Below are 71562 nucleotides of genomic sequence, written 5' to 3'. Positions count from 1 at the left end.
TTATCTCACCAGAAACAAAAATCAACTCCAAATGGATCAAATACCTAGATGTCAGACCAGAAACAATCAAATACTTAGAGGAAAACATTGGTAAAACAGTTTCCCACCTACACCTCAAGGACATCTTTGATGAATCAAACCCAATTGCAAGGAAGACTAAAGCAGAAACAAACCAATGGGACTACATCAAATTGAAAAGCTTCTGCACATCCAAAGAAACTATCACACAAACAAAGAGACCCCTCACAGAATGGGAGAAGATCTTCACATGCCATACATCAGACAAGAAACTAATCACCAAAATATATAAAGAGCTCAGCAAACTTAGCACCAAAAAAGCAAATGACCCCATCCAAAAATGGGCAGATGATATGAACAAAACATTCACTACAGAAAAGATCCAAAAGGCTAAAAAACATATGAAAAACTGCTCTAGGTCATTGATTGTCAGAGAAATGCAAATTAAGAAAACACTGAGATACCACCTCACTCCTGTAAGAATGGCATACATCAAAAAGGACAGCAACAACAAATGATGGAGAGGTTGTGGGGACAGAGGAACCCTTTTGCATTGCTGGTGGGAATGTATATTGGTACAGCCTCTGTGGAGAGCAGTCTGGAAAACTCTCAGAAGGCTAGACATGGATCTTCCATATGATCCAGTAATTCTTCTGCTGGGGTTATACCCCAAGGACTCCATAACACCCAACCAAAAAGAGGTGTGTACTCCTATGTTCATAGCAGCACAATTCATAATAGCTAAAACCTGGAAGCAACCCAGGTGCCCAAAAACAGATAAGTGGCTGAGAAAGCTGTGGTATATATACACAATGGAATACTATGCAGCTATCAAGAACAATGAACCCACCTTCTCTGACCCATCTTGGACAGAGCTAGAAGGAATTATGTTAAGTGAGCTAAGTCAGAAAGATAAAGATGAGTATGGGATGATCCCATTCATCAACAGAAGTTGATTAAGAGGATCTGAAAGGGAAACTAAAAGCAGGACCTGATCAAATTGTAAGTAGGGCACCAAAGTAAAAACCCTGTGCTGAGGGGTAGACATGCAGCTTCCCGGGCCAGTGGGGGTTGGCATTGGGTGGGAGGGATGGGTCACAGTCTTTTGGTGGTGGGAATGGTGTTTATGTACACTCCTAGCAAAATGTAGACATATAAATCACTAGTTAATTAATATGAGAGGGGGAAATCAATTGTATGTCTCAAAGTTTTTCAAAACACAACCTGAATCCTTTTAATATATAGGCTGTGTATTTGATATGCGAACTCTCTCAAAACCCGAGACCAAGTAGATCAGAAGCATCCAATAGAAAAGCTATATACAAGATACTGGGTACTCTACAGCAAACCATAACAAAAGGACTTTTTAAAGTTAACCCAATTACCAAATAATGTGATGATAACATTAACTATCGATTGTCTTTGTGAACCCTGAGACAGCAGGAACCTCACATATCCACTATAGAGCCCCTACTTCCCCCAGTCCTGGAACCCTTGGATAGGGCCCACTTTCCTGTATGCCTCTCCCAATCCATATCAAATAATATTGCACCAGTTTCTGTGAGAGAGAGCATATGTTCACACGTATCCATAAACTACTGCAAAATATATACCTGAAAGCAGAAGTACATTAGAGTTTGCAGTGAGTACCTCCCTAACACTTCCTCTCCACTAATCCAAGCTTTGGGTCCATAACCAGTCAACGCCCATGTTCAATGGGGAAGCAATTACAGAATCCAGATTTTCTACCTTCTGCAACACACAATGGTCCATGCTCCCAGAGGGATAGACAATGGGAAAGCTATCAGAGGAGGGGGAGGGATATGGAGATTGGGTGGTGGGAATTGTGTGGAGTTGTACCCCTCCTATCCTATGGTTTTGTTAATTAATCCTTTCTGAAATAAAAAAAGAATGAAAAAAAGAATACTTAATCTTTCAGGTGTTTCATGCCACTTTATCTCTCTCAGAAATTCCTCTGGCTGTCCCTGTCATATATTTGTGCCATGCCATGAAATGCAAAGTCTATTTTAGTGCTATGCTAAACAATTGAAGAAATTGTCTGTGAGTGTTAAGGCCATCCTCTTATCCCAGGACTATCAGGAATCACTACACCTTTTAAATGAAGTCTGAAGTGACTGACTTAGCATTCCGGTGGGTCATCTCAGCTAGACGTAATTTCCCTCCACATCTTCCTGGCACACCATCTTCCCACCTTTCAGAAGCTCCTTCACTTAGCTTGCAGCTGATACATTGAATATGTGTATCAATTCAAGTCTCAGGAGAGCTGAACAAGAATCATTTAAGGGGGCTTCACAGCTCACAATGTGGCACTGTGCTCTAACTCTGGACTTAAGAAGTCTGCTTCCTGGGTGGCTGGGCGGTGGAGCACCTGGTTCAGTATGCATGTTACCATGTGCTAGGACTCCAGTTCAAGACCCCCGTCCTCACATGCAGCAGGGAAGCTTGAGGGGTAGTAAAGCAGTATCTCGGGTCTCTCTTCTCTCTCTCTCTCTCCCTCCTCCCTTCCCTCTCTATATTCTCTGTCTTTATACAATCAATAAGAAATAAAATATAAAGTAAAAAATAAAGAAGTTTGATTCCTAACTTTAAAGTGCCAGAACTCTAGTTCTGTCTCTTTCTTTCATTTCTGAAAATAAATTTTTATGGCCCTGAAGTTGGGCAATGGCTAGAATACTGGATCCAAAGCATGAGATTCTGGGTTCAGTGTCCAGCATCACTTGTGCCAGAGTGACGCTCTGATTATTTCCCCTTCTCTCTCATGTTAATAAGTAAGTTTTTTTTTTTTTTTTTTGCCTCCATGGTTATCACTGAGGCTCGGTGTCTGCACTGTGAATCCACTGCTCCTGGGAGCCATTTCTTCAATTTTCCCATTTTGTTGCCCTTATTGTTATTGCTGTTATTGATGTTGGATAGGCTAAGAGAAATCAGAGAGGAGGGGAAGAAAGGGAGAGAGAGACACCTGCATACCTGCTTCACCACATGTGAAACAACCCCATCCTTCAGGTGGGGAACCAGGGACTTGAACTGGAATCCTTAATGCTGGTCCTTGTGCTTCACACCATGTGTGCCTAACCCGCTGTGCTACCACCCATCCCTACCCCCAGTAATTGTTTTTTTAAAAGTAGGAAGGTGGGTGGTGAAGTAGTAAAGTTGAGGGTCCAAGTGGTGATGCACCTGCCCAAGTATGTGCATTAAAATGTACAGGAATTCAAGCACTCCAGTGTTGGTATTGCTTCGGTCCCCCTCCCCCCATCTCTAGTTGATTGTGGTTTAGTCCTGCTAGTTTTGGCAGGCCCGCTTGTCCCTGCCCTAGGAAGAAACCCCAACAGAGTTCCAGAGTTCAGTGGTAATTGGCGCCACCGCATGAGAAGGAGGCAGGAGAGTTCTGTTTGGTGATTAGTTTGGTTTAGTTTATAAATCGCTCATCTTAAATAAAGAAATACAGCTTCCCGGCCCAGCCGTGTGTCTCTGGTCGTCTCTGTTACCCGCCCGTGAAGCTAGCCCAGCCTGCTGAAGCCAGCCTGTCGAAAACAACATATGGCGCCTACAACGTGGGACCGGACCTGCACAACTCCCAGATAAGTGAAGACTTTGCCTACCTATGTACTATGGCCTTCTCTTCTGCTTGTGAAGAGATCTCCAAACGCCTCTGCCCTTTCTTCACAAGACTGTTTTGCTGTTTCTGGAACATTTATCTCTGGACCACTCTGTGGTTTCCACTTCCTCAGGCGCACTCAGAACAGCCAGCAGAGTCGGGAGAAGCCAGCAGGCGGGGGGCGAGGCGTGGAGCTGCCATTTCCACTTGGTGGAGCAGCCATCCAGTCAGCCGGCCGCACCCAGACAACCCCGCACACCACGCCCGCAGCCCCGCAGCCCCGCAGCCCGCAGGAGGCTGACACCAGCCCACAGGAGCCCCCCACACCCGCCTGCAGGAGCCCCCCGACACCAGCCCGCAGGAGCCCCCCAAGGCCGGCCCACAGGAGCCCCCGATGACCACCTGCAGGAGCCCCCTGACACCATCCTGCAGGAGCCCCCCGATGCCAGCCCAAAGGAGCTGGTCTTCTGCTGCATGTTGTGGGGAATCGGGCGACAGCTCCCTCCATGCTGCTCAGCCACTGAGAGCAGGGCAGCAGACATGGCAAGGCCATGGGGCAGGACAACAGATATGACAGGGCCATGGGGCACGGCCATGGCGGCCTATCTTGGCAGCCACCCCTGGGCACCTCGGCCCATGCCTTCTGCACAGCTGGCCCGCCCACCCTCGTGCTTTGAAATCTGCATGCATCCCAGCCCCCCCCCCGCCCCCCGAGACCTCGGGCTCCCTACCGAAACTGGGCCCCCTGGCCGAAATCCTCAGCTCCGGTCTGAAGGCAGACAAGCTAGAGTAAGCAGAGATTCATCCAGAGATCGCAACCTACAATTCCTAGAAGTGGAGCTGCGCGGGAGGCCACCTCCAGATAGTGACCCCCCAACAACTAAGACAGTACATATCTAAATTCGTGTTTGAAATGACATGTCTTCGTAACAAAGGTTTCTCTCCTTGTGTATTAATGACCATGTTTATGTGTGTGTTTAAAGTTTGGTAAACAGTAACTTTAAGGTTAGAAATGTAACTTTAAGGCTAAATTCTTACTAGGCAAAGTTAAATGAAAAAGTTTTCAACGTAATTCTCATAAAGATAAAATTAACTTACATTTAAAGTCTGAGGTAAAAATTAGTTAACAATCAATATATTTTAACTAAATTGGTCTAAACAAGACCTGCACACACCTAGGGTGTGTCTCCATCTTGAATGGGTGTAACAAAAGGTTAAATAGACTTGTTAATATGTAAAACTCTCTACTACCTTCTCTATTAGAAATGGTAGATTGCACAATGGCTATGCTAATTATTCTCATGCCTGAGGTTTTCTTTCCTGCACACACCTAGGGTGTGTCTCCATCTTGAATGGGTGTAACAAAAGGTTAAAAAGACGTTGCTGATATGTAAAAGTCTCAAATTCCTTCTCTATTAGAAAGTTTAGATTGTGTTGTGGTTATCCTAAAACAAGTTTTGTTTCATAGTAAGTTGCAGCCAGCTGCCTTTGGGACTGTAGGCTGTTCCCCGCCCCCATGGAAATGCCCGTCGAGGCAAGTACGCCCCCCAGAGGCAGGAAATTTTTTTAAGCTGAGAAAGTTTTGCCCACAGAGGCAAAAAATTTCCCCCTCAGGCCTTCCCTTGGCAGCACACTGGTTCTTGTTACTTGCTTACATGTTTCTCCATGTTTGTGCCAGTTTCTTTTTTTTGAAAATGCCTGTACGATATAGGTTTCTGTTCACCCCACACCCCTGATACTGTGGTCATTTAGTTAAAAAAAAAGGAGGAAATATGTTGGTATTGCTTTGGTCCCCTTTCCCCCCATCTCTATTTGATTGTGGTTTAGTCCTGCTAGTTTTGGCAGGCCCGCTTGTCCCCGCCTCAGGAAGAAACCCTGACAGAGTTCCAGAGTTCAGTGGTAATTGGCACCACCACGTGAGAAGGAGGCAGGAGAGTTCTGTTTGGTGATTAGTTTGGTTAGTTTATAAATCATTGATCTTGAATAAAGAAATACAGCTTCCCGGCCCAGCCGTGTGTCTCTGGTCACCTCTGTTACCTGCCTGTGAAGCTAGCCCGGCCTGCTGAAGCCAGCCCGTCGAAAACAACACTCCAGTTCCCAACTGCAGGAGGAAAACTTCCATGGGTGGTGATGCAGGGCTGTGGGTGTCTCTGTCTGTAAACCTCTCTAGCTCTACCCAATAAAACAAGTCATTTTTATTTAGTTATTTATTTTTCAAAAATAGATAATGGGTAATGTGCTGCTTTGCCAAGTGTGCACCCATATTCAAGCCTGGCCCTCAATGATTTGAATTAAGTTTTGGTGCTGTGGTGTGTCTGTCTATTTGTCTCTCTCTCTCTCTCTCTCTCTGCCTCTATTTAAAAAAAAACGCGCGCGCACACACACACACGCACATACACACACAAACACACATGGGATTTTATTTGAGCACATACACATAGCCACTTATCTCCTCTTGATTGGTGACTAGTGTCCTACCAATTAAGCAACAAGTGTGAATCTTAGGGCTAGGTGGTGCACCTAGCTAACAACACACAGTATAGTGCAAAAGGACCTGGGTTCAAGCCCCTGGTCCCCCCTGCAGGGGGAATGCTTCACGAGTGGTGAAGCATGGCAGCAGTTGTCTCTCTGTCTCTCCTTTCTAACTCAGTCTCCCCTCTCAATTTCTGCTGTCATTAAATGTAAATCATGTTCTTATAATTTGCATTTACTCTTAATGAAGACAGAAGAGATTTCATCCCTAACAGAGTTAGTAGTTTAGAATAAAGAATATATATCATTGTATTTTAATATAGAAAGTCATAACATTTTTGGAAACTCAAAATACAGGTTGCTTAAATCCATTGCTTGTTGGTGGTGGCGTTTTTGTTCTTACTGTTATTGTTTTACAAAGTGATTCAGAACATACTGTTTTTATTGACAATGTTGTACTTTATTTACTAGGTAAAACAAAGCAAGAAATTTCTGGGTTTTGAAAGGTATGTATCATTCTGAAGTCCTATAAATATACTACCATTGATTTAGTCTTGATAACTCATCTCTAAGATGTTATCTATTTAAAATATTCAGTGACTTGAGAGAGTGAGAAAGGAATACCAATGCACCAAAGATGTTTCTCAACATATATATTCTTATCACCTGATCAGCTGAAACAAATGCAGTTGAAACAAATTTAGAAGAGATCTTTTTGCTTTTTTTTTGTTTTGTTTTCTTCACATATTCATTTAACCGAGCCTTGCTCAGCTCTAGTTTATGGTGGTATGGGGGACTGAACCTGGGACTTCAAAGCATCAGGCATGAGAGTCTCTTTGCATAAGCATTATGCTTAGAATAGATCTTTACTAGAAGACCAGATGGGATGCATTGGATCGACCTTCCCATGGTGCATCCCGTGAGTACCCATTCATTGGGGAAACTGACAATCCTTCCTAGCGGACTGAATCCACATGGATCCCAGTCACTTTCAAAGCCAGCAACAAGTAGCTCTTGACAACTTTCAAGCTGTTGGTCCTGCTCTTCGAGTCCTCCAACTTAATGTTGAGGGGCTGTCCTTTGCCGAACGCGTTCTTATTGGTCAATTGGTGATACAGCATCAGGCAGATGTTATTTGCCTACAAGAAACACATATAGCAGTTGATGAAGATGCTTGATTCACCATCAGTGGAATCGATTTATTATGCTATAATCTCCATCGTAAACACGGCCGAGCCATCTACGCCAAATCGTGTCTTGCAGACGTTTACCATAAGGCCTCTTCGACCTTCTATGACTCCATTACTATTGGAACTATTCAGCTCGTCAATGTATATAAGTCTCCCAGTGCCTCATGGGATAATGAGGTCCTGCCTAGCCCGAATCACCCAGCCATTTACATTGGAGACTTTAATAGTCATCACCAAGACTGGGGATATTCATCCACTCGTGCTGATGGCTCTATCTTAGCCGACTGGTCTTCAGCAAATGACCTCTCCCTATTATACAATCCCAAACAGCCAGTGCTAGGTGGAATAAAGACTCTTTTCACAGTGCTAGATGGAATAAAGACGCATCACCCAACCTGTGCTGGATTAGCACAGTCAACAGCCAAGCCTTTCCCTCTATGAGACACGTTCGTTCTCAAGATCTTCCCGCACAGTCATCACCGTCCAGCTATCATCCACATTGGTCTCCAGCTCCCACTGTGCTTGGAGAAACTAAGATGGAACTTTCGGAAAGCAAACTGGCATCTGTTCAGTGATCTTACCAACAAATCTATTCCTGCAATTCCAATTAACTCTATCCCCTCTGAAGATTCCTACAGGCGCTTCCACCAAGCCATCTTCAAAGCAGCTTCCCAAGCTATTCCTCGTGGGAGACGTGCTAACTATAAGCCTTGTTGATGATGAATGCGAGCAACTACTAAAGCAGTATGATGAGTCGGGCGACCCAGATGTGGCTGACCATCTCATTGCCTCCCTGGATGCAGCACGCCAAGCCCGCTGGCAACAACTCATGGAAGACCTGGAAGCTTCTTCACAGACTGGGTGCCAGTAGCCAACCCCCTCCAGTCACCCATCCTCCCGTATCTCCAAACTCAGTGGCCAGTCACCTAACTCAAGTTGGACGTGCTAAGATCGACCCAGTCTGGAAAAGAGAAATTTCCCATGAGTGGTCATCCCACTTCTGGTTATCTTGTCTATGTCCAAAACTCTCTCCCTTTACACTGTCTGAACTGGAAGATGCTTTGAAGAGGGTTAAACCGGGAACAGCTGCTGGCTATGATAACATAACCCCAGAACTCATTCTTAACTTGGGCCCCACGGCAAAGAAGTGGCTCACTACATTCCTGTCCCACATCTTGGAATCCGAATCTATGCCCAAAATTTGGCATCGTACCAAGATAATAGCAGTTTTGAAACCAAAGAAAGACCCAACACTGACCGCCAGCTATAGACCAATTTCTCTCCTCTCCGTGTGTTACAAACTCCTTGAGAGGCTGCTTCTGTCACGTATTTCTCCTCTTACAGAGAAATTCCTATCACCCGCCCAAGCTGGTTTCCGCCCAGAAGATCTACCTGCCAACAAGCCCTGGCCCTCTCAACTTACATTGAAAATGGATTCTAGAAGAAGTTAAAGACGGGGGCTGTCTTTGTTGATCTCACAGCAGCCTATGACACGGTCTGGCACCGTGGTCTCCTAGTCAAGATCTCAAGATGCCTGCTTCCATGGGTGGCCAACACTATATCGTTTCTTCTCCAAAACAGAAGATTCCGGGTGCATCTGGGTGACAAGTCTAGCAGATGGAGACTTGTCTCAAGTGGCCTCCCCCAGGGCTCTGTTCTGGCTCCTACGCTATTTAATATGTACATCAATGACCTCCCAGAAACTTCTTCAAGGAAATTCATCTACGCCGATGACATCTGCTGTGCAACTCAGGCATCCAAGTTCGACATCCTCGAGGAAACACTCATGAAAGACATGTCTCTGATATCTGATTACTGTAAAAAATGGCGACTAATCCCTAGCACTGCAAAAACGGTATCATCTGTTTTCCATCTACACCATGCCTCGGCCTTGCATGAGCTTAATGTGCAGCTTGGCGATACGAGAATCCGTCATGAAGCCCAGCCAGTCTATCTTGGCATTACTCTCGATCGCACTCTGTCATTTCACGAACATCTCATAAAAACTGCAGCAAAGGTGGGCGCGAGGAATAACATCATTGCAAGACTGGCCAGCTCCTCATGGGGCACGAGCGCTTCCACACTACGATCATCATCTCTGGCATTATGCTATTCCACTGCAGAATACTGTGCCCCAGTATGCTTCCGTAGCCCCCATGTCCACTTGGTTGATTCCAAATTATATTCCTCCATGAGGATAATTTCTGGAACCATCCGTTCCACCCCAGTTCCATGGCTGCCAGTTCTTAGCAACATTGCCCCGACAGATATTCGTCGGGATGCACCATCATCTAAGTTCATTTCCCACGTCTTCGCTCGACCAGACCTGCAAAATATCTACGCAGATATCTTCACCCACCCTGTCCAACGCTTGAAGTCTCGTCACCCAATCTGGTCCCCTACACCTACACTGAACTTCTCTGTTCCAGACTCTTGGAAACAGAGTTGGCAGTCAGCTGAGGTAAAGACCAAACACCTCATCACAGACCCCTGCAAGCGTCAACCCGGCTTTGACCTAGCACGTTATGATTGGGCCCTCCTTAATTGCTATTGAACAGGCCATGGCCGGTGCGCCGCTATGTTCCATCGCTGGGGAGCCAGAGACCCGAACTGCCCCTGCGGCTCCAGACAGACTATGACCCACATTGTCAACAACTGCCACCTCTCCAGATTCAAAGGAGGTCTCGAAACTTTACATCAGGCTCAACCTGACGCTGTTGAATGGCTTCGAAAGAAGGGCAAACGCTAGAAGAAGAAGACCAGACCATGAAGAAAACCAGACTAAAGGGTAGTTATAAGAGTTACTTCCTAATGAGTGGTTTGAAAGCAAGTTCTATGCCATATATGATAATTAAATGTATTTTCTGTGTACTATATACACTGATTTAATATGCAAGGATTAATATAATGCAGAAGTTCATAAAGTTATATTATTTGATGTTCATTAATAAATACATGCTACAGAAAATATATTTATTGATCCTGGAAATATTTTAACAGGAAAGAATGACAAGAAATTTAAGTTAAAATAGCTAATATTGAAGAGAATTTATATATATATTTCACCAGAGCACTGCTCAGCTCTGGTTTATGGTGGTGTGGAGAATGAACCTGGGACTTTGGAGCCTCTCTCTTGAGAGTCTGTTTGCATAACAATTATGCTATTTGCCCCACCCAAGAGTTTTTTTTTAAAAAGTTTTACATTCTCCTGCAGGTAAGGACTGGGGTTTGAACTTGGGTTCTTGTGCATATTAATGTGTGCATTCTACTGTATGTGCCAATGCCTTTCTCCCACATTCCTCAACTTTTTTTTAAAGATTTATTTATTAATGAGAGAGAAATATCACTGTTCTGAGTAATTGACCTCAGGACCTCATGTTTGCAAGCCCTGTGCTCCCCTGCTTAACCCACTACTCCTTGAGATATTAAGTGCTCCCGTTTTTTCCTTCACCATATTATTTTTTCTTCAATAAATATGTGTCAAGTGGGGAATAAATGAATTGTCTACCTCTTGCATGGAGGGTTTTCTCTCTGCCTCACCATCTTGCCTCTTGTATCTTAGCAACCAGCCAAGTGCCTGGTAAAAGCTAATATATGCTCAGTAGACATGGGTTAACTTTCTGGCAGGTTTTGAATACTACAAAAGTGAGGGCATTGTAAATGTCTTCTCTTTCAGATACATCCCCAGACTGTCCTTATTCAGAGTGTGAGTCTTTGGGTTGTGTGACTGCTGAGGGATCTGAATGAAAAAGTGACTGTCATGTGGGTTTTGCAATGCAAGTCAGAGCTTGCAGAAAAGCACATGTGCATTGAGGCAGCTTAGAAAATTCTGACCCAGTTCATTTCTGTCTGTTTGCTTAAATCCCTATACTCTCCCTGCACTTCACTCTGTGTATTTCTTACCTTGACCAACTCTTGGACTACTTGAAAAGTAACCCATACTCTTGGTGATCAGTAAATAAGAGAGAAAAATGAGCAAAATAATTCCCTGAACTCTTCCTCCCCCTTCACATACGATGTCACATGGTTCCCAAACAATCACAGCCAACACTTTAGTGTATCTTTCCTCAAAGACTGATACAGGCTTGCACAGTATACTTATGCCAGGGAACAAACTTCATAGTTAACTTTGTACCACCTGGCATATAAGTTTGGCATTGTTCCCACTGAACTTTTCTCCTGTTTTTTGCAGAGCAGATTGTTGGCAGGGAAATAGCCTGGGTGCCCTAGCTTTGCTGTGGACTGAAGCCTGTGTGTTCTGCACTCCGAGTAGAGTCCAACTAGTCTCTAGTCTCTGTTGGGACAGACTGGGGAGCAGGATGGAACAGTTGCTTCTTTCTTTTTTTTTTCCTCCAGAGTTACTGCCTGCATTACGAATCCGCGGGAGGCTATTTTCCCCATTTTGTTTCCCTTATTGTTGTGCTTGTTGTAGTTGTTTTTGTTGGCATAACTGTTGTTGTTGATGTTGTTGCATAGGATAGAGAGAAATGGAGGGAGGAGGGGAATACAGAGAGTGGGAGAGAAAGATAGACACCTGGAGACCTGCTTCAACACTTAGGAAATTACCTCCAGCAGGTGGGGAGCTAGGGCTTGAATCAGGATCCTTACTCTGGCCCTTGGATTTTGCGCCATGTGCATTTAAACTGCTGCACTACTGCCCAGCTCCCCGGAGCAGCTGTTTCTATTACTGATGAAGTTCTAGTTCTTGCCTTCGGCAAGGTGTTGTTTTCGACGGGTTATGTTGTTTTCGCCAGGCTGGCTTCAGGGGCGGGTAACAGACGACCAGGGACTCATGGTTGAGCTGTAGGCAGTATCTCTTTATTCATGCAGGACGCAGCACTAAGACGAGCTAAGTTAAACTCAAAGTACAGTACAGTACAACTCACAATGCTGTCTTTATATATACTTGCCAAGTAGGGTGAAAACAGGATGTGACATAGAGAGGGTGGAGAGAAAAGTGACTGGCGAAAATCAGAGTGTGACAAGGGGGGGGTGGAGCAGGCGAGAATCCTATCACTGAACCACAAATGCCCTGGAGGGAGGGTGGTACTTGTTAACAGTGGTTATGTAAATAGAATGAAGTGGTTATGTAAATAGAATAGTGTTAAGCAGGGGGGATTTAAACCAAATGAAACATAAGGGGTCTCATGCATACCAACAACAAGGTGTACATGACTGTGTTTAAGGTGTGAGAAGTCATAGCTAGCAGTGAAGAGTGTGAAAAACAACAGTGCAGGATGGTGGGGCAGGTAAGGGAATGGAGGGGCAACTGGATAAAGAAGTGTCAAGTGCGATGAGTCAAATACTGCTTTGTAATTTAAAAAAAGACCATTGGAGGTGATGATGCTGAGTGAAATAAGGGAGTGAAAGGCAGCTACCATTTGGTTTTGATCATGTGTGGAATATAGAGGGTTGAAACACAAACTTAGGAAAGGAGGGGGTAAGGGATGGAAGGGATGGGGAAAAGAGGAGGAGAAAATGATAAATAATGAAGGAGAATGAAGAAAGGAGGAGACAGATGAGGGGGGTGTGTGGGAAGAGGAACCAAATTGTCTCTAAGACTTTGTGAGGTGGGTCAGGTGGCAGCACACATGACCTGAAGCACAAGGACCAGTGTAAGCATCCTGGTTTTAACCCCAGGGTATTCACCTACAGGGGGCTGCTTGACAAGTGGTGAAGCAGGTCTGCAGGTGTCTACCTTTCTCTCTTCCTCTCTGTCTTCCCCTCCTCTCTCCATTTCTCTCTTTCCTATCCAGCAACAACGATGTCAATAACAACAATAATAACCACAAGGATGATAAAACAACAAGGGCAACAAAAAGGGGGGGGGGACACAAAAACCTCTAGGACTGGTGGAGGCACCAAGCCCCAGCAATAACACCAGAAACAAACAAACAAAAAAAACTTTGTGAGAACTATGGTTATTTTGTGGTGGGGGTAGGGTGTCACATAACTCTGGTGGTGGGTGTAATGTGCAACTATACCCTTGTAATCTTATCATCTTGTCAGCCACTATCAGATCACTGATAATGATAATACTGAAAAAAGTTCATCCCAGCTATAAACTCATTTTTTAGGTTAAGAACAGAACATTTAAAAAAAAGTCAACCTAAACTGGAGTTTGTGTATTGCACCAAAGTAAAAGATTATGGGGTGGGTGAGTGGTAGAGTACAGGTCCTGGAAAAGGATGACAGAGGACCTAGTGGGGGTTGTATTGTAATGTGTAAAACTGAGAAATTTTATGCATGTACAAGCTATTGTATTTACTATGGAATGTAAAACATTAATCCCCCAATAAGTGAAAACATAAAAATTAAAATGAAATAAAAAAGTATGAAAGGGGGAAAAACCTTCAACAGAGAAAGCCAGAATGACAACCTGTGGAGCAGATCTGACAGCAGCATTCTAGCAACAGGGTGGGGGCTGGGGGCCCAGGTGATGACCTCTGAGCCTTTGTTCTTTGTTGCTTGCTTGCCTGGCCACGCCCCTTCGGCAGGTTGCCCACATTTTCTCTCTGAATCCTGAGAGTGTAGGAGGGCAGGAACCCAGCTCCATTGTAGCACTGCCCTTCTGGCACTCTTGCCCTAAATACTGAGCCCAGAGGGTGTGGAGGGGAGTCTAGGAAGAGCCTTTGCCCTATATTTAAAAAAAAAAATCAAATTGCTTATTCAGTTTTAGTGTAATTTGGAGGCACAGCCAGAAGTCAGACAACCCCAGTGCCTGCCTTGGTGGGCGAGCCCCACCGCCCACCTCCGTGGGGAGGGTGGAAACCATGCGCCCTGCCAAGACAGGCCTCGGCCCTTCTGCCGCCATGGGCACCACTGCAGAAGAGTTGACCATCTGGAGACAGCACATGAATAAGAACAAGCTGCACACCCTAGCTCGGCTGAGCTGGGATGGTAAGGACACCACCCACCCCTCTGTGTCCCTCTCCATGGGCAGGCTGGTGGGGCTGGGGGGCGGGTAGGGGGAACCCACACTCTGACAGCCTGGGGTGCCCCAAAATCTGATATGATCTGTATACTGGCAACAAGTCTGTGCCCAATAAATGCCACTCACCACAGCCACCTCCAAGCTTCCTGGCCAGGAAAAGACGGCCGGTGGCATCCCTGAATCCTGGGCTTGTGTTTTGTTAAGAAACTGGGGTGAGGAGGGCCCAGGTTCAAGGCCCCAGTTCCCACCTTCAGAGGGTGGAGATTTTTAGGAGCAGTGGAGCAGTGCTGCAGGTATCTCTTCAGTTTCTCTTGCACTTTCTCTCTGTTTTCCCCCTCTGTTGGAAAGTAAGTGGGGGTGAACGTAAAAAGAGCTGCTTAATGTTTGGGAGAGGACCAGAGCAGCATCTCCTAGAAGACTTTCTAGACTTGTTTGAAAGTGAACCCCAAGGGGGTGCTGAGCTCTTGGCAAAACAGGTGCCTCATGAATGGCACCACCATTACCATTAAGTCACTGGGCTCTTGCCCAGACTCTCACTAAATGATGTGAGATAAACCAGGAAGAGGCATCTCTTCTTTCCCTTCCTTGGCATCTATTCGACTTCCATATTTTTATAAGAACTTTATTCTGCTGTCAGGAACAGGAGAGCTATGGTGTTTTGGTTCACTGGAAGTCATCTTCCTCTGTTGGACATTTAATTACTTTCCCAGTTTTCATATTTCCATTAAATTATAGTTAAAACATTTCTTACTAAACATCGGTTATTTTTTTCCCCCAAAACAAATTCTGAAATGAAACATTACAGGTAATGGTTTTATGGGTCTTCTTTTTAAAAAATATTTTTAAAATATTTATTTACTTATTTCCTTTTGTTCTTGTTTTATTGTTATTGTTGTTGCTATTAATGTCATAGTTGTTGGATAGGACACAGAGAAATTGAGAGAGGAGAAAGATAGATAGCTGCAGCTGACCTGCTTCACCCCTTTAAGCCACTGCGCTACAGTCCGACTCCTGATGTTATGTGTCTTAAGAAATCTATGCCTGGGCAAATTTCTCATTTTTTTTCTTGATTTCTTTCTGATTTCTGCTAGTATTCCTTCCACCAAGCCATTTGGCTAGAGGTCAGGTTGCCTGGGAGATGATTATGTCACAAAGGCCACCCTGACTTCCAGTCCCCAGGTCATAAAGGGTTGTATTGTTATATGGGAAGCTGGGGAATGTTATGCATGTAAAAACGATTGTATTTACTGTTGAATGTAAAACACTAATTCCCCAATAAAGAAAAAAAAATGACATTTGTGAACTGTGAAAAAAAAACCAAAAACGTGGGCACTGTTGGGGAGACCAGTATGTGACAAAGGTCAGCCTGGATGCCAGGTCCCAGGTCATAAAGGTGGACATTTCCCAGCACCTCCAAGTGTATGGCTGTGTGCTGGGTACTGGGGAACTGATCAAAGTCAAACTTTTTTTTTTTTAATTTATAACCTACTAGGGGGAGATACACAAAACCCAGTAAACACAGATATAAACACACATGTACAGTGAGTGTGAGTTGTAATTTGTATGGTTACTAGGAATGCTATTTTTTTAAATTTCCTTATTGGGGGATTAATGTTTTCCAGTTAACAGTAAATACAATAGTTTGTAGATGAATAACATTTCTCAATTTTTCCACATAACAATACAACCCCCACTAGGTACTCTGCCATCATGTTCCAGGATCTGAACTACAAGGAAGACTTTTACGGAGGGTGAGGGTGGGGTATGTTTCAATGTTGACTAGAGAAGGGGGAGATGTGAAGTGAGAATCAGGATCAGTGGAGCAGGAGGGGAGGATTTTCTTTGGTAGAGGGAACAAGGAGAACAAACACACTTGACTGAGGGTGGGTGGACAGTGTGTGGAAGGAGGTGAATGACAACACTATGGCTGCTGTCTGACTGGGCATGGAAGTATGTGATTTTTTTCCCACCAAGGTTATAGTTGGGGTGTCGTGTTGGTAATACAAAGTCAGCACTCTTGGCAGCCATATTTTCCTTTTAAGACAGCAGAATTTAGAGTAGGGAGAGAGAAAGATAGACACCTGTAGTCCTGCTTCATTGTTTGTAAAACATCCGCACTGCTGGTGGAGAGCCAGGACTCAAACTCTGGTCCTTGCACAGGTCCTTACACAAAAAACTATGTGCACTTAACTGGGTGCATGACACGCAGCCAAAGTGTCTGTTTAATGAGAGGAAAAAATCATGTTATTTGGGGCACTGTCAGTCACATCACATAGGTTGGCATTGAGGATAATCCTAATGAGGGGGTAGAAGAGGAATGAACCCCCAAGATCTGTGCTGGGAAACACTGGCTCAGGTGGTAGTGTGGAGAATTAAGTGGAGGTCGGGAGTGCCTTTACGAGTGATCTAAGTGACAGCTCAGGTGGTGGCACAGTGGATAAGATGTTGGACTCTCGTGTATTTGTTATACTTTTGCATAGAGAGTGCAAAAGCTCACAAGAACAAAATTTCATTTAAGGAGTTGGAGGCTGGGCTTGCACCTGGATAGCACACATGCAAAGTACTTCATTGTCCAAGGAAGCATTTTGCTAACTCAATTTGTTGGATTTTCAAGCTTGAGGTCTTGAGAATAATTCCATGGCATCCTATGTGCCAGAATGGTTCTCTGGTTCTGTCTCTTTCTCTCTACTAATTCTTTTCCTCATAGGGTTCCCCCTCCCCACCACTCCTCGTGTTTTAAACATTAATCAGGAAAATGAAAAGGCCACGCACTAGTGAAGCATGTGGGCCACTTAGGCAACAATGGATGACCTAACGTGGAACAATTGTTTCCTTTCAGAGTTATCTAAGAGAGAAAGGATGGCAACTTGGCATGAATTGGTAGAATGAAGTGTAGAACGTGGACAGACTTAAAGTCCAGTGGGACATGAAAATCTATTGGTTACGTTGATGGAGTTCACGACAGGATAAAACAGAGAGGAACTTTCCAAGCAGCTTTTGAGCTCGGGTCTATGCAAGTGAATCAAGTGATGATGCTATTCGTCGAGAGCAAAAACCTGAATCGAAAACAAGATTTAATGGAAGCCCGATTCTAGTTTTGAGTGAATTGTGTGTGGTTTTTCCCAGAGCACTGACCTTTGCAGGCTTATGGTTGTGCTGGGAATTGACCCTTGCACCTCAGACCTTCAGGCTTGAGTCTTTTTGTATAACCATTGTGCTATTTATTTCTCCAGTCGAAGCATATCGATTGTGGGATATTCAGGTAGGAAGTCAAAAGGTGATTGTGTGTATGTTGGTGGTAGGGGGTTGACAGGAGGGAACCTAGGCTTCTGAATTTGCCTTTGGCAGAGATCTGCATAGTGATGGTTGGCAAGGTCCTGGGCATGATGTAAGCAGAGGGCACGGAGGGAAAAAAGAGAATGTGGGGCTAGACCTCAACAAGCTCCAGCACTGATGTCAAAACTGAGCAAGTGAACCTGCTGAGGGAACTGAAAAGAAATGGCAGAGAGACATAGGGAATCCCAAGAGAGAATGATGCCACAAAGCCAGCCTTTGATGCCACAAGCCCTCATCTCCAGGGCACAGTGGATGCAGGCTCGGTGAGCTTGTTGGCAAGGTAACAGTGTCAGTGACTGCTGCAAAAGCCTCATTGGTTGAAGGGTAGAGAAGTATTTTTAAATATAAAAGTCATATTCCAATTCTCTGACACACTGACATATTGGGTCATCAGAAAAACTAGTTCGAAATCAAGTCTGTAAGGTTTCTAAATCTATACCAACTGAATTGCAGAGGCCTGAAACTATTCTAGAGGGGGGCAAGTGGTAGCTCACTGGCTTATGTGCACATAGTGCAAACTGCAAGGAGCTGCACAATCATACCATTTCAACCCTTTGGTTCCCCATGAGCAGGGGAGTCTATTCACAAGTGGTGAAGCAGGTCTGCAGGTGCCTACCTTTCTCCTCTCTGCAGTATTTTCTCCTCTCAGTTTCTCTCTGTCCTATCCAAGAAAAGAAAAAAAAAAGGTGTCCAGGGGCAATGGGTTCATAGTGTAGGTACTAAGCTCCAACAGCCCTGAAGGAAAAAAAAAGAAAAAGAAAAACTTCTGAGAGTGAATACTGTGCATGTGTTCTCTGTCTTCAATGAGAAGTAGGAAATATCAGGTCAAAGGAATTTAATTTTGCTCTTATTAGAACATCTACTAGATTCTTAAAAGCAAAACCACACAGTGGATTTGTATAGTATCCAGATGAAGAAACATGACTCTTACATTTCCAATTTAGCTCTCACAAGCCTTTCTACTCGCATTTGGTTGCAAGAAATACTGTTTCTCTGGGTCCCAACTAGGTCATTTTCTTTTTGAATAGATGTGTTTCCTGAAATCTGAGGTGCCTGCCACAAATCTATGTGAAAGACAGTGATTTTGACGCACTAACTTGGAAAGGGCTCCCTTATATCCAAATAGTGAGATTCTGTTTTATTCCTATGTATATTTGATCATGATGAAAATTTTAACTTGGTGGGTACAAGTTGGACTAGGTTGGAGGATCTCTTTTGTGCTTAGCTTCCAGGAGGAGAATTCTTTGGTGATGAAAATATGACAGGATAGAGGAAATAAATGATCAGATTCAGAGCTTGTTTGGAGGTTCTAGCAGGGGAGCACAGCTACTCTTATGCCCTCAACCAAAGACCAGTCACTTCTACTTAGGGAAGGCCATCCTCCTCAACTGAGTGCAGGACATTGGGAGGGTCACACATGGAGTGGTGAGGGAGGAAGGGGACACCCGCCTAGCCAGCCAGATCAGCCAAATCAACCTGACAATCAATGGGGTGACAGATGTCACAGCCAGATTGCCCTCACATGCCCTGATTAGTTTTAATACATTGATTAGCTATGATTTAGACCATGTTTTAGAGGATAGGGCAAAAATCTTAGTATTTGACTTACTTACCTTTAGTACTTGGCTTATCATAGCATATGTTTTGGGGTAGGTTTCCACCACCCAGTTTGTCTCCAATGTCCATAAGAGCAATTACTAGTTCTCCTTGAACAACCTGTGCTTCCTTCCTCGGACATCAGAAAGACTGTGTATAACCTCCACATACTGGAAGTGAAAGACTATGGTATCTCTGTCTCGGGTAGTGGTTTGGGGGTGGAGGAAATATTCCAATGAATTGAGAGTTTGCTTTATTCCAGAAAGACTTTCTTCGAGCACACATCATGATGTGCTATTTCTTACATATTTACAGAGCTTAGCAGGGGTAAAGTTAAACAATCAGGGAAACGGACTTTCAGGAAGGACCTTATTTTCTGTCTGTTCCTAGCTGAGAATGACTTGCTATTTGACAGAGTGTTTTCCATTTGAATTTGGATAGTGACAGGGGCACTTACATAAATAAAATTATGCTTTTGTTTTCTTTGAATTTCAGAAGTCTCTATGATATGGAGCTATGTTTGTGACTTTATTCTACGACAGCTGAGGCTGCAAAAGGTAGGACTTAGGAAGGTGACAAGGCAGTAGAGCACAGACCCTGCACACATGCCTGAGATCTTGAGTGTGAAGCCTGGCACTGACTGTGCTGGTGTGGTGCTCTGGTATCATGCTCTGTCAGCTCTCTCTGTCTCTGTCTCTGTCTGTCTGTCTCTCCCTCTCCCTCTCTCTCTCTCTGTATATATATATATATGCAACTATGGCATCCCTATAGCTTCTCTTAATATTATAGCCTTTGAGCTAGAAATGGACCTACTCTATGATCTTGCAATTCCTCTCCTGGGGATATATTCTAAGGAACCCAACATACCCATCTAAAATATCTGTGTACACATATGTTCTTGGCAGAACAATTTGTAATAGCCAAAACCTGGAAGCAACCCAGGTGTCCAACAATAGATTAGTGGCTGAGCAAGCTGTGGCATATATATATATATATATATATATATATATATATATATATATATATATATTACTACTTAGCTATAAAAATGGTGACTTCACCTTTTTCAGCTGATCTTGATGGACCTTGAAAAATTCATGTTAAGTGAAGTAAGTCAGAAACAGAAGGATGAATGTGGGTTGATTGCACTCTCAGGAAGAAGTTAAAAATCAAGATTAGAAAGGAAAACACAAGTAGAACCTGAACTGGAATGGGTGCATTGCACAAAAGTAAAAGACTCTAGAGTGGGTGGATGGGGAGAATACAGATCCAAGAAGGATGACAGAGGACTTAATGGGGGTTGTATTATTATATGGAAAAATGGGAAATGTTATGCATGTACAAACTATTATATTTACTGTTGAATGTGAAACATTAATTCCCCAATAATTTTTTAAAAAAGAAAAAATATATCATAGCCTTCAAATTGGTTATATTTTATGCAAAAATCATGTGAAAACTTTGAGTCTGAAATTCTCTCAGGATTCTTCTTTATTATCCCTTCAGAGAAGTCAGCATCTTTTCTTCCCACCTTCTTTTTGCTGCATTTCTAGGGGATCTACATACCTGCTTTTGGGACATTTACTTTTATGAGGCAAAAACTAGATGCTGGGAACAGGTTTAGCTCTATCCAGATACCGATCTTTATCATGTCAGAGAAGCTATTGCAGCTACACGGACTACGACAAACTAAAATCCACACACCTGGTAAGTACCTTTACTGGCTAAGCCTTCCCATTAAAAGAGAGACAGTTACTTCTGAGTATCTGCCATCTGCTCACTGTCTTTCCCACACACAACTGTCCTTTTCTCTTCCAGGGGATATCCCCGTTGTACCACTGAATTTTATCATGGTTGCCATAGCGGGGCATTATAGCAGGGACACAGTCGAAGGGTGCATTAAAGAAACTCTGCAGCTCTTATCACGATCAATCTGCACACGAAAGAAAGTTGAATTTACTTTCCAAGGAATCGGTATCCTTAGAATTGAAAATGACAAAGTAAAAATGAAATTTTTTCAGGACTTCTTGTCTGCAATGAATACAAGTGGCAATCTGGAGAAAGATATTGCAAAGGTAATATTGACCTTCTAATTGTTGCTCTTTCTTACAGTTCTCTGTTGTCTACAGAGGTGTCATCCTTCAGTTGTTGGTCTGTCTTAGATGACAAGTGCCCCATGGGCAAAGAAATGCTTGATTCTAAGTGTCTTACTCAGATAAAATAGTCAGAAGGACAAAACAATCTGAAGGTCTGAGCCAAGGCCAGGGGAAAAATATGGTTTAAAAGTATCTTATTGGGAGTTGGGAAGTAGTGCAGCAGGCTGAGTACAGTTGACCTAAGGCACAAGAACTGGCATAAGGATCCTGGTTTCAGCCCCTGGCTCCCCACCTGTAGGAGAGTCGATTCACAAGCAGTGAAGCAGGTCTGCAGGTGTCTGATTCTCTCCCCCTCTCCATCTTCCCCTCCTCTCTCCATTTTTCTCTGTCCTACCCAAAAACAAAGACTTCAATAACTACAATAACTACAACAATAAAACAACAGGGGCAATAAAAAGAGAATAAATAAATATAAAAATAGATAAAAGTATCTCACACACATAATTTCTTTTTGATTATTTTTCTTGGGGAATTAATGTTTTACATTCAACAGTAAATACAATAGTTTGTACATGCATAACATTTCTCAGTTTTCCACATAACAATAAAATCCCCACCTGGTTCTCTGTCATCCTTTTTGGACCTGTACTCGACCACCACTGCACCAAGGAATCTTTTACATTCTTCTTCTAGCGTTTGCCCTTCTTCCGTAGCCAGTCAACAGTGTCAGGTTGAGCCTGATGTCTGCTTGTTGCTGGCTTTGAAAGTGACTGGGATCCAATGTGGATTCAGTCGGCTAGGAAGGATCGTCAGTTTCCCCAATAAATGGGTACTCACGGGATGCACCATGAGAAGGTTGATCCAATGCAATATACCAACTCCAGTTCAATTTCTACTTGTGTTTTCTGATCTTGTTTTTAAGCTTCTGCCTGAGAGTGGGATCATCCATATTCATCCTTCTGTTTTTGACTTATTTCACTTAACATGGTTTCTTCAAGATCCATCCAATATGGGCTGAAAACGGTAAAATCACCATTTTTAAAACCTGAGTAGTATTCCATTGTGTTTATAGACCACAACTTGCTCAGCCACTCAACTGTTATTGGACACCTTTGTTGCTTCCAGGTTTTGGCTATTACAGATTGTGCTGCCAAGAACATAGGTATACACACATCTTTTTTGGATGGGCATGTTGGGTTCCTTAGGATATATCCCCAGGAGAGGAATTGCAGGATCATAAGGTAGGTCCATTTCTAGCCTTCTGGAAGTTCTCCAGACTGTTCTCCATAGAGGTTGCACCAAGGAACAGCAGCGCAGGGGGGTTCTTTTGACCCCACAACCTTGTAGCATTTGTTGCTGCTACCTTTTCTGATGTATGACATTTTCATAGGAGCGAAGTGGTATCTAACGGTTGTCTTTATTTGCATTTCTCTGACAGTCAAAAACTTGGAGCATTTTTTAATTTGTTTCTTGGTCTTTTGGATCTCTTCTGTGGTGAATATTCTGTCTATGTCTTCTCCCCATTTTTGGATGGCGTCATTTGTTTTCTTGTGGTTGAGGCTGGTAAGCTCTTTATATATTTTGGTTATTAGCCTCTTGTTTGATGCATGGCATGTGACGATCTTCTCCCATTCTGTGAGGGATCTCTTGGTTTGGGTATTGGTTTCTTTTGCTGTGCAGAAGCTTTTTAATTTGATGAAGTCCGATAGGTGTATATTTGCCTTAGTCTACTTTGTAACTGGATTCATTTCATTGAAGATGTCTTTAATATCTATATGGAAAAGAGTTCAGCCAATATTTTCCTCTGAGTATCTGATAGGTTCTGCTCTAACATCTAAGTCCCTGATCCATTTAGAATTTACTTTTGTGTTTTGTGATTCACATTCATTCCTCTGCATGTTTCAACCCATTTTTCCAACACCATTTGTTGAAGAGACTCTGCTTTCCCCTTTAATAGTCTGGGCACCTTTGTCAAAAATCAGATGTCCAATGTGTAGGGGCTTTCTTCTGGGTTCTTGGTTCTATTCCACTGGGTAGTGTGTCTATTCATGTTCCATTAGCAAGCATGTTTGATTACAATGGCACCATAAAAGAATTTGAGATCAGGGAGTATGATCCCTCCAGTTCTGTTCTATTTTAAGATTATTTTTGACAATTCTAGGTCTTTTCTGGTTCCAGATAAACATTTGTAGAATTTGTTCTATTCTCCTACAAAATGTGTTTGAATTCTTGATGGGGATAGCATTAAATTTGTATATGGCCTTGGGTAGTATATTCACTTTAATAATGATAATTCTTCCAACCCATAAACATGGAATTATCTTTCCACTTCTTTGTGCCTTTTTTCAATTTCCTTGATTAGTGACTCATACTTTTTAGTATACAAGCCTTTCACTTCTTTGGTTAGGTTTATTCCTAGACATTTTATTGTTTGTTGTTGTTGTAGTAAAAAGAACTGATTTCTCGATTTTTCTTCTTCTAATGTAGTGTTTGCACAGAGGAATGCCACTGAATTTGAATGTTAATTTTGCAGCCTGACACCTTACTGTATTGCTTGATGATTTCCTAAAGCTTCTTGCTGGATTTCCTAGGCTTATCTATGTATACTATCATGTCATCTGCAAATAGGGAGAGTTTGATGTCTTCTCTTCCAATCTGTATGCCTTTAATTCCTTGCTCCTGCTTGAATGCTAGGGCAAAAACTTCCAACACTATGTTGAATAGTAATGGTGATAGTAGGCAGCCCTGTCTAATACCTGATATGTGTGGAAATGCTTACAGTTTTCACCATTGAATATGATTTTGGCTGTGGGATTCTGAGGGATCAGAGCTCCAGGACACATTGGTGGGGTTATCTGTCCAGGGAAGTCTGGTGGCATCATGCTAGCATCTGCATCCTGGTGGCTGAAAAGAGAGTTAACATATAAAGACAAACATGTTGTTGACAGATTATGAACCTAAAGGCTAGAGTGGTACAGATGAAGAGTTGGGGTTGGTCTCCATTCTGTGGATATCTAATGGGCATATTTTAGTTATATTCATTTTTCTAGCTTTATTTTTTTATTTATGAAAGGAGAAATTAACAGAACTGTAGGATAATAGAGATACAACTGTGCACAATTCCCACCACCCGATCTCCATAACCCATCTCCTCCCCTGATAGCTTTCCTATTCTCTATCCCTCTGGGAGTATGGACCCAGGGTCATTGTGGGTTGCAGAAGGTGGAAGGTCTGGCTTCTGTAATTGCTTCCCTGCTGACCATGGGTGCTGACTGGTCGATCCATACTCCCAGTCTGCCTCTCTCTTTCCCTAGTAGGGTTGGTCTCTGGGGAAGTGGGATTCAGGTCACATTGGTGGAGACTTCAGTCCAGGGAAGTCTGGTCGGCATCATTCTGGCATCTGGAACCTGGTAACTAAAAAGAGAGTTAACATACAAAGCCGAACAAATTGTTGAACAATCATGGACTTAAAGGCTGGAATAGTGCAGATGAGGTGTTGGGGGGTACTCATTGCAGACTCTTGTGTACTTCTGCTTTCAGATGTATATTTTTCCCTGGTTTATGGACACATGTGAACATGTGCTTTATCTCAGGGGATCTGGTCTATATCTAGGATTGGGGACTTTATTGGGGAGTGGACCACCTGGAATGGAATTAGAGAATACTATGAAAGGAAAGGTCTTACCTGAGTGATAAAGCTGAAGGGTTGTTGTCCCACACCTGAAGTCTCTGGACACAGTCTGAAGTGAGGCATGCTGGGGTGGCCTGATAGTGACAAAGAGTCATTGTGAAAGTATGCTAGTCTCTTGCCCTTATTGAGCTTTTGCAGTCCTTGCTTTGATAAGGATATCTTGGCAGTAAGTATAATAGGAAATAGGGAACGAACTTCCCTATTCTTTATCCCTCTGAGAGTATGGACTCAGGATCATTATGAGGTACAGAAAGTGGAAGGTCTGGCTTCTGTAATTGCTTCCCCACTGAACATTGGCATTGGCTGGTCAATCCATATTCCCAGCCTGTCTCTCTCTTTCCCTAGTGGGGCAGAGATCTGAGATAGGTGTGGCTCCAGGTAGAGTCGTCTGCCCAGGGAAGTCGGTTAGCATCATGGTATCATCTGGAACCTGGTGGCTGAAAAAGAGTTAATATAGAAAGCTGAACATATTCTTGACTAATCATGAACCTAAAGGCAAGGATATTGCAGATGAAGATTTGGGGTCTCTATTTTGGAAAAAGCAGGTCTATTTTAGGTTTATCCAAGGGGTTCATTTTTGCCTGAACCTAACAGGTAATATGCAGGTGGACACAGGTTATTGTCTGGGGAAATGGTGTAATAGTTGGAAAAGGGACTAGAAAGCTGGATCTGGGAGAAGAGTAGGGAGATCGTTATTAAATGGATGGTAAGCTTGAGGCTTTAGTCACTGAGCACCCAACAAGCCAGCCTTCCAGTAGCATTGCTTCCAGGGAGCCTTTGAGTCATCTATGTCCTGGAATGTAGACCAGGTATAAATCTCCTCTCTCCCTATTTTCCAGAAAACTCAAAATGTCAATTCAACTATAGCAAACATCAAAACTTCGAAGAGAAATCCAAACTGTGTTCTTTCCTTCCCCAGGTGAGTGCCTTGCCCCATAGGTTCCATGGACCTATCAACTCTGGCCTCCCAAACTCTCTGCCAACCACATACCACTCTGACAGCCCTGTACTGAATCTGGTGACAGAACTAGAAAAGACACATTCAAACTGAAACCAAAACCCAGAGGCATCCCCCCCCCCCCCCCCCGCGGAGTACTTTTGAGACCTCAGTTTAGAAGAGGCAGGTCACAGTCAGACTCAGGCTAAAAAAGAAAAGAGTCTTCAGTCTGTGACTTCTGCATAACAAAGTCCAGGCACTCACTCATGGAAGAGAAGTAGGTTTATTTCAGTATTATCATGCTGGCTGGGGTGCTGCTCAGAACTGAGAATTCTCCTAGTATCTTATTCAGATCCAGTGAGCAGGCAAACATTTTGGTCCATTCCTAGAATTGAATTTGAATTAAAAGGAAATAATGAAACACTGGAAAAAATTGAACAACCTAAACTGAGGAAATCCGTGTTAAGAATGAAGTCAGACAAAGATGATGTGCAAGGTAAGCCAAAGATTTTAGCTGTCTTCTCTTTTCTGCTAAGCAGCAGGGCATTGTTGCTGAGCAACTCCTGTGCCGAAAATCAGTACCATTAGAGTTATAAGAAATGTGTTCTTCTAAGAAACTGGTCTTCTAGAATTTTCTTTTTTTTTTAAATTTTATAATTATATATTTTCCCTTTTGTTGCCTGTTTTTTATTGTTGTTGTAGTTGTTATTGTCATTGATGTCCTTGTTGGATAGGACAGAGAAATGGAGAAAGGAGGGGAAGGCAGAGAGGGGGAGAGAAAGGCAGACACCTGCAAACCTACTTCACTGCTTGTGAAGGGACTCCTCTGCAAGTGGGGAGCCAGGGGCTTGAACCAGGATACTTATACCCGTCCTTGTGTTTTGTGCAATCTGCATTTAACCGGCTGCGCTATTGCCCGACTCCCAAGAAAAATGCTCTTCTAAGAAACATCTCTTCTAGGGAGTCAGGCGGTAGCACAGCGGGTTAAGCGCAGGTGGCTAAGCACAAGGACTAGTGTAAGGATCCCGGTTCGAGCCCCCGGCTCCCCACCTGCAGGGGAATTGCTTCACAAACGGTGAAACTGGACTGCAGGTGTCTATCTTTCTCTCCCCTTCTTGGTCTTCCCCTCCTCTCTCCATTTCTCTCTGTCCTGTCCAACAACAATGGGATCAACAACAACTACAACAATAAAAACAAAAAAAGAAGAGCTCTTCTAGAATTTTCTATCACACCTTAACTAAAATCCATGAGATTCTCAACTAAGACTCTTTGCTGGCTCTCTACTACTTAAAAGACTCAAGTTCATATGGCTACCGGGGGAGTGGAGTGGCCTAGGTAGGTAACAGAAATACATCAAGTGAGCTGCATGTAACATGTTCCATATATATATTCTGAGTATGAATTTTACAACTGTCTTATATGGCTTCATAGAAAATAGTAGGATTCTCATGTCTGTAGCTGATGTGACTTTGGTTGAAACATATGTAGAAATAACAAAGGTTTTATTTATTTTTTCTAAGTTACTAGAGATAGCTAGAAGTTGCCAGACAATGTTTTGAGGACTGTTCCTTTCATAAAGAGATACTATTTGTTATCTTAAGTTGTTATTTATGCAATCTTTTCCTTTCATTTTCTTCCTTTCTCTCTCTCTCTGTATCTGTCTCTGTGTCTCTCTGCCAGGGATTGAACCTGTGATTTCAGAGCATCAGACACAAAAAAGTCTTTGGCATAACCACTATGCGATCTCCCTGGCCCATTATGCATTATATTAAGCACTTAGCACAGTTGGTGTAGAGTAAGAATGTGTTATATGTTCCTATTGTAATTTTCTCTCTTCATTGTATCTATGACCATTAAAGCCTCAAAGGAAACGACTGAAAGGAAACTTAACTCTATCTCTTATTCTGCAGCCAACTTTCTACCTAGACCTTCAGGTCAAAAACCCATTCCAGCAACTGGAAATATTGTTCCCTTAATATTGCCTATCTCAGTGGAGCCTAATAAGACTGTCTTTACAAAAACAGGGACCAAAAGGTAACATGCTGGTCTTTTGTGGAGTGTGGGGATTACACTTTACTAAGTGTAGTTTGAGTCTTATCTTGATTCAGGGATATTAGATGTTTCCATCCATGCCTTCACATGGTGTCCCTGCATTTGTGCTCCATGGTGAGGACTGCAGGGATGTCCAGGGCTCACAGTCTATCAGAGGGAAGCTAGGTGTGCATGGTCGTCAGCAGTGCCAAACACACTGGAGACCTCACTTACCTTGTTTAACTTTGCTTTAGAATGTTAATTCCACAGGCAGAAGGTGTGTGTGTGTGTGTGTGTGTGTGTGTGTGTGTGTGTGTGTTCACTGCACCTCCCATGCCTGAGAAAGTGCAGTCAGTAATGCTCAAAAGTCAAGTGTAAACAAGCATGCTGAGATTGAAATCCAGGGTTATCAGACACATAGGTCGCTAACCTATACAATGCAGAGCTCGGAAGAGAACCACTCAGCTATCTTCCATTGGCTATATTTGCCTCTAATTTCACTCTAGATGTGAAATTGTGTTGTTGTTTTTTAATTATTTATTTATTTATTCCTTTTTCTGACATTGTTGTTTTATTGTTGTAGTTATTGTTGTCTTTATTGTTGGATAGGTCATAGAGAGATGGAGAGAGAAGGGGAAGACAGAGAGAGGGGAGAGAAAGATAGACACCTGCAGTTCTGCTTCACTTCTTGTGAACCGACTACCCTGCAAGTGGGGAGCCAGGAACTCAAACTGGGATTCTTAGGCCGCTCCTTTTGTTTGCACCATGTGCACTTAACCCGCTGTGCTACTGCCCAACTCCCTGTTGTTGTTTTCTTATAGTGTGCCACATCCACCCAGTCCATCAAAGAACACCAAAACAGAACCTAAGACCTCTGAGACTACAACTTGTAGGGATCATGAGAAAGCAGGACAGGTACCAGTCTCCTCAGACAAGCAAATGATGGGGGTGGGTGCCACTGAACACAAACAGGGCTGGGAGAACAAGGGTTCTGAGTGAACATAGACCCTGCACATCAAGTGGGATTGTGGCCACTCCTGCAACCCGAGGACTCAGCCTATCAAACCCATCATGCCAATCGCTGTTAAATGTCCTTTTATCAAACACACTCCTGAGACTGGAGGAATCCAGTCATGGGGGAGGCACAGGAAGAAGTGTGAAGATAAGAAAGCAAAAGATAGGAACAGACCCTTGGTGTCATTGTAGGAACTTTGTTACGTGTGTATGCAGCGCACTAAGGCCAACAGTGCACTGTATTCTAAAGTCGAGAACAAAGAAGAAGAACAGGACGAGCAATTTCTACATCAATACCAGATAATGAATAACAAGGACACTGCATTCAAAGACCAGGTAGTGTTATGCATTGATTGAGAGGTGGTGCAGTGGGGGCAGCAGACAAGACAAGGCCACTGCAGATGTCCTGCGCATGTCTCCCTGGCAGTGTGCCAAATCAGGCATTTCATGTGAGAATAAAGTTTGGGTCATGGCCAGGTTTCCAGGAACAGACTAAAGTCTTGTTTGGTGCACTATGTTTAGGAGCTGAAGCTAATTTTTTATCTCTTCAAAGCTTATATAAATGCACTGGGGAGGGATTTGGAGGATTAATGCCTTTACTCTTCTCTGCTGCATGAGTGCAGGGAAGAACATAGACAGCAACCATTTTCAGCTGCCATTCTGCTTGGCTTGCTTGACCCACCAGGCCTTGGGTTTGAAAAAGAAAGGTCTTGACTGGGAAACATTTTCTCAGGGAGCAAAACAAACATAGAAAAGCCCAATCAGTTTGGACTCATTTGAAACACAGTCTTTGTAGAGAGAAAGGTTAGTAGCCACAGAAACAGAATGACATTTTCAGTGTCTGTTGGTTTTATTTATTTATTTTCTTTTTCCTTGCAAAGTTGAGACTAAAATCAGAAAAAGAAGAATGTATGAAGAATGCTGCATATAACCTTGGTGTCGCAGATGCTATAAAATCACAGAGGAATCAGAAATGCCACTTTTCTGTAAGAATTGTTTCTGCCTCTCACTTGCATATAACCCTGTCTGGGAATGTTTTAACCCACCCTCTGGAGGGCAGATTAAAGGTATTCCAGTGGGCTTTACAAGAGTGACACTTACTTTCTGAGTGGGAGCTCATAGAATCCATAGAATCTTGGGCCCCTCCCCACACCCCCAGAACTGAGGTCTCCACAGGTGTAAGACCCTCAGGTGAGCTTTAGGTGCAGAAGTTTCGAGAAACCTCATTACAGATGGTAGTAAATATGCTTCACCACCATTTTCATGTTTTTAGTCACTTTGGCTTCTTTTTTTATCTACCTAAATCATCCTTTTTTCACACCATTATCTAGTTAACCTGAGAACTCTTGGACATGATAGATAGTCCACTGTATTGCCTTTGTTCACCATGCAGGGCTTTGGGCCTAGGGTAGAGCTTAGTAGAAGAATCTGTGATTGCACACCTTTGGCCCTGGGGTTAGATTGTTCACATACACACACACACACACACACACACACACACACACACACACACACACACACACACACATTCACATACACACACACATACATACATACATACATACACATACCATGGGGAAGAAAAAAAAGACCTGTGACCTCTGGTCAGTTCTGCTCAGAGTCACCTTGGAGCAGGTGAGTTCAACATGTAGCTGCTTCATCAGCACTTTGAAAAATGACTTTTCTTTCTTTTAGATAGATGGAGAAAGCAACCACAGCACTGGGGCTCCTTCAGTGTGGTAGTGAAGGGCTGAAACCCAGGTCTCACCAACGACAAAGCAGTCACTGTATAAGCCAGCTATTTTCCTAGCCCATCAGTTGCTTTCTTGCTCAGCTCAAAGAAATGAACTGCTCCTCTTTCATCCTAGAATCCATACATCTTTGAGAACCGACCAGAAAGTGCTGCTATTGTCACTGAAAAGAAAAATGAGTATACTAAGAACCTTCTTAAACAAATAGATGCCAATAGTAAACTGGCCAAGAAAAAAAAAGAAAGCCAGGAAGTCTTGGAGCAGCTAGAACGGCTGCAACTCAAACAAGAGTGAGTTTTGGTGGACTTACAGGGAGACTCCGGTGGGGAAGGGTTGGGCAGCACAGCTAGTGCTTCAGCACATCTCAGGCAGCCAACCAGGATCCCGATGCAGCCCGTCATCGCCACCATGCTTAGTGTCAGGACAGCCTTAGTGGCCAGGCACAGTTTTCAGTCAGCACCATGGCCTTTGGCTTTGTGGTCAGTGGTGTTAGTAGAGGAAGAAGGGGCCAGTCTGAGGCAGGGACCCTTCTCAGTGTAGGTTTATCATCAGTCTCTTGGGGGCCCTGGAGCCAGGGTCAGGAGTGTGGGGGCCCAGACTGGAAGCAGGGTTCAGGCCATCATGGAAAGCATTCAACATACTCATACCTGCCATTCTCCTGTAGCTCAGACAGGGATGAACATTTCTCTCATTTCCCACTTCTGAGGAAAGAGAGTGTTTTGTTGCACATGGCTTGAGGCTGAACATTTGAGTCAGGGAGGAGGTTAGGAGAGAAGTGAAGGAAACTGCTGTGGGAAATACTCCCCCAAATGGAGGTAATCCCTGCCTCCATAAAGCTACTCTCTCTCTCTCTCTCTCTCTCTCTCTCTCTCTCTCTCTCTCTCTTTATCCCTTGCTCCCTCCATTCCTTCCTTATTTGCCACTATGGTTATTTGGGGCCTGGTGCCCTGACACTTCACTATTTTTGACAGTCCTTTCTGCCATCCAAGTACTAACCAGGTCTGACCCTGCTTAGATTCTGAGATCAGATGACATCGGGTGTGTTCAGGGTGGTATGGCCATAGACCTGACAGTCCTTTCTTTGATAGACTGTGAGAGAGAGAGAGAACAGGAGAGACACCTGCAGCACTATTTCACTGTTTGTGAAGCATCTTCTTTCCAGGTGAGGACCTTGAGCTCTCAGGTCTTTACACATGGCAGCATGTGTGCTCTCCCAGATAAGACACCACCAGGCTCCAAGGCCCGTCTCAATCAGGTGTAATGGAGGCTTCCAGAAGGAAGTGCCAGCTGTTAATTCCTTGGAACTTATTCCCACTGTAACTTGTTGGGGTGTGTTTTGATGATGTTGGTCTCCATTAGAATAAACTGTGGTCTCACCTCCTCCTCTTCCAATTATCAGGATTGATGAACAAAAAGCTGAACTGAAGAAACATCAATTTGAGCAGAGAGAAATGTATAAGAAAGCACTGGAATACCAGGTAAGTGGACGGGTTGCTATTTTGAGAACTGTACACTGCTTCCTAGCACTCTGAACGTAGGTGTGTGGAGGGTAGAATACTGGGCCCCTACCCACCTACCAGGTTTCTTCATGTGAGTTTGGGTGCCCTGGCTCCTTCCTATAAACAGTGGGTCTGTCAGTGTACCCCAATGCTGCAGCCTTCACACTGGCTCTCTCTGTTCCAGCTGAAACACAGGCCTTCCAGACTGCCCATCTATGAGCCCATGGGCACCTTCACCAACTTTGGGCAGAATGAGAAGACCCTGGAGGCCGAGAAGCGGCAGAGAAATATTGAATACATGAAGCAGCAGGTGGAAGCAGCTGCAGGCCACAAAAGACAGCTTATCCTCAGCCACATAAAAAATCTGCAGCAAGAAAAAGAAATGCTCCAGAAAAACCAAGAAAAGTAAGGGGCCTGGCCCTTCCTTCCCCACCATAATCCTCTCCTCCTTTCTCTCCCTCTCCTCCCCCACCCCTTGACACCGACCTTAGTAGAAACATGTGTGGACATGTGGAGAGTCATGAATGACCCTAGCTCGCCCCAGCCTGCTTCTCATCTCTACTCCCCTGTCAACTTCTGAGGCTGTTGCATGTCACAAGCCACCTTATGGGATGAGTATATATCCAGGGATTAATGTTTTACATTCAACAGTAAATACAATAGTTTGTACATGCATAACATTTCTCAGTTTTCCACATAACAATACAAACTGCACTAGATGCTCTGTAATCATTTTTGGACATGGACTCTCCCCCCACTGCACCACAGAGTCTTTTACTTTGGTGCAATACAGCAACTGCAGTTCTGGTTCTACTTGTGTTTTCTCTTCTGATCTTGTTTTTCAACTTCTGCCTAGGAGTGAGATCATCCCATACTCATCCTGTTTCTGACTTATTTCATTTAACCTAATTTCTTCACACTCCATCCAAGATGGGCTGAAAATGGTGAAGTCACCATTTTTATCACTGAGTAGTATTCCGTAGTGTATATAGACCACAACTTGCTCAGCCACTCATCTGTTGGACACCTGGGTTGCTGGTAGCTATTACAAATTGTGCTACTATGAACATATGTGTATACAGATCTTTTTGGATGTGTATGTTGGGTTCCTTAGGATATATCCCAGGGAGAAGAATTGCAGGATCATAGGGTAAATCCAAGAGATGTGTTTTTAGATGAGTTAAAGGAAACAAACAGCTTTTGAGTGGGGATTCATTGACAGAAACAAGGTTTCGGCTGAAAGCAAGCGGTTCTGGACCCCTTAACTAGGGTTCACTCTATCTGCTCATGTTATTGACTCTTTTTCTTTTTTTTTTGTTGAAAAAAAATTATTTATTTTGGGTTGAGATTGGTAGAAAAGTAGAGAGAAACCTGTTGCACTTTCCTCCTGAAGTTGGGGACCTGAGGCTTGAACCTGGGTCCTTGCACACTACAATGTGTGCCTTCAGCTAGGTGCCCCACCATCTGGACTCCACCTTTACCTCTTATTCCAAAGAGTGAGAGCAAAACTAGATTTCCCACTGAATCTAAAGGAAAGAGGACTTGTGGGGCGGTGGTGGCAGTAGATGGGGTCAGACGCTTGCCTTCCCTCCAGGCATTTAGCAGAAAGATGTGCAGAAGAGGATCGAAGGAACACCATCAATCAGCGCCTGACAAAAGAATGGGATAAAGATGTTGTGCTGAAGCATCAGCGAGATGAAGATGCCAAGGCCTTTGACAAGTAATTGCCTTCTGGGGTTGCAAGTTGCCTCCTCTCCCCATTTCCTCCCCTCTGATCTGTGGGTCTATAGAGCTTCATGCAAATGAGTGGGGATTGCCAAGGGAACTCCATGGAGGACAGAAGTCTGGGTTTAGTGTGGGGACAGCTGTGCTGCCTGCTAAATGTCTACCAACTGTGTTTTCCTCTGCCTCTACTCAAGGGACCTTTGTTTTCCTTTTGTGGACGGTGGGGAACAGAGTGTGGGGCATTTCTCTTTGGAAATAACAAGTTTCAAGCAGTGAGTTATTTTCCAACCCAGGCTTATGGAGTGTTAAGAGCAGAGCTGAAGAATCATGGGTAAATGGGCAGTCAGTTAGGAATGGAGTCATGGGTAATGGGTGCTATACTAAGTGAGACACCCAGCAGGAAACAGGCCAAGACCATCCTCCCAGAGGGCGCCTGTCCCCTCTCCTCAGCCCTGTCTCTCTCTACTCACCAACCAGGAGCAGAGCCTAGGGCCATGGAGGTTGACAGCTAGTCTGGGAAAGTCTGATGATCTTTTGTCTTATTTTCATCTGTCAATGGGGAAAGTTAACATTTGCCTGACTGAGAATGTGAAAAACCTGCCGAATCAGATGGAGCCTATCCCTTCAGATATTAGCAAAGCCTCAATATGCCAAACTTTTTTTTCCTGGACCTTTGGTCAGGCTTATAGTGGAGCTGGGAATTAAACTGAAACTTAAAAGGAAGTGAAAGTCACTTGCAGACCACTATGTTATCTCCCTAGCCCCAAGTATTCTAAATGACCAATTAACGACTTGTTATCCTAGGTGACCCATGGATAACTCCTCCTCCTCCTTCCTCTCCTCCTATTCTTCTTCCTCTCTCTACTCCTTCACTCCAGCTAATGATGATACTGACGATTGAACCTGGGACCTCAGAGCCTCAGACATGCAAGTCTTTTGCACAACTGCCATGCTAGCTTTCCCACTGGGATACAATCTGTTCTAGAGAAGATGTTTTGATTTTAGTGGAAGGTGTTTCCTCCCCCTCTCCCATGTAGGGCCCATCATTTGTGGCAGTGAGTGAGAGGAGAAGGGCAGGCTGGGGGCAAGGGGAACAGGTAGTGTGGGGGGGGCCACTGTCCTTGTCTCCTTTTCCCAGCTTTGAGGAAGGCCTCTCACTATTACTTGTGCTTCCTCCCCTGCAGGGCCCCAGACAAACTATTTATTTTGGATCAGTGTAATGACTACAAACGCTGCAGACAGTGTCAGCGAGACTCGTCCAACAAGGGCAAGACCCACTTCTGGCCTTATAACAAACACGTGCCAGGGTATCGCATGCTCCTGTGATGCAGAGTCCGATCCTCGCCTCTCAGTTGTCTTGGGACTCCAGCAGGATGCCATCTGGGAGCTTGCGGAGGAGACTGTGTCTGTCCTCCCTCCCTTTGTGAATCCATGTGTGCCTGATCACCCCCAGCCTCCCCCTAGTCCACCTGCACCCCAGAGCATAATGTGACAGCTGTGGGGAGGAGTTATGTAGTGCTGTCCTCCACCCACACCACCAACATCAATCTAGCCTCAACCTCACAGCACCTGCTGCCAAGGTGGCAGGGGTGAAGGCACCCAGCCTCACCTGAGCTGTGGTGCGCTGCCCTCACACCCGCCCCCCACCCACATCCCTTTCCCTCACAGCCCTGATTTCAGGACAGCTGGTGAGAGTGCTCCCAGCCTAACTCTGGATTATGCATCTGACCTCAACCTCTAGCCTGAACCAGACCACTCTCATCCCTCCCACTAAACTTCCCTATCTCCCAGTCTAAACCCCTTGCCCAACCCTCCCCATTCCTCTATTCCAGCCCATCCCCATCCCACCCCTCCCCCCCTCAAATCCCACACCTCCCACTCTACTCCTCCCTGAACCTACCCCCTCCCCATTACCCCTCCCTCTCCACTCCAAACCTCTCCCATTCCATTCCCTCTCCCCCACTTTACCCCTCCCCCAACCCACCCCTCCCCACTTCACCCCCCATTCCCCTCACTCTCCCCCAGTCTACCACTCCCCAAACCCACTCCCTTCCCAACCACCTCTCTCCTCCCACTCCAACCTTCTCCATTCCACCTCAGTCCACCAACCTCCTTCCCCCCACTCCACCAGTTCCCTTCAGTCCAAGCCAACCCTTCTTGTCCACCAGTGCAGCCTCCTGTCCTCTAGGCTCACCCTTGACCCCATATCACTCAATTCCAGGGCAGCTGGGGAGGGGGACCCCAGCTTTACCCCCTAGCTGTGCAGTGCTGTCTTCATTCTCATGCCCTTGGCACCCAGTCCATGCTCCCCAGAGCATCTGCCGAAGAAGCTGGGGAAGAGGCACCCAGCCTCACCTTGCCTGGGGTGTATTCCTGCTTGTGCATGTACCCTCCTTGTGTGTCACCCCCGTCCTTTTCTAAAAAAGCACAACCTCCTCTTGGAATTTATGTTAAAATAATAAAGCATTTCTATGTGCCTGCTTGCTCTTAATCTTTTTTTTTCTCATCAAGACTTAACCACTATGGGCTGACTTTTTGAGAGACAGAAGCAGCACTGAATTTCCCTCAATTCTGTGGGTGCCAGGTTTAAACCAGGGTCATGCACATGACAAAGCAGCACACTGTTTTAGTGAGCTATTTTTCTAGTCCATAGTTCTTTATCTAATGTGGTGCCTTGTTCGAGGTGGAATCCAGGGGCCTCATGCCTGCTCATTGTGACTGAGCTACCTTCCTCGGACAACCTGTAAGTCTGTATTTTTTAGAGAGAAGACAAGATCAAACTACTGTCCCACCATCCATGGAGCCCAATCCAAGGCTTCAGCCCTCCAGGGAATTCTTTCAGACGGAGGGAGAGCAGGAAAGACCCCAGTAGGGCAGCTTCCTCCACTGTGGTGGGGGTTGGGCTCTAGCAGGGTTGAGTGTAGGGCCAAGCAGGGTCTGTTCAGGGAAGCTTTTCTGCCAGCCTTCCACTGGCCTTTATCCAGGGTGCTCCCATGTAATGGTAGGTCTCCAACTCAGGGCCTCCTGCATCAAGGCTTTATCACAGCTCCCTCCTGGGTCCCTGCATGTAACAACTTTCTGTAGCTAATGGCAAGGAACCCAAGGCCCTGTGCTAGTGTAATTCCATTGCTCAGAGGCCTCCTGGCTTCAAATGTTCCACTGTGTCCAGAGGGGGAGAGAGACTAAAGTTACCCTAGCATCGGTCCCCTGACCATGAAGCTCCCCACCCCTTTTACCATTCATGGTAGTTTCATGTGGTACAGGGGCTCGAACGCAGGGCCTTAGTATGAAGAGCTATTTTCTGCCTCTCTCCTCCAGAAAAGTTGCTTGTGAATCTGATCATGCCTCCCTAAGCCTGGACTTTTCTGAAGGAATGAATGTTCTGGAACAACCCCCAACCCCCATGAATCTTTAGCCCGAATCCAGGAGTCATGGGACAGAGCTATGCTTTGGGGACACTACACTGAGTGTCAGCACACTGGGAGATATGGAGAGACTAAGACCTGCATGAAAGGGGCCTGTTGTGGCTGAAAGATGGCAGTGTGGCTCTAGGCAGAGCAGGCTGCAGGAGTTTCCTGAGTGTCTGCTTCCTGTGTCATGCAGTGACATCACTGGCACACTCGATGTCAAGGATTAAACTCAGGATCTCATGCTTGTGACTCGTGTATTTTAGTTACTGCTCCACCACTCTGCCCTCTCACTGCTCAGCTGCATGTCCTGAACCACTCTCCTCCCGTCCAAGTGACTCCCCACATGGCACACTTCTGTCCACACCAGCAGCCGTGGGCACGGTCAGGGCTGAGCTCGAGGTGGGGCTTTTAGATTTCTCACAAGCTTAGGTTCAGAGCTGGCAACAGAAAGTCTGGAGAAATCCTTAAGCCAGATGTGGAGGGAGGTTCTAAAAAGATGGGCACTTAGGGCCTGTGGGACAAGATGTCCCTGGGCTTCTGCTCTTGCGCAGAGAGTTTAGGGATAGACAGTGACAAGGACAGCCATCAGAGGTCATCTGTATTGTGGGTGTCTCTCCCTTGTCCCTGCCCCAGCTCTGCAGAAATGGCATCAGACCATCTGCACACTCATGGCTTCCCTAGGCCAGGTGTAGCTGTCCAGTGAGAAGGAGTCGTAGTCAGGAGTGTAGACCAGGGAGAAAACAAACACCTCCTTGTCCAAGGGTTCCGGGCAGTAAGTGGCCAGGTTGTGCTCGTAGGCATATGTGAGGACCTGTGAGATGGTCGGGGTGGGGGATGAACGGCCGTTAGTGTGCCCCTAAGGAGGGCACCAGCTAGGGGAGCAGGGACAGTTAGGAGGACTATATACTATGAAGCTCCTCAATTCTAGGAAATGAAAAAACACAAACAATAATTGGGGCCAGGTAATCACACATCTGATTGAGCACATTTGATACAATGCCCAGTGACAAGGGCTCAGGCTCCCAGTCCCCATCTGCAGGAGGGACGCTGCACAAGTGATTGAGCAGTGCTGCAGGCATCTCTCTGTCTCTATCTCCCTCTTCCCTTTCAATTTCTGATTCTATCCAATAAATATTACAAATATTAAAAATGATTGGGGAAATAAATACTTCAGGTATTTTCATAAAAGCACTATTTGTATCAACCCAAGTTTCGAAGCAACCAGATGCCCAATGACAGATGAGTCGCTAAGAAAGTGGAGCACTGGTGGAACACTGATCAGCTGTGAAAAATGACAAGGTCATCTCCTTTTCCTCATTGTGGATGGAACTTGAAAGAATCATGTGAAATAAGATCAGTCCCAAAGAGAAGGATGAATACTGGATGATCTCACTCACAGGCAGATCTTAACAGTCAAGGACAGCAAGGGAAAACAAGTAAAATTGAACTGAGTTTCATGTATTGCACAAAAACAGCAAAGGACTCTGGGGAAGGGTGTGGCAAAAGGGCCGTGGGGGAGCTTGAAGGGAGGGTTTCTATTGCATGATGGAACAGAAGGACCTAAGTTAAGATTGAGAGTGTTCTGCAGGTGAGAGATTGCACCCATGTGTCAACAACTGTCCTGTAAACCACTATCCAGCCAACATAACAGTAAAAAATTGGTTTAATCGACAAAAAAGATGTAAGGTATATATGTATATGTATATTAATATAAATAACAATATAATAATGTCCTCAGCATTCCTGGAATCATCAAAGATAACTTCACTGCTCCACATTTGTTTTTTCCACCAGGGGCATTTCTGGGGTTCAGTGCCTGCATGGATCCACTCTTCCCTGTGGTTATTATTTTTTAATGAGACAGAGATAGTGATAGATAGAAGTGAGAGACAGAATTAGAGGGAGAGACAGAATTGGAGCCACCTGCAGCACTGCTCCACTGCTTATGAAGATCCCCTTGCAGATGGGGATCATGCCTTGAACCTAGGTAACCTGTGCTCTCTACGAGGTGAGCTACCACCTGGCCACTCTGATTTACGTTTATGGCCTGGGCTCTCAGGTTCCATTTCTGGTTCCATACAGTCTTCTGTGTCTACACATGTACATTCACACATATGTGCATGCATAAGATGCACATGTACACACATGTGCAGCTATGTCTTTCCATACCTGTGTGTGCACAAACATATGTGGGAGCACTGGGTGAGAGCATAGCTGACAGGAAGCAAGGAGGGGACAGCCCAGGTAGCACAGTTCCAGCTTCCTCTGCACCATTCTCCCCTCCTCTCCGCAAGCCACAGAGAAGGCCACTTGCCTCCTTGCCAGTGTCACAGGGCAGATGTCCTCATCTTGATGGCGATTCTCAGAGACACATCTCTGATGGAGCTGAGGGGCTGGTACTGTCTCCCCTGTGACAGGTGCTGCTCTGACACCTCCTGGACATTTTGCTGGGGGGGTGGGGTGGGGTGCTCTTGGGGAGGGGAGTAGGGAATGGGAAGAGAGAAAGAAGTTGAGTTTGGCCATTTCCAGAACAAAGCCAAAGTCTGAGCCTTGGCTTGGTGGGGGGTGGGGGGAGGTTGGCACTGACTAAACTCTCAGAAACACTCAGCTTCACTCACTACAACAGGGAGACACCAGCAGTTGAGTACAGGTCCCCCAAGCCCGAGGGTATGCCTTGCATGTGCCAGAGCTCAGCAGTCTCTCTCTCCCTCTCTCTCTCTCCCCTCATCAAAATAAATATTTAGTCAAATATAGCTGTTCTTATGAATGCCCAGAGTTGTCCAGAAAGAATCCATGAAGCACATCAGAGTCTTCTAAGAGTGGAAGCAGCCTAAACGTCCATCAAGTAATGATAAGCTGAGTAAGTACCAGGATATATATTCCATGGAATACTACTCTGCATCCAAAAAAACTTGACATTGTGATCTTTGGGGCAACATGGATGGAACTGGAAGTGATTATGCAGGCTCTAGGTCCCAGAGCCTGCCTATTTCAGCCTGACCACCTACCTGCCCTCCAGTTGCCCACCTGCCTGACCATTCACCTGTCCACTTGGATACCCACCCACTTGCCTGCCAGCCCCACAGCTCTTGGGTCATGTCCATGCCCCCTCCAGGCTCCCAGGCCCCAGGTCATCTTCCCCTGGAGGGCTCATCTGCCCGCCTGGTAAGGGCCTTCTGACCTGGATGTTGCAGTAGCACTGCTCAGCTGTGCACTCGGCCCTGCTGGTGGGGTTGCTCAGTGCGAAAATGATGGAGCGCTCATGGAAGGAGGCCATGTCCCTGAGGGAAAGCATCTGATAGATATCTTTTATCTTACTTATTTCACTAAGCATAATCAGGTGATTGACACAAACTCTCCCTTCTCAGTCCAATCCTACAATACTACGATATTTTATTTTATTTTATTCTATTTTTTGCCATCAGGGTTCTTGTTGGGACTCTGTGTCTGCACACCTCCACCAGTGGCCCCTTTCCCCTATTTCCTCCAAAGAGAAACACAGAGATAAGGGGGACATTGCAGAATAACTCCAACTTTGGGAATCTCCCCTCCTGCTGCTGCTCCTTTTGGTGACATGGGACTTGAACTCAGGCCTTTAAGTCTGGTCACGTGTGCACTCTGCCAGGAGGGCCGCTGCTGTCCCCATAGTCCCAAGACTTTTACCCAGTAGCTGCTCAACAAAAAACGTGGCCTGAGCAAAGAGCTTTGCCAGCATGGAGTCTCAATACCTCCGAGCCTGGCTGACCCTCCTACCTATGATGGTTGTGGGCTTCACTTGCTGCACCACCTCCTCCAAGGAGCCCATCTCAGCATGGTCCTGGGCAAAAAGTCTCTTTTTCAGGGCTCAGATGGCTCCTCCCCTGCAAAGACAGAAAGAAAGGGTGTAGCTGTGAGGAACCTGGGGAGAGTTGCTGCATTTGAGCCACAGAGAGCACTCTGTACTTCTTTCTGAGAGAGAGAAATAGAGAGAGAGAGAGAGATAGAGAGGGACACACACACACACACACAAACACACACACTCACACACACACACACACAGACACGGAAGGGTAGCCATCACAGCATCAGAGCTTCTCCTAGTAATGACACCCTCCCATGTGGTGCTAGGGTTTGAATGTGATTCAAGTGCATGGCAAGGCATACACCCTGCCCACTGAAATATATGGCTCTCAGATGCAGGTGTCCATGGTACTTATACTTTAGTATTATTATTATTGCCAGTAGTGTTATTGCCCAGGCTCAGTGCTTACATAACTCCACTACTCTTGGTGGTCACTATTTCCTTGTTCCTTTCTTACCTTCCTCCCCCCTCCTCCTTTTCTTTTCTTTTTTCTCCCTTTCTTTCATGGAGACAGAGAGTGACAGAAAGGGAGTAAGGAGAGAAATCTTCAGCCTGTTCTATAATTTGGGAAACTTTTCCGTTGAAGGTCAGGACCACGCACTTGAAACCTTGAACTCAGGTTCTCACAAATGGGAACCTTTGTGCTCTACCAGGTGTGCCACCTCCTAGCCCCAGTTTTTACATTTTCATCTCTGACCTTTAAACAGTCTCGTGGGTCCCTCTCCCCAGTTTTCTAAGCTAGTGGAATCTGGGACTTGAGTTCAGGCTCTAAGTGACATCTGAGTGGGGTCACTCTGTGCTGCAGGGTAATTATCTTTCTCCTTTTTCCCCTTTCTATTTCTCTCTATCTCTTCCTCTCTACATAAAAAAGGCAGCCAGGACTAATGAAGCAGTGTAGGCACCGAGCCCCAGTGGTAACCCTGGTGGCAAAATCAATCAATCCATCAATCCAAATAAAGAGCAGGCCCTGCCCTCATCCTCCTCCTCTCTCTCCTGCCTGCCAGACTTGCCTCCTCACAGGTGAGCACCCCATCTCCAGCTACTGTATGATACCCCATGTCTTGCCCCCAGGCCAACCCACCTTGACAATGAGTCCCCTGGAGTCCACCATCCAGATCTTCTTGGTGGCCTCAGCCGCAGGGATGCCTTCCTGCTCCAGGGCCATGACCGGGAGGTGAGTGATGCCCAGGGAAGTCTGGGGGTGTCATACAGGACAGGCTCAGACCCAGGGAGGCAGCAGCCAGCCCTCCTCCCTCCATACCTGGGAGACGCAAGGATCCTCTAATGAGAGAGGGTGCTAAAAGCCCATAGGTCTGGATGTTCCTCCAATGCAGTGCACATGGCAAAGGAGCACAGTGTCCAGATGAGGCATCGTGCCAGGCTGCATCTAGGCTTCTCCATTTCCTGGCAGCACCTACAACCCCGACTCCTCCCCACTTCCTTGGAAGACGAACACATGGCTAGAGAGCCGGCTTCTGGTGACCCACAGAGCCACAAGGATCCCAGCCACTGCCATGGAGGCTGTGCCTGTGACAGAGCAGAGTGGGCTCAGCTACTTGGTGGGGGTGGGGGGGTGCCCAGTGTGTCCAGCTGGCTCCTAGAGAGACCGAGGAAGACCTAATTAACAGTCTGTTATGTAAAGACAGAAGCTGCTGTGTAGCCCTCCCACTCAGAAGCAAACATAGTAATGGACCAGATCAAATAATGATAATCTTGTGGATGTTAAAACCAGTGAATGGGAACCAGAAGGGAAGAGGGGCTCTTTAGGGAGAGGTAGGAAATCAGGGTCAGGGGATGCTGATTTTCTTTTTCCCAATAAACCCCGCCTCTCAAACACACACACCAGACCTTTATACTGATTGGCTGTGTGGGGACTCAAGCACAGTCTTTGGCCTACATTTTTATCCCAGTGGATCACCAGGGCCTTACACTACTGCAGACAGGGGAGAAAAGATTTGAACATGAATTTACAGCTTGGTTTGCAGAGCATTTAGATTGTCTGGGGACCTAGTAGGAGTAGGTCTCTTGGGCTCATGAAATCATACTCAACTCAAAGAAACTTCCAAAGCCAAGTCAGGGAGTCACAAATCTGAACTCACAGATCTTATGACACAAAAGATAGATATCTTTCCCCGAATGACAATAGGCCCTAGAAATCCAGCAAAGAAGTCTCTGGTCCCCTTTTTTGGATAGGTATTTCCCCAGAGCCCTCTTTAATGTTGATCTCTTGGAGTCTAAAGATGTGTTTCTGCCAACTTGATGATTTTTTGAGCGCCTGTAAATCTTCCCTAGAAGAATTCCAGGGTTTCCTCAGCCTGGGAACCTATTTCAGCGCAGCCTTCTGCCTCTTGGAGGAGGGATTGTGCTCTGACCAGCAGATGGCTCAAAGACCATCAGCAGAACAGCCCCAAGGCAGGGCCTTGGTGCTGGGAGTGAAACGTTCTCTCTGGTGGCTGGAATCTGAATAACCCTGACAGTATCCACTGCCAAATGCTCTCTGCTCTACTGACACGCAATTTGCTTCCCAAGGTCACCAAATATAATTTTCCTAGACTTCTGAGCAGCACCTTGACCTATGACCATTGGTACTCTCTATATCCCAGCAGTATATGTGGCTTCCTGAGCCCCCCCAACCCCTTGGCTGCCTAGCTGGCTTTGGGTGTTCTCCCTGGGGTGCCTTTGGAGGAAAAAGTTACTCCCCCCACAACACACAGTTCAGCCCAGAACCTCAAAGGCTGAACAACAAGTCTTGAGCTCTACAACAGAAGGTTTGTTTTTTTCTCCAAAATTGACTTTCATGGGGGTTGGGGGTGGCTCTTGGGTGACATATTAAGGACTTAGAAAGGGGGGATCAGAAGTTGGCTCACCCTGTAGAGTGTACACATTACCATATATAAGGTCCTGGGTTCAAGTCCCACAGCCACCCTAAGGGAGCTTCTGCAGAGGGGTGGGGGCTTCTCAAGTGGTGGAACAGTACTGTGGTATCTCTCCTTCCCTCGATGTCTTTCATTCTCCATCTCAAGGAAAAAATGGTCACTGGGAGTAGTGGAGTCAAGCAGACACTGAGCCCCAGTGACAACCCTGGTGACAAAGAGAGAGAGAGAGAGAGAGAGAGAGAGAGACCATAGAACCTCCAGTGTGTGGGGGCTGGGCTCAAACCTGGGTTGTGCACAGGAGAAAGGAGTGCACTATCTGAATGAACTGTTGTGCCTGTCTCCTTCAAAGCCTCCCACCTTAACCATGTTTCTTTCAAATATGTATATGTATTTCATATATATGTAGTTTATCTTTCTTGCTAACATTTATTTATTTATTTACATTATTTATTTTATCTGATAGAGCAGAGAGAAACTGAGAGGAGGGAGGTAGAGAGAACCTCCAGCACTGCTTCACCACCTACGAAGCTTTCCCCTTGCAGGTAGCGACAGATTGAGGACTTGAACTTGGGTCCTTGCGCATAATAATAAAGCCCTTAACCAGGTGCACCACCACCCAGGTCCCAATACTTCATATATCTGTATGTGTGTATTTCAAATATGTATATTCAAGAGGGATTTCATTATTTATCCATTTATTTTTTAAACAAAGCACTGCTCAGTTCAAACTTATGGTTCTGCTGGGATTGTACCTGTACTTCAGAGGCTCAGGAGTGAAAGCCTTTTTGCAAAACCACTGCAATGTCCTTTCAGGATGCTAATCCCCAGATTCTTGGTCACCTGACAAACCCTTCAGATCAACTAGGGAATGAGGGCTGAATAGGGAGCCAATGTGGCCTCCAGTTGAACCATTTATTGTAGAAGGTGGGCTTGTTGGAAGCTAGCCATAGTGACTGGCCAGCTGTCCCTGTGGGCCCATTGTCAGCCCCGTGTCACAGTGAGGCTGAGTTGGGTCACTTAATGGAAGCCACAAGTGGCCACTGGGAGGCATAAAGGTGATGGGACCTGATGTGCCCTCCCCCATCTACCCCTATAGATACAGGGACCAGGGCAAAACCAGGGAAGACCAGGTGGGCTTCCCTCTCCCCAGCCTAGTGTGGAGTTGCTGGACTCCAGCAAGGACTCTCCCATCACCACCCCCTTTTTGGTGTCTTCTGGGACATTCCTGGTCCCAGACAGACCAGCCGTAGTCCCCAGAGTCAGAGCCACGTATTTCTTCCCAAATTCTGCAGTGAGTCTACCCAAGGATGAAGGACACAGGCCCCCACCCCTACTTCCCAACCTCAACCCCCGGACTGCTTTACTTGGCCTGTTCTGACTCAGCATGCTGGCAGCTCTGCCGGGACCAGAGAGAAAGGCAGGGACATCAGGTGCAGCATGCCCAGACACTGGACTGGCAGTGAGCATGGATGCTCCCCAGAGAGTCCTGTCCCTGTGGAGTATCCTCTATCTGCAGTCACAGGCCCTGGGGACATCTTTCTAGTCCCCACTGTTGAGGGCCCCTCTCTGGGTCCACCTTGGCACTTCCAATCCAGGTCGTGCTTGTCAGTGTCTACTAGAAGCCCCTCCCAACCCCTGGGGTCTTCAAGGCCACCAGAAAGAGGACACACTACTCACAGTTCGTCATTCCCTGTAAATGCAGACATGACAGACATATGGTTGAGAGAGAGAGAGAGAGGAGGGACATCTGCCATACTGCTTCAGTACTCATGAAGCTTCCTGCTGCAGGTGAGGACTGGGGGCTTGAACTTGGGTCCTTGAGCATGATAACCTGTATGATCTACTAGCCATGCCACCATAGGACCCCTATATATTAAGTGCTTTAAACATTTACTGTATCTGCCCCAGGTCTTTGTTAGCTTCTTCTGTGGAAAGAGGCTGAAACTGTAGCTCACTACCAGCTTGTACTAGCTGGTTGCATTATTTATAATGCCCTTTACATGTTTCACTCCTTTTTTTTTGTCACCAGTGTTCTTCATAGGGCTCAATGCCTAAATTATATATATATATATATATATATATATATATATATATATATATATATATATGGTATGATAGACGTCAAGAGACAGAGAGAGATTAAGAGTGAGAGAGGTAGAAAGAGGAGAGACACCATGGCACTGCTCCATTGCATGAAGCTTCCCTCTTGTAGGGGCTCCCATATGGTGTCTAGAGGCTCGACCCTGCGTCCTTGTACAGCCACAGATATATGCAGTCATGTAATACTCATCTCCCTGGATGCAGCTATGGTCTCCAAGGAGCAGTGGTTTAGCAAAGCCCCAGCACTCTCTCCCAGGTCACAGGGAAGCCTGAGTCATGAGGCAGTGGAGCCACAGTGGCACGCTGGCAGCAGGTGGTCCTGTGTGAGGGAACCAGTCCCAGATACTCAGTCCCAAGGCAGAACCTACCTTGGATGTCATCACTGAACATGCAGTACTTGTCTCAGTCTTGTTTAGCAGACGGAAAGCATTGGCACTGGCCAAGTCCTCAAACTGGATGAGGCAGTGGATTCCGTATCTGAGTGGAGAAGTCAGTGAGAGTATATGCTACTATGCAAGAGGTCCTGGGTTTGAACCTCAGCCACAACATGGGGGCAAATGTGGTTGGGGGAGGGACTTCATAAGTAGTGGACCAGCACTGTGGTTTCTCTTCTCTCTGTGTCTCTACTCTCTATCTCTCTGTCACTCACCCTTTATCTAGAGGAAAGAAAATAAAAAGCTTCTGTGAGCTGTGGAGCTGTGCAGCCACTGAACCCCAGCAATGAGTTGAAAGGGTGAGATACTGAAAGGGATAGAGAGCTAGTGAAGGGGAGACACCTCCACAGCACTGCACCTCTGCACAGGAAGTGTCTCCCCTGCAGGTGCTCACACACAGAGGCCTGGGATTCAAACCAGGGTCCTCTGGCCACGTAACATGTGCACTCTACCAGACAAGCCCCCTAGTGCCTTGTTGCTCCCTATTTTTTGTTTGGGGTGGGGGCATGAAACAGAAAGAAACAGCACCAGGCATAAAGTGCCCCTGGTGTTGTGATGCTCTCACGTCGTGCTGGGGCTTGAACTCAGCACTTGCAGCTACTCCCAGCTTCTTGAAGAGTCCCTGAAGAGCCACTGAGACACGCAGTTCATTCAGTTCCTCATCCTGTGTCAGGGTGCTCTGCCCCAAGAGAAGCCAGAGCACTGTGGGAGGTGCTGGCTTATTTAGGCCAGAGGACAACCTCTGTGGGCATTTCTGGATGACATCCCTCTGGCTCTTCTCCAAACATCTACCACATTCCTGCCCCTTTGAGCCTCAGTCTCATTTGTCCTCCTCAGCATACTCGTCCCTTCAGATACATTTTCAGCTCCTTTTTCTGGATCTTTCTTTTTGGCTCCAAGTGTGTGTGTGTGTGTGTGTGTGTGTGTGTGTGTGTGTGTAGCTGGTTGATAAGATTTGGGGCAAGACAGAGCAAGAAACTCACTGGCCTTTGCTGGGCTTCCCCTGGGCAGTTCTCCACAGAGTGAGGGCACCCTCATTCCAGGGAGGATATGTCCCCTCATTAATCTCACAGTCAGTATCCACAGGGCCTGCTCACTCACTCAACCTGGCCCCAGGCAGGGGTGAGGCATCCTGAATGCTAGAACCTTTTGTGGGAAGGACACATTTCCCCTCCACTCATAACATCCTGAAGCCTGCCTCCAGTCAGAACAGCTCGGGCCTGGAGGTTTCCTTCTTTGGACTTTAGATGCTGGGTTCCCTCCCCTATGTGCCTCAGGAACCACCCAAGCCCACACCCCACACACACTCACCACTGATGGCCCTTATTGTCTCTGAATTCAGAGGTGAGGTCAGCTCAGTTAATTGTTTCTTTGTTTAAATTTTGACACAGGGTTGGTCCTGGAGCTTGGTGCCTGCACAACAAAACCGCTGGTTCTGGCAGTCACTTGTTTTTCTTCCTTTTTGTAAGTTATAACTTCATTTTTTTATTTATTGCTGGATAGAGACAGAAATTGAGAGAGGAGAGGGAGATAGAGAAGGAAAGAGACAGAGACACACATGCATCTTTATTTCAGTACTTGTGACGTTTTACCGTGCAGGTGGGGACCAGGGGTTTGAACCAAGATCCTTGCACACTGCAGTGTGTGCTAAACCAGGTGCACCACTGCCTGCCTCTCTCCCCAACTATTTTTCTTTTAGTTACAGGTTCAGAGGTAGAGAGAGACAGACAGAAGAAAGACACTGGAGCATAGCTCCTAACTTTTCCCTCCCATCCACACCTGCAGGACCATCTTTTCCTTTTATTTCTTCCTTCCTTCATTTATTTCTTTCTCTCTCTCTCTCTCTCTCTCTCTCTCTCTCTCTCTCTCTCTCTCTTTGTCTTTCTTCCTTCCTTCCTTTCTCTCTTTCTCTCTTTCTCCCTCCCATCCAACATTGCTTAGCTCTGGTTTATTGTGTGATTGGGGGTTGAACCTGTGACCTCAGAGCCTCAGGCAGGAAAGTAGAATCCCTGTGCTATCCCCCCAGCCTTATGTTTCTAAGAATTTATCCTAAGAAGATAATCAGGATGGAACACAAACACTGATCCGTAGATACTCAGTGCTAGAACTGGGTTTCTATTTGCCAGGAGATGAGAAACCAGTTGTGGGAGGGAATTTCTTTATGGAACTCTGGATACACCCAGCATCTGATCAAATGACACCTTTCAGCAGGGAGGCAAAGGAGACAGCTTAATGGTAATACTAAAAAAACCCCATGCTTGAGGCTCCAAGGTCACAGGTTCAATCCTTAGCACCAACAATAAGCCAGAGCTGATTGGTGCCCTGGCAAAACAAACAAACAGACAGACAGACACAAGCAAACAAACAAAGCAATGACACAGTAGGACAAAAGGTAACTTGGGAGGGAACTCAGAATACACATGACCTTGAGAACAGCTGAATTCTGGTGGCTGGGAAAAGGCATCTTAGGCCTTAAGGATGGCTTTGGTGGAAAAAAGACTGAAGAAAAGAGTCTAGAATGGGAACCACTATTCTACTTTCACCACTTCTCTTCATGTTCTCCATGACTTTAGCTTTTTGGAACCAGGACTAAGGCATGGGTAATTTCATTGCCCAGGACCAAATTTTTCAGAAAGAGAAAGAGAGAGAGAGAGAAAAGAGAGAGAGAGAGAGAGAGAGAGAGAGAGAAAGGAAAAGGAGGAGGTGGTGGAGGATGAGTAAAGTCATCACAGCACCTGAATTTCCCCTGGTGCCAAGCATCCCTGTGTGGTGTGGGGGCTCACACCTGGGCCAGGCCCTTGTCCTACTTGGTCTGGCTTCTTTTCCTGGTTCCTTTTAATTTGATGTTTTATTAGTGACTTAATAGTGTGCTGCAAAATCATAGGATAATAGGGGTCTAATTCCATACTACCCCTACCATCAGAGTTCTGTGTTTCCATCCCTCTCCAGCAGAAATTGCTATAGTTCTGAGGTCATAGGTGTCGGTTGAGTATATTTACCTCTCTCTCTCTCTCTCTCTCTCTCTCTCTGTATATATAGGTGTGTATGTAGTTATATTTTTGCCCATTTTTATTCATTTTAATTATTTATTCACTTCCTTTCTAAGTCACACCTACACCTATTACTTCTTCCAAATGTCCTCCCTTTTTCCCCTTTTCTCCAAGATAAGCAAAACAGTACCTGACTTCCTCTGGTTTTTGAGATTCTCTTCCCTCTCAGTGATGGTATAGAAATAAAGATACTTGGTGACAAACATTTCAGGTCCCAGTGGAATTCAGGTCATCTTCCCCTAACATTTTCCACCTCTGGGAGTATGAACCAAAATTCTTTTTGGGGCAACAAAGGAGTTCTGGCTTCTGTAACTACTTCTCTGCTGGACACATATGTTGCCTGGCCTGGCATCTCTCTCTCTCTCTCCTTCTCCGATGTGGCCTGTGCAGAGGAGGTGCCCTGAGGCAGAAGCATCCATGCCCTTGTGACTCAGGTTGGGGGCATTACCTGGTTGTTGGTGCTCACATCCAGCATCACAGGCAGGCACTGGTGTAAGTTGACGCCCCCGCATGCTGTGTATAGTGCCAACTTGCCCACAGGGATGCACATGCCATAGCAGCCCAGGTGCCCCAGGCCAAGGATGCGTTCCCCATCTGTCACCACGACACCTGCAAGACAGGGGGAATGCTTCTGCAGTGGTCCTCCTCTGGATGCCAGCCTACTTGAGCCAGCGTGGGACTCTGTCCCCTTGGCTCCCCTCTGAGGATTTGTGGTTTCTGCAGGCTCAGTGGAGGGAACCCATCTGTCATCATTCTTCAGAAAAACCAAGGTCACCATGCACCAGGATATGGGTTCAAACCCACAACCCCCACTATCCCTGGAAGCCTTTCTCTTGCCCACTCTAACTCTGTCAGGCCTATCAGGTGTGTGAGCCTGTCTTAGCTAAGACAGGATGACTCTTCCCTTGGTGCTGCGGTGGCTTTCTTTCTGGTCCAGGCTGAGAGGACCCAATGCACCACAAAGTAACAGCACAGAAGAGAAGAACCCTACCTTAATGTCATCCTCAGGCAGAAGTTGAGCATGGTGGCAATGTGGCCCTTGTCATGAATGGTGATGAACAGCCCACTAGAAGAGACACAGCCACAGTCACCAGAGGGCGCCAGAGGCCAGGCATGCTAATCACCAGGCTCTATCCTCAGGCCTGTCTAGAGGTTATCATTTAGGAAGCCACATCTTGAGTGCAAATGGCCTCCCACTAGACTGTTTATTCTGTGGGGCCAGAAAACACCTGTCTTCTCACTGGCGCCACACCCATAGCCTACCCTACCATCACCCTCCACAGGGCACTTGTGAGCTTGTTGGATCCAGGACACTCACATACATAAAGTGCACTGGTCTGCATCTTATGTTTTTGTTTATATTTTTGTATTTAGTGAATAAAGCCTCTGGGAATATGATCAGAGTGACTTCAAAATGAGGATGACATGGGATAAAAAGTGCCGGGGCATGACCTAGCAGTCCATAAATGAGGATGGAGGTGGGTTACTTTTGCTAGAGAGTGATACTATAGCTAGATATTTCCTGCGAACCCCTCGGAGGAACTAGATCCAGCTAAGTGGCATGTGGAAACCCTAATCCTAGTGACCTTACTTAGAAATTGGGTTTTTGCCGACACCTTTAAGGTAAGAGGCACTGTCATCTAGTCTGTCGGTTGTCTCCCAAGAAGAGGAGAAGAGAGAGACACACAGGGAGAAATGGGTGCCCCGACCAGCAGGGCGGTGAACAGGTGCTAGGAATCCAATGAGACCTGAAATGATCAAACATGAGACACGAAGAATGACAGCAAGACAAGTTTCTGATCAAACTGCAAAATTTTATTGTGAATACAGGCATTATAAGGCTTTGGGGAAGGAGAAGGAATGCTGGAGGAGGGGGGAGGGTGCTGGGATAGCCTGAGGGTACTTATTCCAGAGCTAGTGCTCTCTGGGTTGGAGAGAACTCAACTGGAGCTGATCTAGGCTGCTGCGTGGGAGAGGGATCAGGAACTCATGCCGCACCAACTTTGCAGGAGCTACACTCTGGAACTCTCGGAGCCGGAAAGCAATTTCCAAGTGTCTTTAATCAGAAGAGCAGCTGTTTTTATACTCTCCAAGTAGGGTGGAAACAGGATGTGATATAGAGAGGGTGGAGAGAAAAGTGACCGGTGAAAATCAGAGTGTGACAAGGAGGGGGCAGAGCCGGCAAGAATCCTATCACTGAACCACCAATGCCCTGGAGGGAGTGCTTTATGTAAATGTAAAAGTGATTTTTGTAAATAGACCAAAGCTTTGAATGGGTTCAGTAAATCCCTATATAGGCATACGGTTAAGCGGAAGCCAGGGGGAGGTGGCATACTACCCAACATCTCCCCCTTTCTTTTTAACTATTTGCCATAGTATCAGGAGTGCGGGGTACTTTGTGAGGCAGGGAGACTGATAAGAGGCACACCTTTTTTGGGGGGTTCAACTGTCCCTCTTTGCTCAACCTCTCCGTGGAGAGAGATACTAATAGGATTGACACACCCCTCAGGCTCAAGCCCTTCCAAGCTCAACCATATCCTCACAATTCCCCAACATCTTCCTCTTACTTAATGGCCACATATAACTGGGTCAATGTCTGTAAAAGGCTTCATCTCTGTCAGGGGAATAGCAGTGTAGGGGTAAACAGAAACCTGTTGGGAAGAAAGCAGAATGATAGTGTGTAAGTGTCTTCAAAAAGAACTAGCACAAGACAGGGAAGGATAAGTAAGAGTAGCAAGAGACAGAGTGAGCCTGATGGGTGGAGGAGTGGGGTCCTGATAAGCCGAGGGGCTAGAGGGGTGATCTGGCATTGAAAAATCCCGAGTCAGCTGGCAGAAAGTTCTATGAACTGCTACAGTCATTCTTCAAGAAGTCAAGCAGTATAAAATGAGTGTCCAGAAAGTTCTATAGAAGCATCAGTCCAATGTCAATGGCCAGGAAATAAATGCCACATGTCTATCTTGATGGAGGAGGACGGCCACTGGAACTTTTCTTCTCTGTAGAGAGTGACCTGGAACTGCCAAAACATGGTGGGTGAAACAGAAGCAGGAAGAGCAGACACTGATGGTTGAGAGAAAGGCAGTAGGAAAGTCTTGTCCTTTGGAGTCTGTGAATCAGGTTCTCCAGATCGTGTCAGGTCTCATCATGGGTTTCAGGAGATGGCTGTAATTGTGGGTGATGTCAGAGGTCAGGGGTCCAAGATGGATTTCTGGGGATTCTATATGAGCAGATGCTTCTTTATGCGAAGGCTTGTCATAGCTGTAGTCAATTACTTATGAAAAAAACTTTGTAACAAATTAGAAGTTTACTACAATTGATAACTCAATGATTATAATTGGTTTAGGTATCTTTATAATTTCGTGTAAAGGTCATCTTATGTGACCTCATGTAGCAGTCTTTATATAGCAAAATTTTCATACCGACTTTAAGTCACATATATTGATTCTTAACTATTTTTACATTGGGTTTTTAAGCAAACTCAGGTTACTAGAGTTAAGACATTTAGTGACAATTTTTTTTGGTACATTTACAATATCGGATTGATGCCAAATTTGTTGTGGATTAATTTCCACAAGATAGCTTACAGGACATCTTTGGGGACCCGCCAAAAATGTCCTGTATAGAGGATTTGTATTTTAACTTAGGAGATGATGAATTGTCACATTGAATATTTAGAGTTTTACCTTAAACACTCAGTTACTTAAATGAATTGATTTTACCTCTTCTCGTAAAAATGTAGCTTCGAAGTTACAATTTAACTGTTAAGTTAATGTTTACCAAACTTGAAACATGCATATTAAATATATAGTTTATAACACACAGGAGGAGAAAAACTTGTAAATAAGATATATCATTTCAAATGGGAACTTAGATCTACTGTCATATTTGAATCATCTTTACTCACACAGTTTAAGACTAAACATTTCATATTTATATCAAGACTTAAAAAAAATCAAAAAGGGGAATGAACAATATTTGGACTGTTTCTGGACGTCTCCAGAAACCATGGCTGCATCCAGCCATTTTATATAAAGTCAGTTAACTTTCAGAGTACTCTGAGCACAATGGGTCATACAAAATTTTGGTCACTCAACTCACTCAATTTTTTTTTTCACTCACTCACTCACTCACAAAACAAAACTGGCCAGTCATAGCATAAGACATTCATTGGGGGCGGGGGAGAGTTCTGTGAATCAGATTTTTTTTTTATTCTGCTATGCTGTATTATGGACCCAGGGGTGCATCCTGCAGCCATTCCTCTTGCAGCCAGTCTTCTTGCAGTGTTTCTTGTTCTTCAGGGATATCAGCGCCATCATGTGGGTATTGCCGGACATGGCGGGCAGGAACCCAAACAGGCTTGGAGTAATTTTCTGGACAAATGCATGCGAAACCCCTCCCCAAAGTCAACAGGAGGTCAGGTCCTTTCCAAATTTTATCAAGTGGGTTTTTCCATTTGACTTTAATAGCTGGGAGGGTGGGTGGTGTTTGCCAATGAAGAATAATAGGAGGTTGGTCTGAGTTTTTGTAAATATTAAAGAGATTTAATGTAGTTAAGGCTTTTGCCAGCTGGATATTAGGGGATTACATTTCCCCTTTTTCTTTATTTAACTGAGCCTTAAGAGTTTGATGGGCCTTCTCAACAATGCCTTGTCCCTGTGGATTATACGGAATGCCTGTAGTATGAGTAATGTTCCAGAGGGAACAAAAATCTTTAAATTGTTTGCTGGTAAAAGCAGGTCCATTATCCATTTTAAGTTGAAGATGTAAGCCCATTACAGCAAAACAGGAGAGCATATGGCTTATAAGCTTTTTTGAGTTTTCTCCAGTCTGAGCTGTAGCCCACATAAACTTAGAGAAGGTATCAATTGAGACGAACACATATTTTTGTTTGCCAAAGTTGGGTATGTGGGTAACATCAATTTGCCAAAGAGCGTTGGCTTTTTAACCTCGAGGATTAACCCCCAGAGTCTGAATAGTAGGTGTTTTGAATAGACCTGCACAGGAGGAACATGTAGCAAGAATACATTTTAACTGTGGCAGAGGAATATCAGGAAATCGAGCTCCAAGACCTTTAAGATTAACATGGGTTAGAGAATGAAAGTCAGCAGGATTAGAGACAGAGGATAGGAGAATTCCTGTGGAGGCGAGGTGGTCGGCTGCAGCATTCCCTTTGGACAGGGGACCAGGAAGAGGGCTGTGGGAACATAGGTGCTGAACATACAGTGGTTGGGTTCGAGAACAGAGCATAGAGGCAATTTGAATTAAAAGAGGAGAAAGTGGGTTGTCATCAATTCTTACATAAGATCAAGCAAGCCATGGAAGTAAGTTAACAGTATACACACTGTCAGAAAAAAGGTTGAAGGATTCTGGTACAGCTTTTAATGCAAGGAAAACAGCATAAAGTTCTTTGTACTGAGGGGAATTATCAGGAAGTTCAGTAAAGAGAGGTTTGGGGTATTGCTGGTCTGGATAATATAAGGGCAGCAGCTCCCTTTTTTCCACTATCAGTGAACACTGTAGGAGCAGAGGGGATGGGATCTTGAGAGAAAAGTTTAGGTACTAGTAGAGGCAACAGAGGTAAAGAAGCTATCAAATTATTAGAGGGAAAATGATTATCTAATTTTCCTGGAAAACCCATTAAACTTATGGCAAAACGAGATGGTGGCATATGAGCCATTCTGTATCTGTGAGATAAAAGGGAAGAATGATTGAATCTGGTTCCCTTCCTAAAACCTGAACCAATCTGTTTCTTCCTTGGCGAACCATAAATGCTAAGGCATCAATCTCGGTAAGGAGTCTTGGAGCTCCACCTACTGGCGTATGAAGCCATTCGAGAACGCCATGTTTCTGCCACGATGCCCCCACTACCGTGGGGGTGGAGTTAAAGATTAGAAGATTTACTGGAGAGGAGGGGGAGAACCGAACGAGGTGCATGTCCTGGAGAGCCTGGTTAACTTTTTCCAGTGTCAAGGAGGCTTCGGGGGTTAACATACGCTTTGAGGAGGGCTGTTTGTTTCCTTTTAACAGATCGAACAGTGGTTGCAGGCAGCTCGTAGGCAGATAAAGATACTGCCTAAGCCAATTCAAATTTCCAAGCAAACTTTGTAAAGAAGCAAGAGTGAGATTAGAAGGAAAAGTAACACAAGGTTTTAAAGGACGAATCTGCGTTAGGGAAATCTCTGAGCCTAAGAAAGATATTGGAGGGATTAGCTGTATCTTCTCAGGAGCTACATTAAGTCCACTTCTCTTTAAGGCAGGGATTAGAAAATCACATAGGGCAGAGAGATCTGTATCTAATTCTCCCCATATTAACACATCATCCATATAATGAAAAACCTTAAGGCCCTTATGAATATATGGAAAAAGGGCAGATTTAACAACCTCTTGACAAATAGTAGGACTATTATCCATGCCCTGGGGCAGTACCACCCATTCAAATCTATCGGCAGGGCTGGCATTATTAATAGAAGGAACAGAGAAAGCAAAACGTTTACAATCTTGTGGGTGTAAGGGAATAGAGAAAAAACAATCCTGTATATCAATAGCTATGATTGGAATTCCTGTGGGAATTGTGGAAGCAAGAGGCAAACCCCTTTGGGGGGAGCCCCACACCTGCATGGTTTTATTAACTGCATGAAGATCTTGGAGGAGGCGGCATTTTCCTGAGCACTTTTTAATCACAAAGACTGGAGTATTCCATGGGCTCCGAGAATGACGAATGTGTCCCAAAGATAACTGCTCTTTGACGAGTTCTTTTAAAATTTCTAGCTTCTCCCTAGGCAAAGGCCACTGTTCCACCCAGACAGGCTCATTAGAAAGCCAATCTAAGCGGGGAGTTCTGTTACGAACAGTGGCAGTTAGTATTGGGGGTGCTGGTTGGGTCTCTCACTCTCACAGGAGTGAGTGTGGTGTCCTGCAGAGGTGTCTGAGGATATCACTACATCTAAAGATTCCAGCAAGTCTCTTCCCAATAAATTGGTGCTTATATCTCGTGTGTGGAATGCCTGAGTCAATCCTCCAACACCATGTAAGTGTGGTCCTGGGAGGAGTTCCCAACTCTGGGGAACCTCTGCTTGTCTTAAGATTGTCTTATCTGCTCCCGTGTCAATCAAACACTTAAAAGGAATATTACCAATCTTTACTGTCATAGTTGGGTGACCCCTTTCTAAAACAGGGGTGGTCCATAAAATCTCAGGCTCCGAATTCGAGCTGTTCTCTTGCTCCAGCCAGTTATTTCTTTTTTTTTTTTTTTTTTTTATTTATTTTATTTATTTATTCCCTTTTTATTGCCCTTGTTGTTTTATTGTTGTAGTTATTATTGTTGTTGTCGTTGTTGGATAGGACAGAGAGAAATGGAGAGAGGAGGGGAAGACAGAGAGGAGGAGAGAAAGACAGACACCTGCAGACCTGCTTCACCGCCTGTGAAGCGACTCCCCTGCAGGTGGGGAGCCGGGGTTCGAACCGGGATCCTTATGCCGGTCCTTGTGCTTTGCGCCACCTGCGCTTAACCCGCTGCGCTACAGCCCGACTCCCAGCCAGTTATTTCTATGCTGAAAGTTCCTACATACCGCGGGTTCCTCCTTCTGCTCACCCTCTGTTATTGTTACTTGGCGCAGTGGGTGTAGCGATGGATTGGGTCCCAAGCTGGGCTTCTGTTTGTGGAAGAAGGGCACAGCACCAAGCGGGCGACCTGCTTCCTTCCCTCTTGGGGGCGGGGCTAATGGAAGCCCCATACCTAGTTTAAATCCCTGTTTACATTTGGCAGAGGCGTGCCGTTCCTATGGAACCTTGACCAACAATCTCTCCTCCAGTGAAATCCTTTCTGGCATCTGGGACAAGGCATTCGTGGTCTCTGATTCCCTGTCTGGAGGCGGGGTTGCCCTGACTGGAGGCGGGGTCGCAGTCTATTTTCTGGACATTGGTTACGCCAATGCCCTTGGAGATCGCACTGAAAGCAAGCCCGTTTTTGCTTATGTAAGGTAGCTGCATAGGCTTGTAACATAGGTCCTTGAAAAGAGCTTGATCTGAGATCCTGTGTAGCTAGAATCCAAGTATCTGGGTGTTCGTTTTTAAGAGTGATACAGGCTTGTCGAAAATGCGGAAGCATTCCATCCCAGACTATGGATCACAGGAGGAGAAAACGAGCGTCAGGATTATAAATCTTCCTTTCCAAACTCGACTGGACCCTGGCAATGAATTTAGCGAGGGATTCATCAGGTTATTGTTGCAGGGAGAGAATGGGGGCTGAGGCTACATACACATTAGAAGTCAAGATGAGGTTCCTTGAACATCGAGGAATATTTTGAGAAAAGTGAGCAGTCAATAAACATGCAAAGATAAAGTCAGCAGTGGTAGGTCAGCAGAAAGAGAAGACTTGGATAGGCTGGTGAGGTTAGCTGGAGTATCTACTGCCATGGCGTCCTTTGTGGTAAGGACTTGCCAACAGGGACTCTGTGGATTTTGCAAGAGCAATGTCATCCACCACAATAAAAGGAAAACAAACATGGACATCCAGTGTTGAAAAAGAGAAAAAGAATATGTCTCTGTGACTGGAAAAGTGGGTGGCTTTTTCAATGAGATACAATAAATGGACAATTCAAATTTTTGTAAATATTAAGAAGATTTAGTATGTTACTTCATTGACACTTTAGCCAACTGAATACTGGGGGGTGCAATTCCCTTTTTTTTTAAATAATTAAGCTTAAGGGTTTTAGTTTTTCTTTTTTTTATATTTATTTAATTTATTCCCTTTTGCTGCCCTTGTTGTTTTATTGTTGTAGTTATTATTGTTGTTGTCATTGTTGGATAGGACAGAGAGAAATGGAGAGAGGAGGGGAAGACAGAGAGGAGGAGAGAAAGACAGACACCTGCAGACCTGCTTCACCGCCTGTGAAGAGACTCCCCTGCAGGTGGGGAGCCGGGGTTCGAACCGGGATCCTTATGCCAGTCCTTGTGCTTTGCGCCACCTGCGCTTAACCCGCTGCGCTACAGCCCGACTCCCGGGGTTTTAGTTTTTCTTGTTTGAGCTGTAGCCCAATAAATTTAGAAAAAATATCAACTGAGAAAAAAAAGTTTTTGTTTACTGAACATGGGCAGGTGAATTACATCAATCTGTCAGAGAGCATTGGCTTTTATCAATGGAGATTAATCTTAAAAGTCTGAATAACAGGATCTTAATTAAACAATGCAGGAGCCAGTAAAGTGCTCTCACTATGGCAGGTCAAGCGTTAAAATATTTAGAGGCTTGTAAAAAAAATGAGAAAAATTTTTGGATATGAGTGACTTTAGGAGTCATCACACACCCATAAATAAAAATTAAAAATGTTTAGTTTTAAATCTTACCATATGAGCAGTCAGTTCTTCATGTACAGATGTACCTATAATTATTTACTTAGGGAGAGAACTTGTACCAAGTTAATTGATGATCTAATGGTTAGAATTGGCTTGAGTTTTTTTCTATGATTTTAGAAGGCTTTTTATTAGAATATACCAATATGTTATAGAAAGTCAATACCTAAAGTGTTGACATGATAAAATGTTTACCTTTTTTGGCATTATTTTAATCTGATTAGACAGTTTAAGCACACTATTATAACTTTAGTTTACTAAGATCTTTACTCATCACAAGGCTATCATGAGTAAGCATAGATATAAAACTCTTAATAGATTTTGTTCTTTAGAACTCTAATATGGCAACTTAAAAGGCTAAAATAAAACCTCATAACTTAAATGTTCAAAATATTAATTTTGTTAAATCAGGATTTGCCAAAACAAATCTTCTATCAGACCAAAAACACCATTTATTACCTTAATTTATCAAGAATAAACCTCTGGCAGTGTCTTAAAACCAGATAATTTTTAAAAGCAGAAAGATATAAAAGAGGAAAACCAGAGCAAAAGCCTCTGACATGTAAATAATTAACATAACCATTGTGTTATCTTTTACTAACCCAAGCCAGTCTTAAAAACAATTTTAAGTAAAATGTTAAACTTTATTTGCTAGGACCATTGTTTATCACAAAGCTATCACACCCTTAGGGCAGCTATGAACAAGGGTGGGTACACAACTTAATTGATCTTTCACTTTGATTTGGATAGGTAACTTAAAAAGCTAAGATAAACCTTATAGCTGAAATGTTAAAATAAATTTTTACTGTTAACATTTCTTTTAGATGATCATTTTACACTAAATAATTTTGTTGAATCACATCTGTTGAATGAAAATATTTTTATCAGGCCAGGAATATGTTTAACCCTTTTTTTCCTGGCAAGTCCACTGCTCTACACTGACTGGGTTATTAGAAAGTCAGTTCAAGCATGGAATTAAATTAAAAAACAGTGGCAGTTGATATTGGGGTGCTGGTAATATCTACAATTTTCACAAGAGTGAGAGAGACTGTAGAGTCATTTTACCATGCCTAGAGATCTCAGAAAATATTTTAACTAATGAATTGATGTTGATATTAGCTATCAGAAGGACGAAACTGTCTTATATTTTACTCTGGTAAAGGTGTGCCAACTCTATGAGTCGGGATCTTTAAAACCACATTTAGCTTAACTAAATCTTATTTAAAACTTAAAACAACTTTAGTTACTTAGGTGTTAACATACATTAATGAAAACAAGGTTAGCACAGACTTAAAACATACATTTTTGGTGAAAAGAAAATTTTCCCTTTGAAAAACCGCTTTGTTTTTTGGATTTCTAACTCACAGACTATCTAACCAGGTGGGGCTTTTGTAACTAGGGAATGATTGACTGCAGTCTTTGCCAATCTGTGGAGGAGGGGCTCTGAGCCGTGATTGGCTGTGCAGGTGGAACAGGCGGGCTTAGTTTACCACCGCCAAACAGAGAAAAATCCTTGAAATTTTTTTTCTAGGCTAAGGTACATTTTACAGTTTTAAAGAAAGTGGTCTAATCAGTATTATTGGCCAAGTCAAGGACCGGAGCACAAAACGGAGTGGCGGTGGTGTAGGGAGGCAGTCTGGACAAGGAAGAGCATAGGGATTAGGGTTAGCCAGTTTGAGCCTGGCTCCGAGTAACAGGGAAAGCCAAAACCTGTCTTGATTTAGATGGTTTAGTATTAGTTTTAGGGATTGGGTTTTTTGGTGAGGCTAAAAATGTAAGCTCTTCTGTAACTGCAGCTATTTCTTTCATTAATTGAAGCTGCTCTCTCCGGTCAGCAAGGACCTTGCGGAGGGTGGAAATTCCTGTAAGGGCTCCTGAGCGTGGCCGCCTGACAGAAGGATTGTCAAGAAGAGGGTCAGGCTGGAGAGCAGGGGCACGGATATAGGGAGGGAAATTAAAGGGAGGAGGACACCAATCAGGATTGTAGTATCTGGCAGCCTCTTTTTCTAGCAAAGCCTCATTCTCTGAGGGAAGTGCTTCAGGAGAGGGGGGGGTTGTAAAACTGGATAGAGGCAGGGAAAGAATGCTGGGTTTCATTCTCATGGAATTAGCAATAGGAGGGTCAATGGAGGGAACTTCAGTGAGTGCGGTGGAACCTGTAGGGAGGGGAACAGGGCTTTTACTTTCATCTGGTGCTGGGAGGCTTTTATTTTGACTGGGTACTGGGGGATCAAGATCAATAATCACAGAAGGGCATGGGGATGGGGACTTTGTCCTGGACAGCGGACTAGAAAGTTGCCGGAGGACCTTTTCACCCTCTTTAATAAGCTTTTTAATATCAGGGTGATTATTATAAATGTTTAAGATATCATTAAATTCCAGTAACAAAAGGCAGAAACAGTTACACGTTCAGGACAAAAAGACATAGTGATCATTAAGACAGTCACCAATTCTCCAACGTTTCTTATCTATAGTGCCTTCCTGGGGGAACCAGGGGCAAATATTTCCAATATAATCTAAAAACTTCTTTAATTCTTTCTTTTTAACCCTAGTTCCTCGTGTCTTGAGTGACTCCTTGAGTCCTTTAATGAATAAATATTGTTTGCTAAATTCATGTCCTATGGTTTTGCTTACCTCAGCCGCTGTGACACTCTCCTCCAGATGCTACTCACGGTCCAGTATCTCTGTGGCTATCTATGCGAGACTTTGCATTACCCCCCTTGGGCCAAGGTGACTCAGTGAATTCGGGTAGGCCTACCCTCTCCATCAGCGGAGTTTCTAGGTCCAGAAGGCTTCTTCGCCCCACATTCCGGGTGCCAGAATGCCCCGACCAGCAGGGCGGTGAACAGGGGCTATGAACCCAATGAGACCTGAAATCAAGGAACATGAGACACGAAGAATGACAGCAAGACAAGTTTCTGATCAAGCTGCAAAATTTTATTGTGTTCACAGGCATTATAAGGCTTTGGGGAAGGAGAGGGAAAGCTGGAGGAGGGGGAAGGGGGAGCAAACTTCAAAGCGGAATGTTCCTTGCAACAAATGGCAGGAACCAAACTGTGTGTTGACTCACTTGATTACTGATAAATGGTTTACCTAAGGAGAAATGACCTGCCCAAGGGGGAATTAACACTTGTCTTGAGGGGTTCCATTGTCTCAAAGCTTATCATCTATAAAGCAGAGAAATGACTCCTGGCAAATGGGCATGTAGTGATGATGGCAGACTGCAGGAGAATCTACAAACTAAGGAGGGACTAGGCTTGCTTGTGAAGTTCACAAGCTACAGAGATAAGACAGGACCCCCCCATAGCTTTTAGAAAGCTCATGACCCTAGCATTACCTTAATTCCAGGATGCAAGCCTCCAGCAGTGAGATGAGACATTTCACTGTTTGAAGCCACAAGTTTCTGATGTATTTTTCAGAAACAAGATACTGAGGTATCAAACTCGAGGGCCAGTAGACATGTGAATAAACGTTCAGTCACTGGTTATCAGAGAAATGCAAGTAAGAACAACAAAGAGATGTCAGCTGTGAGGATGTCAGACATCAGAAAGGACAGAAACACCAAGTGCTGGCAAGGGTATGGGGAGAGGGTAAGCCTTCTATACATCTGGGAGAATGCAAATCCAAGCCCTGTGGGAAGCAGTTTGGAGATTCTTTTGATTCTTCTTATTTTTCTTTTTATCAATATTTTTAATCATTTTATTGGGGGATAATGGTGTACACTATAGTTGTTGACACATATAAAATTAAACCAGGCTCCGTGTACATTGTAATGTGTGTGCTCTACCAGGTGTGCCACCACCCAGCCCCTGTAGACTCTTCAGAACACTAGAAACAGATATGTTGAGAGGAAGATCCAAGATGGTGACTGGAATGTAGCAGCACCAGTGGGCTCTGACATCAACTGCTAGAAAGCATTGAAATCCTGGCTTTCAGCGGGACAAGCAAGTAGGAATCCTAAAGGTAGACCAGGGAGGTGATTCTAATTCAATTTGGATTAAAAATTAGATCAAAAAGAAAGGAAAATTCTTGATTATTTGTCTCAGCCCTCCTCTCCCCATAACCAGACCTCAGTGGTAGAGAGCTGCTGCTAGCAGTTTCCCCATGGAGCTCCTTTCTTTACCAAGATTCATGGCCCAGCAGGGTGCCATTAAATCCTGCTTCCAAATTTCTAGGCTATTTTTATTGTTTCTCTGATTTAGGGACTTAGACCCATTCAAGTGACAATTAGCTGATCAAGCAAGCCTCGCCCAGCCTGCTTGAAAGTTTTTTCTTTCTTTTTTTTACATTTGCTTTGTATTGTGTTTTCTTTCTCAATCAGTTGTCTAGACTAAACTTACATAGGCTAACAGGGAGATGTCCAAGCTGTAGACTCACTGCTTGGGCTTTTTACTCTGCTCTGTTTTACAAATACTATTATATATACAAGCATATCCCTTCCCCCCCTCAGGTGACCAAAATTAACTCTTAGTATACTTTCCATTGCTAGATGACAAGAATTATCACCCACTGTGAGAGAAACTTGTCTCACTTTTCATACTTTCTCTATACACTATCGCCCTTCTCTCACGTCCAAGCCAATTAAATATATATATATATATATATATATATATATATATATACATATATATATGTATAAACTCTCCTTTCACTGCTTTTTTTTCTGTTTTATCCTTTTCTTTTTTCTTTTCTCTCTTTTTTCCCCCTGTCTTCCTTTCTTCCTTCCTCCTCCCTCTGCCTTCTGAATTCACTGATCCTTATTTGTGAACTATTTCAGGAAAGAAGTCTGACTCAGAGGGGACTCTCTTTGTGGGTGTCTCTGCTCTACTTCCCCTTCCCCTCTTGCTACCCTAGAATCTACAGTGGACGGTAGATTTGCATAATTGTCTATTCCTGCTATCCCTTTTTTCCTTTCTCTTTCTTTTCCATTTAAATTTGGTTGCTATATTTTCTTGAACTGGAGACATTGTGGGACTAACTGGTATTAGTTAAACTGCTTCAGTCATTGCTTTAGTTACCATTGTAATTTCTGAGAGTGGTGATTGCATTTGTCATAAAGGTATTTAGTATAGTGTGACTTGTACATAAAACAAAGCAACTGAGGAACAGCAGAACATAAAAATAAAAACACATTAAAATGTGTAGATCAAGGGCAAATAAAACTGCTACTCCAATGAATGAAGACAAGAGCCTGGAAGAAACTACAAATCAGACAGAAGTAACCCTAGATAAGAAAAGCATGCAAAAACAACAAAAGTCCTGGACCAGATGGCTTCACAAACGAATTCTATAAAACTTTCAGGAAACAGTTAATACCCATACTTCTTAAGCTATTCCATAAGATTGAATAAACAGGAATACTGCCTTCCACCTTTTATGAAGACAACATCACTCTGATACCAAAAGCTGATAGGGACAGAACAAAAAAGGAAAACTACAGACCAATATCTCTGATGAACATAGATGCCAAAATATTAAACAAGATCTTGGCCAACCGGATACAGCAACACATCAAAAAGATTGTGCATCATGACCAAGTGGGATTCATCCCAGGAATGCAAGGCTCGTTCAACATCCGTAAGTCAATCAATGTCATTCACCACATCAATAAAAGCAAAGCCAGAAACCACATGATTATCTCAATAGATGCAGAGAGAGCCTTTGACAAAATCCAACACCCATTCATGCTCAAAACTCTACAAAAAAATGGGAATAGATGGGAAATTCCTCAAGATAGTGGAGTCTATATATAGCAAACCAACAGCCAACATCATACTCAATGGACAGAAGCTGAAAGCATTCCCCCTCAGATCGGGGACTAGACAGGGCTGTCCACTGTCATTGTTACTCTTCAACATAGTATTGGAAGTTCTTGCCATAGCAATCAGGCAAGAGAAAGAAATCAAAGGAATACAGATTGGAAGGGAAGAAGTCAAGCTCTCACTATTTGCAGATGATATGATAGTATACATAGAAAGACCTAAAGAATCCAGTAGAAAATTACTGGAAGTTATTAGGCAATATAGCAAGGTATCAGGCTACAAAATCAATGTACAAAAATCAGTGGCATTTCTGTATGCAAACACTAAATCTGAAGAAGAAGACATCCAGAAATCACTCCCATTTACTGTTTCAGCAAAATCAATCAAATACCTAGGAATAAAGTTGACCAAAGAAGTGAAAGACTTGTATACTGAAAACTATGAGTCGCTACTCAAGGAAATAGAAACTGATACCAAGAAATGGAAAGATATCCCATGCTCATGGATTGGAAGAATAAATATCATCAAAATGAATATTCTCCCCAGAGCTATATACAAATTGAATGCAATACTCATCAAAGTTCCACCAAGCTTCTTTAAGAGACTAGAACAAACACTACAATCATTTATCTGGAAACAGAAAACACCTAGAATTGCCAAAACCATCCTAAGGAAAAGAAACAGAAATGGAGGCATCACACTCCCAGACCTTAAACTATATTATAAAGCCATCATCATCAAAACAGCATGGTACTGGAACAAAAATAGGCACACAGACCAGTGGAACAGAATTGAAAGCCCAGAAGTAAATCCCAACACCTATGGGCATCTAATCGTTGATAAGGGGGCCCAAAGGATTAAATGGAAAAAAGAGGCTCTCTTCAGTAAATGGTTCTGGGAAAACTTGGTTGAAACATGCAGAAGAATGAAATTGAACCACTTTATCTCACCAGAAAAAAAAATCAACTCCAAATGGATCAAAGACCTAGATGGCAGACCAGAAACAATCAAATACTAAGAGGAAAACATTGGGAAAACACTTTCCCACATACACCTCAAGGACATCTTTGATGAATCAAACCCAATTGCAAGGAAGACTAAAGCAGAAACAAACCAATGGGACTACATCAAATTGAAAAGCTTCTGCACATCCAAAGAAACTATTAAACAAACAGAGAGACCCCTCACAGAATGGGAGAAGATTTTCACATGCTAGACATCAGACAAGAAACCAATCACCAAAATATATAAAGAGCTCAACAAACTTAGCACCAAAAAAGCAAATGGCACCATCCAGAAATGGGCAGAGGATATGAACAAAACATTCACTACAGAGGAGATCCAAAAGGCTAACAAACATATGAAAAACTGCTATAGGTCACTGATTGTCAGAGAAATGCAAATTAAGACAACACTAAGATACCACCTCACTCCTGTAAGAATGGCATACATCAAAAAGGACAGCAGCAACAAAAGCTGGAGAGGATGTGGGGACAGAGGAACCCTTTTACATTGCTGGTGGGAATGTAAATTGGTACAACCTCTGTGGAGAGCAGTCTGGAAAACTCTCAGAAGGCTAGACATGGACCTTCCATATGACCCAGTAATTCCTCTCCTGGGCTTATACCTCAAGGACTCCATAACACCCAACCAAAAAGAGGTGTGTACTCCTATGTTCATAGCAGCACAATTCATAATAGCTAAAACCTGGAAGCAACCCAGGTGCCCAACAACAGATGAGTGGCTGATAAAGCTGTGGCATATATACACAATGGAATACTATGCAGCTATCAAGAACAATGAACCCACCTTCTCTGACCCATCTTGGACAGAGCTAGGAGGAATTATGTTAAGTGAGCTAAGTCAGAAAGATAAAGATGAGTATGGGATGATCCCACTCATCAACAGAAGTTGATTAAGAGGATCTGAAAGGGAAACTAAAAGCAGGACCTGATCAAATTGTAAGTAGGGCACCAAAGTAAAAACCCAGTGGTGAGGGGTAGACATGCAGATTCCTGGGCCAGTGGGGGGTAGGAGTGGGTGGGAGGGATGGGTCACAGTCCTTTGGTGGTGGGAATGGTGTTTATGTACACTCCTAGCAAAATGTAGACATATAAATCAGTAGTAAATAAATATGAGAGGGGGAAAATCAATTGTATGTCTCAAAGTTTCTCAAAACACAAACTGAATCCTTTTAATATATAGGCTGTGTATTTGATATGCGGACTCTCTCAAAAGCCTAGACCAAGTAGATTAGAAGCATCCAATAGCACAGCTATATACAAGATACTGGATACTGTACAGCAAACCATAACAAAAGGACTTTTCAAAGTTAACCCAATTAACGAATAATGTGATGATAACATTAACTATCCATTGTCTTTTTGAACCCTAAGACAGCAGGAACCTCACATCTCCACTATAGAGCCCCTACTTCCCCCAGTCCTGGAACCCTTGGATAGGGCCCAGTTTCCCGTATGCATCTCCCAATCCTAACCAAATAATATTGCATCCGCCAATCACAACCTAACCAATGCAACGATTGTCACCTCAACATGCTTCACCTCAGACTGTTCCAGAGACTTCACGTGTGGAATGACAACCTTTCAGCTTCATTACTTGGGTTCCAGATGCCACCAGGATGCTGGACAGGCTTCCCTGGATTGAAAACCCCACCAATGTGTCCTGGAGCTCAGCTTCCCCAGAGACACACCTTACTAGGGAAAGAGAGAGGCAGACTGGGAGTATGGACCGACCAGTCAACGCCCATGTTCAACGGGGAAGCAATTACAGAAGCCAGACCTTCTACCTTCTGCAACCCTCAAAGACCCTGGGTCCATGCTCCCAGAGGGCTAGAGAATGGGAAAGCTATCATGGGAGGGGGTGGGTTATGGAGATTGGGTGGTGGGAATTGTGTGGAGTTGTACCCCTCCTACCTTATGTTTTTGTTCAGTAATCCTTTCTTAAATAAAAAATTTAAAAACATAGATAAAACACCATAAATTCATAATTTGTTCAAAAGTTTAAAAAAAAAGAAAAGCATGCAAGCAATAATAAATTTATTAATCACAGAAATGAAAACAACTTTGGAGGAAAGGAATAGCAGTATTAGGGAAACAACAGATGAGACCCTCAAGGAAAATACTAACTACCTTGAGGCAATTAGAGAACTGAAAGCTGAAATAGCAGTAATGAAGAAAGCAACCAAGGGAAGGGAAAACAGACTAGCAGAGGTAGAAAACAGAATTAACCAGACAGAGGATGAGCTAGAGAAAACTAAGAAAGAGGTGAAAAATCTCAAAAAGATATTGAGAGACACTGAAAACAGAAACAGGGACATATGGGATGGTCTCCAAAGAATTGACATTCACATAATTGGCCTGCCAGAGGCAGACAGAGAGGAAGGGGAGCAAGCATTCTAGATGAAATAATAGAAGAAAGCTTCCCAGACCTGAACAACAGAAAGGAAATTAAGATCCAAGAGGCTCAGAGAGTCCCAAACCGAATCAACCCAGACCTGAAGACACCAAGACACATCATAGTCACAGTGAAAAGAAGTAAGTATAAAGAAAGAATCCTAAAGGCTGCAAGAGAAAAACAAAAAATCACATGCAGAGGAAAACCTATAAGACGATCAGTAGACTTCTCTACCCAAACTCTAAAGGCCAGAAGAGAATGGCAAGATATCTATTGAGCCCTGAATGAAAACGGGTTTCAACCAAGGATAATATGTCCCGCTAGATTTTCATTGATACCAAAAGGAGTCAGACAAACAACAGTTAAAGGAAGCAATGGCCACCAAACTGACCCTAAAAGAGGTTCTAAAAGACCTCTTCTAAACAAGAACATCACTATAATACTTGCAACTTATCATATAAAAACTTGTTGAACAATGGCACCACAACACATTAAATCCATAATATCAGTAAATGTCAATGGCTTAAACTCACCCATCAATAGGCACAGAGTGAATGGTTGGATCAGAAAACATAATCCAACCATATGCTGCTTGCAAGAATCCCACTTGACCCAACAAGAAAAACACAGACTTAGGAAAGGATGGAAAACTCCTACAGGCTAATGGACTACAAAAAAAAAAAAAGAAAAGAAAAAAAAGGCAGGGACAGCCATTCTCATCTCAGACACAATAGATTTTAAATTAAATAAGGTAATAAAAGATAGGCAAGGTGATTACATAATGATTAAAGGATCAATCAGCCAAGATGATATAACAATTATTATATAACAATTATTAACATCTATGCACCCAATGAGGGACCATCTAAATACATCAAACACCTTCTCAAAGAACTTCAAAAATATATCAATAGTAATACAATAATAGTGGGAGACTTTAACACCCCACTCTCACGCTTAGATCAACAAAACACAGAATCAACAAACAACAGAATTAAATGAAGAGATAGACAGACTAGACCTCTTGGACATTTTCAGAGCTCTTCTCCCCAAAAAGTTGGAATACACATTCTTTTCAAATCCACACAACACATACCCAAGGATAGACCACATGTTAGGCCAGAAAGACAGCATAAAAAAAATTCAAGATCATTGAAATCATCTCAAGTATCTTCTCAGACCACAGTGGAGTAAAACTAACTTTTAACAACAAACAGAAAATTATTAAAAGTCACAGAATCTGGAAATTAAACAACATACTGCTTAAGAACCACTGGGTCAGAGAGACACTCAAGCAGGAAATACAAATGTTCCTGGAAACAAATGAAAATGAAGGCACAACCTATCAAAATATTTGGCACACAGCTAAAGCAGTAATGAGGGGGAAACACATAGCCATACAATCACATATTAAACAACAAGAGAAAACTCAAATAAAGAACCTTACTGCACACATTAAGGACTTAGAGGAAGAGGAACAAAGGAACCCTAAAGCAACCAGACAGACATAAATCACTAAAATTAGAGCAGAAATAAACAACATAGGAAATAAGAGAACCATACAGAAGATCAATGAAGCCAAATGTTAGTTCTTTGAAAGATTAAACAAGATTGACAAACCCCTAGCCAGACTCACTAAACAAAGAAGGGAGAAGACTCAAATTCATAGAATTGTAAATGATAGAGGAGATATCACAACTGACACCACAGAAATCCAGAAAATCATGCAAGACTTCTATGAAGTACTATACACCACCAAGATGGAAAATCTGGAAGAAATGGAAGAATTCCTAGAAGCATATGCCCTTCCAAAACTGAACCAAGAAGAACTACAAAACTTAAATGCACCAATCACAGACAAAGAAATCGAAACTGTTATTAAGAATCTCCCCAACATAAAAGTCCTGGACCAGATGGATTCACAAATGAATTCTACAAAACCTTCAGGAAACAGTTAATACCCATACTCCTAAAACTTTTCCATAAGATCAAAGAAACAGGGACACTCCCTTCCACCTTCTATGAAGTCAACACCACTCTGATACCCAAAGCAGATAGAGACACAACAAAAAAGGAAAACTACAGAACAATATCTCTGATGAACATAGATGCCAAAATATTCAACAAGATCTTGGCCAACCGGATACAACAGCACATCAAAAAGATTGTTCATCACGACCAAGTGGGATTCATCCCAGGATTGCAAGGCTTGTTCAACATCCATAAGTCAATCAGTGTCATTCACCACATGAATAAAAGCAAAGCCAAAAAAAACATGATTATCTCAATAGATGAAGAGAAAGCCTTTGACAAAATCCAACACCCATTCATGCTGAAAACTCTACAAAAAATGGGAATAGATGGGAAAGTCCTAAAGATAATGGAACCCATATATAGCAAACCAACAGACAACATCATACTCAATGGACAGAAGTTGAAAGCATTTCCCCTCATATCAGGGACTAGACAGGGATGCCCACTATCACCATTACTCTTCAACATAGTATTAGAAGTTCTTGCCATAGCAATCAGGCAAGAGAAAGAAATCAAAGGAATACAGATTGAATACAGCCAAAGTGAAGGAAGAGTAGAGACAGGAAGAAGAGTAGGAGGAGAGGAAGGAGGAGAAGGAGTTATCCATGGGTTACTCATGATAACAATTTGTTAATTGGTCATTTAGAATATTTGGGGGCTGGGGATATAGCACAGTGGTTCTTCAAACGACTTTCATTCCCTTTTATGTTCCAGTTTGATTCCCAGATCCACTATAAGCCTGATCTGAGCTCTGGGGGAAAAAAGTTTGGAATATTGAGGCTTTGATAGCATCTCCATCTGTTTTGGCACGGTTTTCACATTTTCAGTCAGGCATGTGTTAACTTTCCCTGTTGACAAATGAAAATAAGACAGGCTAGCTGTCAACCTCCATGGCCCGGGGCTAGAGGCTCTGCTCCTGGGTGGTGAGTAGAGACAGAAGATTGAGGAGAGCTGACAGAAGCCCTCTGGGAGGATGTTCTGGGCCAGTTCCCTGCTAGGAGTCTCACTTTGTATAGCACCCATTACCCACGACTATTCAGCTCCATTTTTTAAAATTGATTTTTATTTAAGAAATGATAAATTAACAAAACCATAGGGTTCATCTCCATTCTTAACCAACCACCCATTTACCCATGATTCTTCAGCTCTGCTCTAAATTGAAAATTCCATAAGCCTGGGATGGAAAGTCACTCTCCCTGCTTCCAACTTGTTATTTCCTAAGAGAAATGCCCTGTCATCTGATTCCACCCAGGTTTGCCCACCCTCCATAAAAGGAAAACCAATTTACTCTGAGTAGAGACAGACCAAAACACTGTTGGTAGATTTTTGTTTTCCTCCAGTGTTATTGCTGGGCTCGGTGCCTGCACCATGAATCCACTGCTCC

General features: G+C 44.1%; 3 protein-coding genes across 3 annotated transcripts; all 3 read left to right on the top strand.

Annotated features, from left to right (window-relative positions):
- The first annotated feature begins 20957 nt into the window (after nt 1-20957).
- On the top strand, nt 20958-26732 carry LOC132534056 (coiled-coil domain-containing protein 81-like). Its single transcript, XM_060177480.1, has 3 exons — nt 20958-21237; nt 25789-25868; nt 26276-26732. The coding sequence occupies exons 1-3, from the start codon at nt 21013-21015 to the stop codon at nt 26472-26474; spliced, it is 504 nt and encodes a 167-aa protein (XP_060033463.1). The 5' UTR covers nt 20958-21012; the 3' UTR covers nt 26475-26732.
- Nucleotides 26733-27732: 1000 nt separating this feature from the next.
- On the top strand, nt 27733-29457 carry LOC132533737 (coiled-coil domain-containing protein 81-like). Its single transcript, XM_060175784.1, has 3 exons — nt 27733-27920; nt 28739-28832; nt 29124-29457. Exons 1-3 carry the CDS (start codon nt 27733-27735, stop codon nt 29286-29288), a joined length of 447 nt encoding a protein of 148 aa, XP_060031767.1. The 3' UTR covers nt 29289-29457.
- Nucleotides 29458-29842: 385 nt separating this feature from the next.
- LOC132533736 (coiled-coil domain-containing protein 81-like) lies at nt 29843-34725 on the top strand. Its single transcript, XM_060175783.1, has 6 exons — nt 29843-29917; nt 30800-30972; nt 32082-32160; nt 32366-32586; nt 33776-33854; nt 34711-34725. Exons 1-6 carry the CDS (start codon nt 29843-29845, stop codon nt 34723-34725), a joined length of 642 nt encoding a protein of 213 aa, XP_060031766.1.
- Nucleotides 34726-71562: the final 36837 nt, after the last annotated feature.

Source organism: Erinaceus europaeus, chromosome 17, assembly GCF_950295315.1.
Source record: "Erinaceus europaeus chromosome 17, mEriEur2.1, whole genome shotgun sequence".
NCBI lineage: Eukaryota > Metazoa > Chordata > Mammalia > Eulipotyphla > Erinaceidae > Erinaceus > Erinaceus europaeus.
Note: the sequence above shows the minus strand (reverse complement) of the source record. Positions and strands in the feature narration are given on the sequence as shown.

Coding starts and splice junctions, on each gene's coding strand:
- LOC132534056 (XM_060177480.1), top strand. CDS start 21,013: ATGGTTGCCATAGCGGGGCATTATAGCAGGGACACAGTCGAAGGGTGC. Junction 21,238..25,788: donor TGGAGAAAGATATTGCAAAG/GTAATATTGACC, acceptor CCTATTTTCCAG/AAAACTCAAAATGTCAATTC. Junction 25,869..26,275: donor TGTGTTCTTTCCTTCCCCAG/GTGAGTGCCTTG, acceptor GTCCATTCCTAG/AATTGAATTTGAATTAAAAG.
- LOC132533737 (XM_060175784.1), top strand. CDS start 27,733: ATGACCATTAAAGCCTCAAAGGAAACGACTGAAAGGAAACTTAACTCT. Junction 27,921..28,738: donor ACAAAAACAGGGACCAAAAG/GTAACATGCTGG, acceptor GTTTTCTTATAG/TGTGCCACATCCACCCAGTC. Junction 28,833..29,123: donor ATCATGAGAAAGCAGGACAG/GTACCAGTCTCC, acceptor GTGTCATTGTAG/GAACTTTGTTACGTGTGTAT.
- LOC132533736 (XM_060175783.1), top strand. CDS start 29,843: ATGAAGAATGCTGCATATAACCTTGGTGTCGCAGATGCTATAAAATCA. Junction 30,973..32,081: donor CGGCTGCAACTCAAACAAGA/GTGAGTTTTGGT, acceptor TCCAATTATCAG/GATTGATGAACAAAAAGCTG. Junction 32,587..33,775: donor CTCCAGAAAAACCAAGAAAA/GTAAGGGGCCTG, acceptor CCTTCCCTCCAG/GCATTTAGCAGAAAGATGTG.